The sequence below is a fragment of the Pseudonaja textilis genome, chromosome 1 (genome assembly GCF_049901715.1).
Source record: "Pseudonaja textilis isolate UNSWEBS1 chromosome 1, rPseTex1.2, whole genome shotgun sequence".
NCBI classification, from domain to species: domain Eukaryota; kingdom Metazoa; phylum Chordata; class Lepidosauria; order Squamata; family Elapidae; genus Pseudonaja; species Pseudonaja textilis.
In genome coordinates, this window is record NC_141990.1 from 142,624,718 (window position 1) to 142,685,665 (window position 60,948).

At 38.7% G+C, this 60,948-nt stretch overlaps 1 protein-coding gene and 1 long non-coding RNA gene across 2 annotated transcripts; one reads left to right on the plus strand and one right to left on the minus strand.

Moving 5' to 3' along the window:
• Positions 1-23,650: 23,650 nt before the first annotated feature.
• LOC148127848 (uncharacterized) lies at positions 23,651-25,839 on the plus strand. The gene is made up of 2 exons (XR_015740452.1): positions 23,651-23,741; positions 24,474-25,839. It is a non-coding gene; the product is annotated as an uncharacterized LOC148127848 (long non-coding RNA).
• On the minus strand, positions 24,714-60,194 carry COG6 (component of oligomeric golgi complex 6). Its single transcript, XM_087918315.1, has 19 exons — positions 59,941-60,194; positions 56,518-56,661; positions 55,699-55,770; positions 55,206-55,264; positions 52,652-52,763; positions 50,794-50,876; positions 50,534-50,604; positions 49,280-49,373; positions 44,931-45,059; positions 44,753-44,844; positions 44,437-44,501; positions 44,017-44,108; positions 42,238-42,355; positions 40,690-40,821; positions 38,895-39,062; positions 36,477-36,584; positions 32,799-32,852; positions 31,724-31,803; positions 24,714-30,113 (listed from the first exon to the last, which is right to left on the minus strand). The coding sequence occupies exons 1-19, from the start codon at positions 60,112-60,114 to the stop codon at positions 29,966-29,968; spliced, it is 1,995 nt and encodes a 664-aa protein (XP_087774441.1). The 5' UTR covers positions 60,115-60,194; the 3' UTR covers positions 24,714-29,965.
• Positions 60,195-60,948: the final 754 nt, after the last annotated feature.

Genomic DNA, 60,948 nt, shown 5'->3' on the forward strand with positions numbered 1-60,948 from the left:
CAACACTGTTCAACTATTTACAAAGTCTGCACTACTATTACTATTAACCTTCTCATCACTCCTTATCACCTATCCCCTCCCACTTGTGAGTGTATGACTGTAACTTTGTCCCTTGTATCCTTATGATTTATATTGACTGTTTACTAATATGATTTGATTGTCTATGACAATTATTAAGTATTGTACCTGATGATTCTTGACTCTTGACGAATGTATCTTTTCTTTCATGTATACTTCTTTTATGTTTTACTTGCACCAAACCAAATACCTTGTGTGTCCAAGCACACCTGGCCAATAAAGAATTCTGTTCTGTTCTATTCTATTCTATTCATAGCATTTCAATTAAGTTTTATTAAAAGACATAAGTGGTCTATAGCTCACTTTATCAGAGGCGTGGAGAGGCTAAACAGATCTAGTATTTAAAGTGGGATGAGGAAAAGAGAGAAAGGGAGGTGAAAAGGGGCTGGTTATGCTAATTCAGGTTACAAATAAATCTGGAAAAGTGCTACAAGACTCTTTCTGATTTTGGACTACCATGGCTCATCTCTCTTCCTATATCAGATAATTGGAGTGGGTGTCTCTCTCTCTCCCTCTTTCCCTCAATTGCCCTATAAATGAGATACTATAAATACCACAATAATTCTGAAGTTATAGTTGCACTAATTGGAGGTATATAATATCTTCTCATTATTTTAATACTAAACTGTACTGGAATGGTGCCATCTTTACATTTGGGGTTCAGAGCTGTTATTCCAATACCTCCTAAAAACCACTGGACTTTGCATTTTGGCTCAAATTGTCTTACAGAATATAAGGCAGGATGCTTCAAGCTGCTAATACCATGCAATATATCATCTACAAGGCAAAAGAAAACAGTGAATAAGGGAGGAAGTTCTGCCTAAGATTAAGCTTTCCAAAAGAATTTGTCAACCTGACCACCTAAATGTAATTGCCATGGAGCCATAGTGCAGAAATAGAAATTGAGTTTAGTAATATCAGCATTGGTTGTTTTGTTCTTGTTCTTAACTTTGCCATGGAGACATCCACAAATTTACACAGTGCCTCCTGGATTGGATGGCGGTGATGAGGAGAAAAAGTCACACAATGATAATAAGTAATCTGAGCTATTGTGTTACTTTCTGAAGGTCATTCAAAGACAGTTATTCAATGTACTGTTTGCTAATAGGGTAATGTTTATAGTGTGATGTAGATTCAACAATCTGGGGTTATTGTGTTTTGGGCAATGCCTTAACAAGAGAAAAAATGTGTTTATTATTCCCTCAAAGTCCAATATAACTATGTAAAGCATGTGTAAAAAAACATCCAATCATGTTTTCATCACTCTTATTTTTCTCACAACTAGCACTGTTGCTATATACAGTAACTTTAGGCTGATTCTCTGATAAATAATAAAGCTTATACATTTGGGAAACACTTCCAGGTTACTATAGACTAAAACAGAATTGGTCATGCCACACTTGTTGGGTAGCAAAACTTTAATAATCTGCTTTATTTAACAATGCAGAGTTATTTCTTTCAAAACACAGGAACTATCTGCTTTATTAATGCATTGTGCAGGATAGGACTCTGACTTTTAACACTGTTGGCCCAGACTGAAATTGAAACACATAAGTATGACAGGACAATCAAAGAAGCAGAGGTACAAAGTTTGATGAATGTTGAAAATCACATGAAGATTTATTTTCCAAATTTGTACCAGGATAGTGCAAAGCATTCAGGAGAGATAGTTTGCCAAGTACATTGCAGTAAGCAAAGCACTCCTGAAAACATTAAAGCAGCTGTATTCATAGGAAGACTCAATCCAGCTGTTTGAAGACTTCTCCCAGTTAGCCCTGCAGTCATATTCATGTACAAATAACACTTTTGATGGGGCTGGGACCTAAATGAAACCACTGGCTACCAAATGGTTGTCTACTTCTGATTATAGACATCAGAATATCGCATCAGATGACCTAAGCGCCAGAGCTCACTGTAACAACATTGCCAAAAAGGCATTAAGAGTTGTAAATCTAATCTTATGAAGCTTCTCCTCTGGAAATATTGAATTGCTAACTAGGGCATTCAAAACCTTTGCTAGACCAATACTCGAATACAGCTCATCTGTCTGGAATCCGCACTGTATGTCGGACATTACTACAATTGAGCGAGTCCAGAAGTATTTCACGAGAAGAGTAGTACACTCCTCTGCTTGCAACAGAATACCCTATACCACCAGGCTTGAAATTTTGGGCTTGGACATTCTTGAACTACAGTTGGACTAAAGCATAGTACACAAAATTATCTGCTACAAAATCCTACCAGTCAATGACTACTTCAGCTTCAACTGCAACAATACAAGAGCATATAAAAGATACAAACTCAATGTAAACTGTTTCAAACTTGATTGCAGAAAGTACGACTTCAGCAACAGCGTGGTCGATGCCTGGAATGCACAACCTGACTCTGTAGTTACATCATCAAACCCCCACTCCTTTAACCTCAAATATCCACTATTGACCTCACCCCATTCCTAAGAGGTCTGTGAGGTATTTGTACCTATTTCCTGTATTCTTGCACATGTTTATACTTATGCCTATTATCTTGTAAGCGATTGACAAATCAAATAAATAAATAAATAAACAAACAAATAAAATAGAATAAAAGGAAAACAATTTTATGACAAAAGCTGGGAACTTCTCAAATATAAGTCTGAATAAGGTCATCTCAATCAATATATCCTAGTATCCAAACTATCTTTATTAGCATCTGAATCCCAGGTATATAACAGATAACAGATAACAGATAATCGGAGTTGGAAGGGAACTTGTAGGTCATCTAGTCCAAACCCCTGCCCAAGCGGGAGACCCTACACCATTTCTAACAAATGGCAGTCCAATCTCTTCTTGAAAGTCTCAAATGATGGTGCTCCCACAACTTCCGAGGGCAAACTGTTCCATTGGTTGATTGTTCTCATTGTCAGAAAGTTTCTCCTTATTTCCAGGTTAAATCTCTCCTTCTTCAGTTTCCATCCATTATTCCTTGTCTGGCCTGCAGGCGCTTTAGAAAATAGCTTGACCCCTTCCTCCCTGTGGCAGCGCCTCAAATATTGGAAGACTGCTATCATGTCTCCCCTGGTCCTTCTCTTTACTAGACTAGCCATGCCCAGTTCCTGCAATCGTTCATTGTATGTTTTAGCTTCCAGTCCCCTAATCATCCTGGTTGCTCTTCTCTGTACTATTTCTAGAGTCTCAACATCTTTTTTATAATGTGGTGAACAAAACTGAATGCAGTATTCTAGGTGTGGTCTTACTAAGGCTTTATAGAGTGGTATTAGTACTTCCCTTGATCTTGATTGTATTCCTCTGTTAATACAGTTTAGGATTGCATTAGCTTTTTTGGCTGCTGCTGCACACTGCTGGCTCATATTTAGCTGGTTGTCCACGAAGACTCCAAGATCCCTCTCACAGTTACTACTATTGAGCCTGGTTTCACCCAGTCTATATGTGTACTTTTGGTTTTTCTTGTCTAGGTGTAGGACTTTACTTTTCTCTACACTGAATTTCATTTTATTAGATATGGCCCAGTGTTCTAGTCTGTCAAGATCCATCTGGATCTTGAGCCCATCTTCTTGGGTGTTAGCTATTCCTGCCAGCTTAGTATCATTTGCAAATTTGGTAAGTTCCCCTTCTATTCCCTCATCTAAGTCGTTAATGAAGATATTAAAGAGTACTGGGCCTAAGACAGAACCCTGTGGCACCCCACTGCTTACTTCCCTCCATGTAGACTTAGACCCATTAAGGACTACTCGTTGAGTACGGTTTGCCAGCCAGTTGAGAGTCCATCTAGTGGTGGTGCTATTTATTCTACTTTTTTCTAGCTTACTAAGAAGTAAGTTGTGATCTACTCTGTCAAATGCCTTGCTGAAATCTAAATATATTATGTCCATAGTATTTTGCTGATCTACTAATTTAGTCACTGTGTTGAAGAATGAAATAAGATTGGTTTGACATGATCTGTTTTTAACAAACCCGTGCTGACTGCTAGTTATTACTTTACTTGTTTCTAGATGTTGGCATATCTGCTTTTTTATTATCTTTTCCAGTATCTTCCCGGGTATTGATGTTAGGCTGGTTGGTCTATAGTTTCCTGGGTCTCTTTTTTTTCTTCCTTTTTTTAAAGATGGGAACCACGTCAGCTCTTTTCCAGTCCTCTGGTAGTTCTCCGGTGCTCCAGGATTTTTGAAAGATCTGGTGCAGCGGTTCTGAGATGACCTCTGCCAGCTCTTTAGAAACTCTGGGATGTAATCCATCAGGCCCCGGTGATTTGCTTTCATCAAGATCAGACAGGTGTTCTCTTACTATTTTTTTTTTTTGCTTATTTTAACTTTTATTTATGGTCTGTCTTTTACAGTTATGTTTTGGGTGGGTTGAGCTATAATTTTTTTTTTTTCGTGAAGACTGATGCAAAGAATGAGTTAAGCAATTCTGCTTTCTCTCTGTTGCCTGTTACTTCCTTGCCATCTTCTCTCTTTAGTGGACCGACTGTTTCCTTGATTTTTTTCTTGTTATTTATATGTTGGAAGAAACTTTATTTTATTATCTTTGACTTTTGTTGCAAGTCTTTGTTCGTTCTGAGCCTTTGCTATTCCGACTTCGTCTTTGCAGATTCTGGCTATCTGCTGATATTCTGCCTCAGCTGTATGTCCTTCTTTCCATTTTTTGTACTTGTCCTTTTTTTCTTTCAATTTGCCAGAGAGATCTTTGTGCAGCCATGCTGGCTTCTTCTTGGATTTCTTGTTTTTTTTCCCCTCAGTGGTATTGTGCTGGTCTGGGCTTCTATATCATAATTTTTAGAGTTTCCCAAGATTCTTGAGTTGTTTTCCCCTTTAGGATTTTCATCCATGGAATCTTTCCCAAGGTTCTTTCTGAGTTTATTGAAATCAGCTCTTTTAAAATCCAAGACTCTGGTGTCATTATGTTCTGTTGCTTGTGTTTGTGTTATGTTGAATTCTAGTATGGCATGGTCACTCTCACCCAAGGTTCCTGCAGTTTCAACTCCCTCTGTCACTTCTTCTCTGTTTGTAAGAATTAAGTCCAGTATGGCTGTCCCTCTAGTTTCACCCTCTACCTTTTGGACAATAAAGTTGTCAGCTAGGTTGGTTAGGAACTTATTTGATTTCTCACTTGTTGCAGAATTAGTTTTCCAATTGATATCAGGATAATTGAAGTCTCCCATTACTATTGTTGTGTTTCCTGCATATGTTTACTAGTTGGCTGGCAAAAAGGACATCTATATTTTCTGCTTGGTTGGGTGGCCTATATTATACATCTATGGCCATGTCATTCTTTTTTTCTTTTATATTGACTCATATGCATTCTAGGAGGTTTTCATCTTTGGTTTCATGAATTTCTGTAGCAATATAGTGGTCCTTTACATACAGTGCAACTCCACCTCCTCTTTTATGGGGTCTGGTTTTTTTGAATAGTTTGTATCCTTCTACCAGTATGTTCCAGTCATGGGTTTTATCCCAAGTTTCTGTTATTCCAACTTCATCATATTTACCTTCATGTATTCGTAGTTCGAGATCACTCTGTTTGTTCCCCAGACTTTGTGCATTTGTATATAGGCACTTGAGATCTTTATGTCTGACACTGTGTTTACTGTCTACATATGGTTTAATGGCTAGAATAATATAATAAAAAATGATCTTTCCATAATTTATTCCATGGGTTTTGCTCTTAAAGTCAGATTTCTATCCAGAATATGCTTTGAGAAAAATTAGCTGTTATTGCTAGGTAGGTCTTTTAAAATATTATCCTAAGATAATTCATCTTCTTCTTTTTACAATAAAAATATATTTACTTAGTTTAGAAACTTTAGTGGCTGCCCTTCTTACATAAGAACTCTGGGCAGCTGACAAAAAAACTACAACAATAATAACAATTCTAAAAATGAAGCAAAAACCACAATGTTGTGAAATTTTAGACTTCTTTAGTTTCAGATCAATATTGCATATACATATTATGCTTTTGTGACTGTAGACTGCAGAGAAGACAGGGGAGGGGAGGCCATTTTTAAAAAGCCATTTGGTGAACCAGTTTTTATTCCATTCATGAAACCTGGATAATATAATTGCTATTGTGGGTAAACCTAAAGGCTTCCCTCAAAGGGAGGAGGATTGTGACATCCAAATGGGATGCTGCTCTACTCCTGGTTTTCAGGAGGTCATTCTCGGATCTATGGCCAGCTCATCGCAGGACAACTCACCACGGCCAACTCTCTGTGGAACAATTCATTGTGGGACAAGAGTTACACTAATAACAAAGAAATGGTGGACTAGAATCATTAGAAAAGGATGCAAAGGGAGGGACAGAATGAAATGTGAACGACAAAAATTAAAATAATTTTTAATTTATTTTAAACAATTAAATTGAATTGTTAAATTGTCCTGCATTGAGTTGACCATGGCAAGTTGGCCACAGCAAGTTAAGGCCGTGGTGAGAAAAACTGCACAGGGAAAGAAGTCTCTTCCAAAAGGTGTTTCAGCCTATCCACTTTCCACTTCCTACAGGGGGAAGCTATAAGAGGCCCACTTAATGCTTCACAGCTTCTGACTGTGAAGCTGTACCTCTGATATTCATTTAATTCAGGTTTACCTCAGGTGCCAACTACATGAGATTTTGGCTTAATTAGATCAAGTTCCTCAAGCCAAACCTCTTCCAGATGCGTCAAGTCTCAGAGATCTCCAGCCAGTATTGCTGGGAATCAAGGCCCACTGATCTGGATAGAATTTACTTTGGAAAACTATATTTCATTAATCACCAGTTGGCTGTCTATTGTGTCTGCTACCAGAAACAGTATACTCACATCCTGTTTTGGGCAGCTGCTGATGAACTTTGGGTGACGATTTGTCTGCCGTTATGGAAAGACAGTGCTGGTCTAATCCCACAAGATATTTATATTCTGATACAGAATGTGTAAAAAAAAAATAAAAAGGGAGAAATAAGATTCATATTATATATCTATATTTTAAACCCTAATAACTAATGGATAGGTGTTGACCTCAGAGAAAGAGAGACGATTGTTTTTGACTAGAGGATTAAGAAGTGAGTAAAATATTGGCAACAGTTGAAAAATAGGCCCTGCCGACAGCCTAGATATTATACGGCGCTGAGGCTTTTCTATAGCTGCTTAGGCTCAGCATTTTGAATTAGTTCATTAGGTCAATGCCTTGCGGGAAGACAGAGTAGCAAATACCTTCCTCCAGCTTAGCCATCTATCTCTGAGTACTTGTGCATTGCAACAAGATTCCATTCAACAGGGAGATTCATCACTTCATGGCCACGGAGGTGCTTTTTCAGGAGGCAATTGGACTTTCTTATTTTTTCTTTCGAAGACATTTCGCTTCTCATCCAAGAAGCTTCTTCAGCTCTGACCCAGGATAGTGGGGAACAGAAGGATTTATATTCCTTGCAGACAGCTATCCCCTCAGAGCTGAAGAAGCTTCTTGGATGAGAAGTGAAACAGCTTCAAAAGAAAAACCAAGAAAATCCAGGTGCCTCCTGAAAAAGTACCTTTGAGGCAACCATGACCTAGATGTCTGAGAATCTCTACAGATCTTCATTGCCATGACAACTCGCCACCCCTTCCACTTTCAGTTATTGTATGAGGGAGGACTCTGGTGATTCCATCATTTTCCATCCATTACAAATACAAGTAGTCCTCAACATACAACCATTCATTTAGTGTCTGTTCAAAATTACAATGGCACCCCAAGAGTGACTTATGACCTTTTTCACATTTACAACCATTGCAGCATCTCCCGTTGATCACGTGATCAAAATCCAGACGCTTGGCCACTGGCATTTATTTATGGCAATTGCAGTGTCCCGGGGGGGGGGGGTGTCATATGATCACTTTTTGTGACCTTCTGACAAGCAAAACCGGTGGGGAAACTGGGTTCGCTTAACAACTGTGTTACTAACTTAACTATTACAATGACTCTTTCTAAAACTATGGCCAGAAAGGTCACAAAATGAGGGGGGAAATTGACTAAAATCTGTCTGGCTAAGCAACAAAAAAAACTTGTGGTCATTAAGTCTAGGACTACCCGTAAGGACACAATCTGTCATGTCGAACTTGACAGGTTTAGTTAAACTTGATGGGAAAAAAAGAAAAAAGAAAAGGGGGAGGAGGAGAGAAAGGAGAACCTCTTTTATGCTGACTTTTAAATCAGTTAAATTTACATTGACTGACATTGTTTATGGTCTTTTTACCTATCCAGGGGATTGTTGGTAAGGCATAAGTGGGCGACTTACAAGGTAAAATAAACAGATGACTCTGAAAATGCCTGACAAGAGTTTGTGCCGTAATACCCTCTCCAACAAAAGTTACTATCAAGAATTTTACCAACACAACCTACTGAAGTTATATTTAGCAGTTTATAAATCCAAATTTCATTCATTTTCAACTCTTTTCCTCTCTCTCCTTTTTATGCCATTATACTGTAGTTGTGCTTCTCTGAGATTGTATCAAAAGCAAATCAAAAACTTCCATATGTCTTGAAGCCAGTTTAAGTTAGGCATCATTTCGTTCCTGGGGCAGCCCATCAAAATACAAAGAGGCCTGAATGCGTTGCACATTAAAAAAAGACGGAAAGGTAGCGTCCCACTTCCCACAACATGGGCTCAGGAATGATTTTTTGTTAGAAGCAGATCATTGGGGTTTATGGCATTTCCATGATACGTGATTTATTTACATATACATAGAGACTGAGCATAAGGTGCAGGTTTACAGCATTAACACTTCACCACTTCCTGTATTGGAAACAAGCAATAGAGATGAGTCAATATTAGTGAAATGATTTTATGCTGGAATGGAAAATGGAGATTAAGCATTATTTTGGGTCTTTCCGGAATTCTCGTTACCCAACCTGTTCTCATCTGGTTTCTATCCATTATTACGGTTAGAAGTTGTTTTCTGGGAATTATCATCACCCTCACAATTTTTTTTTTCTTAGTGCACACATGCTAACAGAAATATTTCCATAAATTAAATATCACTTTAATTTTAAAAAGTCAGCATCCATCACTATCTGAGAAACCTGAGTTTGTACAAGAATCAGAGTAACGCACTTGTTTCTATCTATGTAATCTCCATGACTTGGCTTCTCTCTATAACATTTTCTGATTTATCTTCAACACGGTCTGATTTTCCGCTCTGTGCACAGTATCCCATCACCTACATCTCCATCTCTAGTCAAGTGGAAGGAAGAACTACATATTACCTCTTCCCATTATTTCTAACCTCGCCAGAATTCTACTGCCCATGAGTCTTCTGGATTGGACTGAAGGGGACTGAATGATAGAACTGAACAGAACGCCTGGTTTGGTTCCCTCCAGTGAATCTCCACTCCCAGAATCTACCAGCTCTTTCGCTACCATTTCTCTTTCGTCTCTATTGGGGAAAGTTGCATTAGTCTCAGTTTAGCCCTCAAACCCCATGACACCTGTTCAGACTAAATTAGTCTGGAAGGAATGCAGACAGATCTCTTTGGGTCTGGTTTATTTTGGGCAAATATGATCTGGAGAAGTTGTGGTTGTGTGTACTGTGCTGAAGGTGAAGCTCCAGGAAATCCAAGCGCTTGCAGGAACCTTCTTCTGTGTAGCTTCCTGAAGGATATCTGCCTCCACCTTGAATCATCAAGCAGAGGAGAAATCCCTGCCAGCACCAACAATATGTTACAATCAGGGTTTATGCGATCCCTTGAACTTTAGGTTGGTGTATTATCCTGAAATATCTTGGGTTGGTATATCTTGCTAGGCCGAAAGGAATATTTCCTTTTCTTCTTTAAGGTTCTCCATTTTTACGTAAGTTTTTTTTTTTTTCAAAAGCTCCATAATGAGTGTAGCCATCTCAGCTGTCTTTGTGGGCCTGCTGCCAAAATGAATAAGTCATGTAAACTGCTGGCAGATATATTATGTCAATAAATAACTGCTCCTGATATTGCTTGATTTAACTAGCTAGGCCTTGCGGCTCTTCTTGGGTATTCACTTTTTCAAATATATATGTCAACATTTCCTGCCAGCAGGTAATTTCTGCTACAGGGTCATAGAATTTTCAATGCACTGGTGTCAAAAGTAATTGTCTGAGATGTTTAGCTAAAGCTTCCCTCTACCCTGGGCTTCCTCTCAATCTGCTTGCCTGCTGATGCCAGCAAACCGGCACTGTTCGAAACTAATGTATTTGGGTGCATTGCAGAGAAAACAGGGCTCTTAAGGGCCTCCTCTGGTCACCAACTCGGGAATTGAGAAACCTGTTTTATAATAAGCCAGTTTGATCAGCTGGCCTTATGGACAGTAAGCAACTCTCTGTGGTTTCAGAGGATCTTGGCACTCAACTTATGATCTGCATGCAAAATACTACTATGATCTTCCTCGACAATCTCCTACCTGACAGCTTAAACAGTTTAGCTACTTTTCAATAAGTAATTTGAAATGTAAACCCCGCTCTTCTTTCTGTTTTTCACGCCCAATATATTCTAGAGATATCTCAGCAGTCCAGATGTGGAGGAATTATTTTGTCACTGGAGCCCATCCAAGTCAGCAACAGATATCATTTTAAGCTTAACCCCATGAGAATGTTGTGTTGGGATGGGCGCCAAAGGAAATGGCGGCAAAAGCTGTTAACTAGGAGCTATTCCCTTTGATCCCAAAATTGCATTCACTCCATTCCAAACATAACTGCGAAACAAAAGATGCACAGTATGATATACTGTATATCCCACCAATTCTAGACTATTTTGTCAGGCAGAAGGCGAGGTTGCATGGGGAAGAACATGAATCCGGAGTAGTTTTTCAGTCTCCAACTTTCAGGTTATAACCTAATTTGTCCTGGGAAGGAAGCAAAGTACTGCATATTATAAACCTAGGACTGGACAAGCCATGGCTGTTGTCAAACCCAAAACAATGAATGACATCTGGTGAGTCCTCCAAACTGAGTTCTTTATTGTTTTCACACCTACAGACAAAATCTTGCCAGACTAAAGACTATTATCTGCATTTACAGGGTACTATGTGAACTAAGTTTACCATCTTTCTCTTACACATGATGTCTGGACTGAGTTGCCTCTTATTCCTCTGGCTTGCACCCTCCCCCTCCTGGCAATCCACCTCCTTACTACATTGAAACACATCATATATGGTCTCCCAGTCCCCATGTATGGCTCCAGAGCCTCCCAGCCACTATGGCACACCACTTTTTAAAATTTATTTTGGCAGTTTTGAGTTAAGAGGTAAAATGGTGTTTTTCTTGCACAAGTGTGCAGCGCCTGTATCATCCCTATCCCCACACATACACACCAACCTCCAAAGTAGAGTAGGTTTTCTTGGTTTGGGGAAAAGGTTAAAGGGCAAAAGGGGTTACAAAATGCCAATGCCACAACTTGAAACTTTCAACACCCACTCCATTAAAACAGTCTAAAAATCTTGCGCCAGATCTGATTAGGATCTCCTCTAACAGCTAATCCTGTCTTGAGCATGCTACTGTTTGCCTATCTGGCACATCTGAAAGATCCACCAAATTATAATAATCCACCCACTTGTCTCTGTTCTGCATCAGCAATATCCACATTCACACTATGCCTGCTTCTTTGCCACGGCTGAGCATCATAATTAGAGGATCTAGTCCCTTCCCACCTTTATGGTCAATAATTTAATGATTGGGAAAGTTTGAGGACCATTTATTTAAAAGAAGCCCAATATGCCATCTGAACTGATGTGCTTACCAAGAGCTGCATGATGCAACACATCTGGTTTTGTTCTAAGATGCTTAGTGTAGCCCTGTACAGTACCTGGCCTTAAGGAGGAGATTTCTTTAGTTGACCAATTTCCTATTCAACAAAAGTTTAAAGACAAAGGCCCAAGGAAGGGAGAGCAAGCAGATCACTGACTTCTCCATCTCCAGAAGCCTGAGCTTCTGTCATTTGTGCCCGACTTTCCTGCTATGTTGACATATATTTTCTGTTTAACAGATAAATTTCTACATCTGTAGCTTGACCTTTGCAGTCTACATATAATGCAGGAAATGGAAGCTCCTAAATGACTTTGGCTGATCTCAGAAAAGCTTAGCCGCATTTGTACTTGGATAGAAAAAGCATCAAAAAAGCTCAGGTCTGTAGGCTAGACTCAGTCCAAAAAGCATCTTGGAATACTTGAGAGAGCCTATTACATTTTATACATATGTGCCAATGTTGTCCAAATCCGTGTTTCTATTACTGTTTTTTGTGGTGAGGAAGACCATGCACCTTTTCTAACGATATATAGATGACCACTCTATAATTCAACCCACTCATTCACTCGTTTTTATTCTCCTCTGTTCTGATCCTAGTCTCCCATTATCCTTCATTCACCAACTTTCTTCATCACTCTTGAAAACTACTCAATGTTCCTAATTTATTTAGAGCAGAGATGTCAAACTCACATCGTCATGGCAGCACCATGTGACGTATCGGTACTTTTTTCCCCTTCGCTAAACCGGGCGGGGACAGGGGCAGGGGCCAGCAGTTGACATCTCTGGCCCGCAGACCGTGAGTTCGACACCCCTGACTTAGAGCCAAAGAATCCCTAATTAAGCAACATCCGCACATACCTGGAGAAGAGGAAGGATCTTAGACGACCTGGTCCTGCTAATAAAACAGGTAGGTCCTTCCCAAATATGAGGCCTTCCAGTCATATTAGCTGGGAAAATCAAACAGATCCAGAGGACAATAGATTAGGGAGAGACATGTTGCATCTTGGTCCCTTCTTATTTGATAAAATTCTTTGCTAAGCTTCAGGCAGGGTTGAGAATAAGACCTAGATGTGGAGAAAGGCTACTATGGGGCATATTACAGTTGAAATGTGAAAGAACTGGTTGGCTAACCTCAAGTGGCCAAGCCAGACAAACTGGGATATGAGGCTGAACTATCACACCAACTTGATCCTGTGCAGTTAGCAATATTTACCGTGACCCTGGAATTTAAAATGTGTCAGAAACATTTCCATTGTCCATCAAGTATGCTTTCACCATTTCAGGCACAAGATCAAAGAAAACCTCACGCTGCCAAGGTCAGGAAGGTTATGAGTTCATTGGAAGGAATATTTGTTATGTGATGTGATGTAATTTGTACAGTTCATTTCTCAAAAGAGGTCAATTGTTCTGAGCTCAATGAAAGGATCATTAGTACTTCAGGTTACTTTTCAACAGAAGTCTGTTCAGAAAGCAACTGAGTAATAGGGTTGCTCTGCTCTTGGGCGAAGGTATGTCCTTCTGCTTATTTCAGACTCAAGCTGCAGGACTGAAAACAGACTTCAAGGTTCACAGCTCTGCCTTAGAGATGAAAGCTAAACGGAACCTGAAATGGAATACCTCTGAGACATCGGCTCATGCATTCCAATCTTTAATGACCCCCAGCAAAAAGCTAGAATGCTGCTATGCTGGGTTAACATAAACAGTATATCTTTATCCATTTGTATTCACCTATTCTTCCCTACGCTAACTGCACCAAAATTTAAAATAACAATAATTCAACCAAATCCCAGCTATACAGTAAATACATGCAAACTTTCTAACAATACAAAGATGCCAAAGCCAAAGGAAACATTGGGGTAATGCATTGGAGCCATCTAAACAGTTTGGCTTGAATAAAGGAGCTCAACATAAAACGCTTTGAACCCCTGGATACCCAGAGCAATCTCTTCCTGTTACTTAGTAGAAGGGCTGTACAAATTTGGCTATTCAGACGGGCATCTGGGGATGATTGAATAACAATGCATCAGATGTTTACCTGTTTTCTTTTAACCCAATCAATCAGTTGGATAGTTACTGGGAGATTGTATCTTGTAAGCTTATAAGCTACTCAGAATTTTGGGAAAAGGAGCAGAAGGAAGGAAGGAAGGAAGGAAGGAAGGAAGGAAGGAAGGAAGGAAGGAAGGAAGGAAGGAAGGAAGGAAGGAAGGAAGGAAGGAAGGAAGGAAACTACCACTTAAGTACCAAAGCTGAAAGGACTTTGAACTGAAGACAGTATGTTGTCCTTTCCTATAATACAATATGTTCAAAAATGATATTTTTTATGCAATTCATAGTAAACATAATTGTGTCCTGATATTCAGTTTCATATTCTGTGTTGGAACCAATTAGCTGCTCTGAAGTTCCTATGTGGGGATGTGAAGGGAACATCTAACCCAACTTGATATTTTTCTTGTGTGTGGGATCTTCTCTAGCACCAGCATTTAACTCCTTACTGACAAAACTATGTGTAAAGGACAGTGACAATTGAACAGAAAAAACTGATTAGAACAAACACCCACCCAAGTCCAGCATTCTGTTTCCAGGGCCCTACTGAATTGACCATGAAAGCCCACAAATCAGATAGGAGCACAATAGCATCTTCCACTTGTGCTTCTGAGTATTTGGACCTGAATGAATTGGATACCACAACTGCATTCCACAAAACATTTATCCTGGTTGGTTCTTGAGATAACACATTTTCTGAGTTTGCACAACTTGAAGTATGAACTAACCTCACACAACACACGAGGGTCACAAAGAAATCTTAACAAAGATTAGAGGTGTTGGATTAAGCTATGGGCCATCTTCCAGTACATGACCTGACCTGTCAAAGAGTTATGTACTAAGAAACCAACCCATCAGTTGACTTAAATGTACAATTGTTGTATTTCTCACGAGGTGCTTCCTGTCAACTCTTCATTCTTTCCAGCCAAAAGATAATTCCTTTTTTCTCTTCTTAAGATGTTTTTTTTTTCCTCAGAAAAACTAAAAATGGGCAGAAAGCGGTGGAAATTTGGACCTTGGAGAAGATTCCTGTTGGAACCTAAGTGAAATGGGCCAGAAAAAGGGGGAGTGTCGCAGAGCAACATTGCTCAACCTTACCAGATCAAAGGCTAGCATTGCTGCCCATGGAATTCTTGTTTAAATATGACATTTGTTTGTTCCCCAAACCTCCCTGAGAGTTTGCTTATGCTTAGGTTATGTATGTCACTTGCTTCTTGCTCCTCTATTAGATTATCTGAAAAACTAAACGTCATATTAGAACTGGGAATTTAAGAAGAGATTATATCGCAACATAATGTCTAGGATAGAAATTGATATAAAGATCAAATGTAAATATGTACATAACTATATATATGTATATAAATCTTTACATTGTTTGATGATATTTTGCTTATATAAGAATGTAAAGACTGAGATATATGTCAAGAAGACCACCACGTTCAATGTTTTTAAAGCTTAATTTCCATTTAAAAAAAAAAAGAACTGGGAAATCATTATACGACAATCCTGTTCCTCTAAACTAGTCCCCCTTTATTGGATGACACTTTTAACCTCTGCCAGATTATTTCAAAAATAAAATGTTAACAAAACATTACATAAGCGAATTTTAATTTTTTGAAAAGTAAGGCAACAACAGTTTAGCTGAGAACCGAAAGCAGCTCCCATGGTTTAACAAGTGATTTTCCTCATTCCAACAAAAATATTAGTTTTGCATGCTTTAACTGCATTTTGAAACATGGTTTGGTATACTGTATTTTGTACTTAAACATCAGAGTAGTAATTATTACATTAGATATTTCCTCCAACTCCAAATGCTCTTTATTACCGTAGTAAGACTGGCTAGCAGCAAATGATAGTGTCTGTGAGACACACTGGTAGCCCACACGCTCTAGATCAGTGTTTTTTCAAACTTAGCAATTTTGTTTGGACTTAAGTGTTATTTGTGTGTGTTTGGACTCTCCCTCCAAAAGGGAAAGAAGTGATTCTGTCACAAGAAATAATGGTTTTGTTCCATGCTAGGTTTCCCTAACCAGTTGACTTCCATTTGTATTAGATTACATTTCGATTTGGCCCTGCTGGTTGGAAATTCTGAATTTCCCATTATTTCTAGGGTCGGGCTCCCAACTGAGAAAATCTCAATTTCTCTTCCTGGGTTATGTGTCTGGAGAAAGGTGTGTATGTGGCCAACCTGGAAGCCCTATTCTATCTATGGTTTGCTTGCTATTAAATACACACAGATTTTTGTCACCATCTAGTGGCAAACTCTTAAACCGGCACTATACTTTAAGCCAAGGTTCTCTAAATTTGCACTAGGGCAGCGTGAAGAACTTTTTGGGCTAGGCACGTCAAAATACAGAAAATGCCTAACTTTGCCGATGTGTCCCCCTTCCCCTCAAACAAAAGAGAAACAATTCTCTATCTGGCCCTGGAATAGTGGCAGTTGGAAGCAGCACAATGGCGGGGCTTGGAGTTGAGGCCCAGGTTTCGGTTTCAGTCTTAGCACAACTGCCGCCACTCCAAAAGGCAACTTGCACCATTCCCCAATATGAGTAAGCCTCAGAGAGTGCGCTTTTGCCCCTGCAGCCCAGTGCTCCGCAGGATCTGCCCTGCGCCATTTAACTTCAGGTAGTGTTCTCTTTCTGTTGACGGGTTCCAGGAGCCTCTTTCAGGGGTGGGATTCTACAGGTTCACACCCATTCGCTAAAACTGGTTGTTAACATTCTAAGCAGTTCGGAGAACCGGTTGTTAGAAGAAATGACTGGTCTAATCCTGTAAGGAAGGCAGGAAGGAAACATTCTGGGGTTGCTTACAGAAACTGCCTCTCCGTTGACCCTTATTACATTCTTGGCAGGACTGGACTTCCTGTCTCAGGAACGTCTCTGGAGTTTTTTCCCCCTCCTTTGCTGGTATTTTGCTTGTGTGGAGTGACCATTCAAAGTTACAAGGGCACTGAAAAAAGTGACTTATGACCATTTTTCACACTTACGTCTGTTGCAGCATCCCCACAGTCATGAGAGGCCAGGCGAGGAGATGCGTGCCTCGATGTGAGTGATGTTGAGTTGGCCACACCCAGCCAATAACATGACCCCAAGTCACGCCCACCAATTAAGCCACGCCCACAGAACCGGTTGTTAAACAAATTGAATCCCACCCCTGGCCTCTTCAGTATCGTTCTTAAAGCAGCTTCAGAGAATGCTCTTCCATGGCCTCCGCAGCCTCCAAAAATCATGCAAAAGCACACTCAGTTCTCAGTTTTCAGAGGCTCCAGAAGCCGCAGAAGAGCACACCCCATACTCATGCATCCTATGCAGCACCCTTTCATATGGAGCGTGCTTTCAAGAATAATTGTTAGGGGTTGCTGGATCACCCTAAAGCAGTGGTAGGATTCAATTTTTTTTACTACCAGTTCTGTGGGCGTGGCTTGGTGGGCGTGGCAGGGGAAGGGTACTGTAAAATCTCCAGTCAGAGGTGATATTTGCCGGTTCTCCAAACTATTCAAAATTTCTGCTACTGGTTCTCCAGAACTGGTCAGAACCCGCTGAATACCACCAGAGGTAGTGGCATGTCCCCTTTGACACATGTGTAAAAAGTTCCTATCCCTGCACCATGGTGCCCTCCAGGACAATAAAAGAATCGTTGTGATAAATCCCTCACACCCCACCTATCATGGTCAACCATTCAGTCATGTCCAATCCTCAGCCACTCTATGGATCAACAGTCTCCATTCCCCTCTGTCTCACACCACTTCCTTCAGATCTTCCATGATCATCCTGGTATCATCCTTTATGGTGTTCAGCCAGTGGGTATTAGGGTGAGCCCTTCTCCATTTTCTGTTGATCATTCCTAACATAATTGATTTTTAGAATGAGTTAGCTGACATGATGTGGTCAAAATATGGCAGTCTTTGTTTGGTAATCTTGGATTCCCACCTCATAAATTAATTGGATTTCATTGGGATTAGGAATGGGCAAACAATATACTACTTCTTCAAAAGATACATAACTCCTATCATTTTCATGACAGGCTCACTGTTATCAACATTACTGGTGGAGTGGCCACTGAATACTGAACTCCGCTAATATGTACACGTCTGTAGATATGGGTTTAAAGATCAATCAAATCTTGCTCCAGGCTTTGTTCCTTGCTCTGCCTATACAAGGTCACTTCCGACTCTAGGCCAAGAGTCGATAACACTCTTGCTTTTGTCTCTGTATAAGCCTATCAGTTTTTTTAAAAGCTGGTCCCCATCTAAATTGCTCAACACTCCCTCAGGTTTAAATGGACAATCCTGCCTTAAGTATTAGAAAAGCATAATTTCAAATCTAAAGATACAGAGAGACACAAGCCTAACTTCCTTCAAAGGTTTCCATTGTAGCTTGAATTGCGTTGCTTTCGTTATCAAGATTCTTTGCCGTGCTGATCCACTGTATCAGCATACAGCCTTCCAAAGGGGAAATCACATTTGTGGATTTTCTTTGATTTTCTTCTATTCCTATTAGCATTTGCACCGATGAAGACAAATTACAAAACTTTCCTCACTTGTTGCTTGCCACTTGTACAGATATACACTGGCGATATTGTTTTTCTGCCAAATCCTGATGATTTTGTCTTCATCTGATTCCCAGACTTTCAGAGAGTCATTCTCAAATGTATCAGTGTTAAATGAGCATTGTCCTCTTTTCTTCCAAGTTTTTGGAAGGCCACCTCAAGGCTTTGTCATCAGTGACCTGCCTGCAGCGGCTTGGAAACAAAAGTGGGATGTGAATCAATAACGGGAACAGCAAAATACTATAACTTTCCACTAACTCAGGGATGGATTGGAGAGCACTGCAACTTCGCAGTGGAGAAAAATTAAGTTGAGAAGAGCCATTGATGTTCGCATTTGAAGATATAAGTTATCTTGAAGCACTGCCCTCTCTCTAGCGAAACAACTGCAAGTATTGGAATCCTCATGAGAAACTCTTAAATTTAATAATTTAAGGGTTTCTCATCATTTCAATTTCATTAGAAGCCTATTCTAGTTTTTTTTTAAATGATAGCATATAAATGTTGAAGAAAAGTATTAACATTTCTGTTAACTTGGAGGGGGGGTGTCTTTAGGCAGAAGAAATATGAATAATGTAATTTAATTATGCTTCACAAATTGGAGGAAGTCTGGATGGCTATGACAGAAAAGCTAATAGAAGTCTGGAAAAAAACAGGGGACCAAACATTTAGCTAAGAAATCTGTTACTTTTCTGCTGCAAATAGTAATATGTAACACTTAGGTTTCCTGCAGAGGGACCAAACATTAACACTGACTAGTAAGATTAGAGACAGAGAACCATCTTCTAAAGGGTAGCAGAAGAACCTTACTTTGTGTCCCCCACACTACCTTAAAATTATCTATCTTGCAAAGAAATATGGGTCATATTTTAGGATGCATGTCTTCCAGTGCAGTTTGTTTGAAATGAGGGATTTGGGATGGATAAACAATAGCGAACTGATGAGGTCTATGAATCTTACTAGAGAAAACAATTCAGCAGGTAAATTCACAAAACATACAAAATGGAAAAGAAAAGTTAAATAAAAGCATATTGCTCCCTTAATTCCTGCCACTTGCTACTATTTATTTTAGGGCTACTGCAATAGATCTAGGTTGCAAACATTTGGGTGACTGGTGGACAGCAGCAATACGAGGGGTTTCTATATCTCTTTGCTCTCTGACAGTCATCCAAAACGTTTGCAATAAAGTAAATCTGGCAACTTTACTTTCGCTAAGCTTTATAATTTATTAGATCATCTGATCCTGAAACAGCCATCGGTTTGAGCATTTGGAAACTATTTTAAGGTCCAATGACTACGGCAGGATAAGAGGGCATCCGTGCTTGTTCACTTTTTTTTTTTTAAGGTTAGTGTGTCACACAAAGAGAGCCACGGATTCAAAGTAATGCTTACTATTATTTCTGCTTTGCTGCTTGTGCTGTTTCAAGACCAAAGGACAGGACAGAGAGCATACACACACAGCTTTGCATTTCCTTGCAGTACATCAGTTACAGGAAATTGAAATTGAGGTACAAACATGAAATGAAGTAGCGAATGGATAAACTTCCTCCTCTTTGCTCCTGAATTAAGATGAGTTCAAACTCTGCCAGATGGGCAACAAGTAGCAGTATGAAAGTAAGATTGACTTAGTTTATTAGTCAACTGTCAGTGGGTGGATGAATCCATGAACTGTAAGGCTACGTTTATACAACAGGCTAACTCATAAAGCACAACTTGTTGCCTTTCATACAACAGGATAAATCAAACGAAGAAACCATCTTGTGGCTTAATAAGATGCGCTGGCTCACTCCCAACTCATATTGTGATATTTGAGTTGATCATATGATACAATCACGTTCATTTGGTTTAAATTTAGCTATTGTGGCTTAGTAATCACAGTTTATACCCTGTTTCTCCAACAATATGGCTTCCCCCAATAGGAAGTCCCAGCATGTTTTATAGGCATGAAATGAAATTAAGCCCCTCCCCCCAAATTAAGGCCTATATTAAAACATGCGAAATGGGGGGGAATGGTCGGGGGGGGGGGGCTTGCTGTTAGGAAGTACTTTTGTTGCACACCCGGATGTTGTGGCTCCGGGCTTGGATTCAGCTCCTGTGATTGATATGAGTTCAAGTGAGGAGGTCATTGCAGAAAGATATGAGCCGGCATGGCTCAGTGATTGAACTGGTAACCAGGATGAGGAGATGGACGTGACAAAGGACGACAGACCTGATGTATTAGAATTGTCAGGACCTTTGACCTCCTCTGGTTCCTTATCTGATCAACAGCCAGGAATGGCTGACAGGGAAGTTTTGAGAGAGTCTTCTAGTGGAGATGAGAACTTGGAAAATTTGTGGTTAAATGTAAGGAACAGAAGACGTTTGAGAAGGCAAAATCAGCTGGAACGGAGGAGGAGGGCGAGTCAGTAAATTAGCACGTTGCCTCAATGAGTATAAAAGGACACAGCTGGGCTGGTACAATTTGCCAGGAACAAAGTGACTTATTGAGTGAGGACGTTACAGCAAGAAGCTCTGAGACTTGAGATTTATTGCCAGGACTGGTTTGCCGGATGGAGTAAAGATTTATGCTGTGGATTGAGATTTCTGCCAGCCGTTATCTTGTAAGACTTCCTTCTGTTTGATTTAATTTGAAACGGCTGGTTTCTGTTTTGTTTGTTTGAATTTTGAAGGGGAGTCATAACACCCGGATATGGTGCTGCCTGTGTTGACCCCGATACGAAGTGCCCCACCAACGCTGAGGTCAACATCCAAGCTGTTGCCGCCCGCCTGAAGATGCAAGCGGGGGGAATTAAGTCACCCCTCAAAAGACGGCCTAGACATTTTTTCGGGGCTCAAAAAAAATAAGACCCAGCCTTATTATATGAGAAACACGGTAGCATCTTGTACAAATAGCGCCTCAAAGACATACAACAAATAGAGTTAGCATTTCTTGAATTTTGCCACTTTCTAAATTAATGCAACAGAAACCGCATGCTCGACCGGCTGGCTATTCAACATTAGAGGTTGGATAGAAGCAACCCAATGGCAGATATTTGCAGACCTGAAGTCATGAACATCAGTCACCAACATGTATGTGTATATACGTGTGAATGTGGCTGGGCTCCACTACATTGAGCTCCTAGTTTCCCATCGGTTCCTACACCAAGGGCAATGAGTAGAATGTCAGGTCTGTATGGCTCCAGAAGGGAATCTTCCTGTGGGGCATGATCAATTCCCACTGCTCTGCTTTTCTGAGCAAATGATTTCCTTCGGTCAACTCTGATCGTGCCACACATAATTTTCCAATCCAGCGTAGGAAAAAAAGACTTGCGTTTTTTAACCTTCTGCGGCAGCCCTAATTCCAAATGGAACCATTTCTCTTCTGGGACCAAAAAATAATGATTAAAAAGAAACCCCTTTCTATTGTAAAAGCACATTGCTTACAATTTGCCTTTTGCTAGACGTGCGTTTACAGTTCCTCCAACTTCGCTCACTGGTAATATAGGAAGCTTCCCTTAAGTAGTGCTTAAGGATTAAAAAAACGGTGCTTAGTATACAGTAGCAGTTTCTTCTAGAAGAGGACATGGGAGCACATTACCAGTATGCCAGCAGATGTTCCTGGTACATTGCTTAGAGCAGGGTTTCCCAACTTTCAGCAATGTTCAACTAGCCGGGGAATTCTGGAAGTTGGAAGTCCACACAACTTAACATTGCTAAGGTGAGAAACACTGATTCAGAAGAGTTTCCAGACATTCCAAATCTTCCATGCTGTTAAGAGATACTGCGGTTCAAGGAACCTGACTGCTCGGTCCTCACAAACAGGGAATCCTTCTGAAGACTTCCAATTCAAACCTGCATTAAAAGGCCTTTTTAATTTAGGGAACACCCTGCAAAACTGTTTCCAGTCTTGAGAGTCACCATAAAGCTTGTCTCTCTGAATTAGCTTGTAGAAATCAGGAATACAGAGCAAAGAACGGTGGATTGGAATGCAGTTGGATATTTGGACAATTTGTTTGTTTGTTTTGCTCACGTCTTTCTCCCATTCATTACCTACCCACTGCCTAAGTCTCTGAGCAATGGCAAACAAATGAACTACTGAAGACGCCATTTGAGCTCATAGGACGCCCCTTTTTGACGTAACTGCAGTGACTTCCTGAACATATTGATTCTGTTTGGGGAGTGAAGCCAAAAGCTGATGACAGCAAAGTTCATAGGTTTTTGCTCTTCCCTCTGTGGGTGGCAGTCAGATGTTTGTTCTCTGGAGCAGTTGGCTGACTGCATCTACTTTACTCTAATAGATTGAATAGATGACCATTAAAATAGAAAGGCAAGCGCAGCAGCTCTTAATTTCTAACTTACCCTAAAAGCATTCACTCTATAGTTATTAATTAAGGCTATCCTTTTAATAAAGCATCCAAAGAACTATTATTTTTTTTGTCCAGTGGCCATCTTTACAGGCATTTCACTTTAGCCCTTTTATTTAGTCTAATAGGAGTTTATGATGAACACAAATTACCTTCCAGCAGAAGGGGGAAAGGACTGGCATGCAATGTATCATATTGAGGTAACAAATAATTATTGTGCCATTTATTTTTTTCAAGGGCAGGCATGTTGTGATGCTAAAGTCTAAAGGAAAGTACATTGAGTTACAGGAAATTGTTCACTTTCATGGTAGTCATTTACAAATGTACTTTTAGAGGCCCCCTCAAATGTTGATAAGCTTTCTGCTGCTCCAGCCAAGTCGTCTCCAATAACGTCAGAGGCTCTTTAGGAGCAGGTGCACCTACTGCTGGCATTCAAAGTTCAGGAAAACACTGCCTTTACAATCTCCTCATATAGACAAAACCCAACTGCTTTATAGAAACCTATCTGGAATGGAGAAGCAGCTTTTCCCAATTTGGTGCTTCACACACACACACACACACACACACACACCCCGCCCCGCCCCGCAATGGCCATGTTTGGTAGATATAACAAAGTCTCTAGTCCAGTGATGGTGAACCTACAACATGGGTCAAAGGTGACGTGCCATGTTTTGGGTGACATACCAGCCTTCCCCAACACCCAACAACTATTCTTGAAAGCATGGCCTGTTCTCAGGTGGTTTTTGGAGGCCACAGAGGCCCCATGAGAACAAGGTGTTCTCTCGCGCAGCTTTTGGAGCCTCCAAAAATCACACAAGAGGACCAGGCTCTCATGTGGCCTCCAGACCACCATCACCCCCCGCTGAAAATTGTGAAAACCGATGCGTGCTTTCACGTGGTTTTTCAGAGGCTGCAGAAGCCCTGAAACTGCTTCAGCAATGAAGGCTTTGTTTGATCTGGACTGGAGCAGCCTCAGGTAGGCTCCTGGGTCTGTCAACAGAAAGGGAACATCACTTGAAGGTAAGTGGTGTGTGGCAGATTCTAGGAAGTGCCGGACTGCGGGGGCAAATGTGCTGTTCCCAAAAGTTTGAGTGCTTTAGAAAACACCATGAGGCAGCCATTTTGAGTGGCAGCAGTGTTGCTAGGATTGAAACCAAGGCCCGAGTCTCATCTTCAGGCCAGTTCTGCATTGCCGCCAAGTGTTGCTATCCAGAATGGCCTAGGGGTGTGTGTGTATGTGTGTGTGACGTATAACACATCAGCAGAGTCAAATTAGGCCTATTCCAAATTTTTCAGGTGCCAAGCCCCAAAGGTTTGCCATGACTGCTCTAATCCAAGGCATCTGGAGATAATCAAGTCGGAAAAGGTTGTCACAGAGAATAATTCCAAAGAGACAGGAGTATTACTAGATTTTAGGCAGTTTATTGTTAGTCTGATCATAATCATCATATTTAGTTGAAAATGCATTATCTTGAGAGAAATAAAGTTGATCATGACCAAAACAAACATCAATTATCACACCTGTCCACAGGTGGTGCTTAATAGATTCTACTATAGCCTACACTTAATATTACGTAGCTCTAGTAAGAAACTGTGGCCTTACAACTGATGCCCCTTAGTAACCCATAGAAATTAGTAAACATCACTGATCTCTTACATAATCTCATTGTTAGTATTGGATGTTTTGGTCATTTAGTGCAAATTGTAAATCTGCTTCTCATTGCTTTGTGATCTAATCCTGTTCACATGTAGGAATCCAGTAGAAACTGCCATAGCATCATATATGTGATACCATTAATTTCACCGGTTTCCCCATGGATGTCTACCCCACCTCACAATGGAATGGACTCCAGTAAGTTCATCTTGCCTTTCAAAATTGTGAGAAAATATATTTTCTTTGTAAATCCTTCCCTCTATTAAAGAAAAGGTTCAAGACTTCAACAAATAAAACCTATTTTCATTGATTTCTCAAATATAAAAGACAATCAGAAATAGTACTGTTTAGTTTATTAACATTCATAAACTAATGCAGTCGCTAATTAAGATGACTAACTTTTATTACAAAAAACTGAGACGCTTCAAAGATTTGGCTTAAATATTTTTTGATTTTGAAGTCACAGATGTTTGTTATTTCGATTAGGGGTGACTCAAATTAATGAGTAAAATAAATACAATTATTATTTTGCAGTAACAAATATGCTTTTGTTATGTATCATTATTTGTTTACCTTTTAAACAAAGGGTGAGTACGGAGGTAGAAACCGATTTGTGTTCACAATAAAAATTGCACTTTAAAATTCATCTTCCATTTCCCACCCACCCCAATATTTGAAAGTGTATTTATTTATTTTCCAATTTCCAGCATATTTCAGGTTTGAGTAATAGTAATTAAACAAGACGGCTGAACTTGTTTCTTGAGTTGAATCCTCTCAGAATGTAGGTCAATACACAACTGATGAAATACCTCCCCATAATTAATTTAAAAACCTGATCAAATATGAAACTACTGTATACGCACTTGGACAAGTTGTTGTTTTGGAAAAAGCCCACGAGTCCTGATGCTGGGAAGAGATTGGGTTTTTAAAAAACATAGTGCTTATCAAAATCACAAATGGGCATTATGAATTGAGAATAAACATGCAAGAATTCCAACAAAAATGTACAAATATATTTTGTAGAAATATCAAGAAGTTTCAGCAGGCCTATATCAAGTTTTGTGCTAGAGAACTTGAATCACTTAATACTCACAGCTGGTTGGATGTACTGTAGGTATACACTTTATTAAAGTTTGTATAGGACCTTCTTAGTTGGTTTTGGGGTTTGTGTGGGAGAACCAGTAGCTAATACACCCAAGCTGACTGTTAAGAATAAGGCTGCTGAATAATATTCACTGCATTGTATTGACTTATACCAAATTTGTAAAGTTTAAATGGGATCTAGTTGGTAGTATTGATTCCAAGACTTTTTGTTCAGGAAAATCAATGACTAAACAAGCTTTTAGATACTTTTTACAATTCTTCTTTTAAGAACTTTATTCAGGTGTGAATAAAATTCATTACGGTGGGATGGGGCAATTATTTTTACCAACACTTCCACCAATTTCCTCAGAAGTTAGCAGACCAGTGGGTGCCTGGGATAGGAAGAATCAATCACTTGCTTCCTATTAGTAGCTGTTTCTCCTAAGACAGAGGCCTTTATTTTCCCAGAAAGATATTTTGGGATGCCACATGGTGCAAATCAGTTCAAATGTCTTTTTTGAAAAAAAATCACCAGCTGGTACTGTCTTTGGATGATTAGACTTGGTGTCTGTTCAAACACTATAAACAGCAGCAGGTTCCTAATTTCTTCCTGCTAAATCTAATGTGTGGTAGGGTCAATTGAGCATTTTTTTTACTGTCCAGCGCCACCACAAACAGATTTACAAGGTAAGCTTCAGCTCTAGGTACACTAACAACTTTTCTAGATCCTACCTAACTCCTTATATAATTGTGGCAGCCTCTTCTTATACAGGTAGTCCTTGACTTACCACAGTTTGCTTACTGACCATTCACAGTTACAACGGCACTGGAAAAAAAAACACATGACCATCTTTCACATTTATGACCATTGCAGCATTCCCAGGGTCATGTGATCAAAATTCGGAGGCTTGGCAACTGACTCGTATTTATGACAGTTGCAGTGTCTCTGGGTCACGTGATCCCCTTTTGCGACCTACTGACAAGCCAAGTCAATGGGGAGGACAGATTCACTTAACAACCTTGTTACTAACTTAATAACTGCAGTGATTCACTTAACAACTGAGGCAGGAAAGATCGTAAAATGGGGCAAAATTCACTTAACCAGTGTCTCAGTAACATAAATTTAGGGCTCCATTGTTGTCATAAGTCTAGGATTACCTGTACATGGAATTGAAACTCCACTCCTAAAGTTCTTGAGGGGCATGTTGAGAAATACCAGGTTTGTATCAAAGGAAAATTAATTAATTAAAAATTAATTAAGGCTGGCAATATCATGCCCAAGTGTCTCTTGCCACAGTTGGAATCAAAATACACCCCTTTCTAGATTTTGCTTTTTTAAAAGGGGGATACCAAGTGTTTGCGAAATAGCAGCATAAACTATATTCATCTACGTAGAACAGTAGCTCGGAAATAAAATGGATAAGCTATTGTCATGATTTATCTAGCAAACTATGGGTGTATGTTATGGGATTTAGCATCTTTTAACTCTGAAAGCTTTTTAAGAAAACTGCTTCTACCACAGTCTCAAACTGGTTTGGGGCTTCCAAGGAATTGGAGTGGTAATGGTCCATATTTTTTTTAGAGCTTCACATAGGCAGAATCATTTTTTTTCTATAAGCCTTGCTCTTTATTTGACCTGTGCTCAACTGTAGTGCTGCAAAGTCAGAGAATACATACAATATATAGATTATCGTTCCATAATTAAAAGTAAGTGATAGTTATTTTTTTTGCCTAACCTTAACTCCAATAGTTCATTTTATTCAAGGGATTCCCATACACTTATCATTTTCAGGGATCATGAAACCACACAGGTTGCGAATCTTTGCCTCTTCCTATGTACAATCACCATGGCATTCTACATCAATAATATTCCCAGTTCAGGGAATATTTGATTTTCCTGGGTTTATTAGGTATATTATTTTGGTATGAAATATATATCGTTGTTTTGTCTCATTTTACGTACTGTGGAAGTTCAAATGTTAGAATAGCCTTGAAGATTTTAGTTTGTAAAAGTTTACGAACAGAGGGTTGCAAGTCTTTACAAATTATAACTTCTATTTCAAGTTCAAATTGGATTCCCCTACGTTACCGTGATACGATACTAACTCAATCTTGTATGGGTTCCATGGAAGTTATTGCTGCCTTATCTTACATTTGTTGACAGTATGTTCTCCCTATAACTAGGGCTTCTCACAAGTAACCTGCAAAAAATAGCAGTCTTATTTGTATTTTAACAAGAAACGTTTTATCTTGGCACTTATTTCAAGTACTACTGAATATTCAATCTATTCTCCAAAGGACTTGAAGGCAGGACAAGGGTAATGGATAGAAACTAATCAAGGACAGAAGCAACCTAGAATTAAGGAGAAATTTCCTGACCATTAGAACAATTAATCAGTGGAAGAACTTGTCTCCAGAAATTGTGAATGCGTCAACACTGAAGAAATTGGACAACCATTTTTCTGAAATAGTATTAGGTTTCCTGCCCGAGCAGAGGATTGGACTACCTTCCAACTCTGTTAGTCTGTTATACTTCCAAAGTTATGGATTGGGAAGTGCTACTTTGGGTGTAAGTTTTGCATCTTATACCCTTTCACCCTTACATTAACTTTTCTGCTTTTCTTTAGCATAATACTCTCTGCTGCAGGCAAGCACTATGAAATGAAGCAGAAAATCACTCTAATGTGGATCAGATGAATCAGAGGTCCTTACATAACTAAATGCATTTTCGCAGATGGCGCAGAATCCTTTAAAAAGATACTTCAGTTGTTAAATGAAATTTAGAGTGACATCTAAAATTGTTCTTTCAGCTCTGTAAAATTCTTCATCACATCCCAAATTATATTAAAGAACATTTACGTGATGGGAACTATTCTGGTGCTCTTTAACCAATTTTGCTAAGAAGCATAATAATCCAGAAAATAGTCCACATTTAATGTCAAAGAAGAAATAGGCCTCTGTGTGCAACCTTTTTTTTTTCCTGCAGTTCTATTTGTGCAGGAAGGGGAAGGGGAATTGCATGAACCAGACCAACCCTTCTTTATCACCCTCACTTTCCTCTGTTCAAAAAAAGTTACAGATCCGCATTGGAGAATCTGATGTGTCTGGAAATGTATCCCAGCATTTTCAAACTAAGCAGCACCGAATTACATAAAGGGCCTACAAGGAGAACAGGCTTCCCAGGAAGGCATTCCATTCTCCAATATGTTGGGGATGAATTGGCACATGGAGAGAGCAAGCCATGAGCAGAGAAATTAGTGTTATGTGGGCTTACCCATCAATATTTATTTTACTTTTGCAAGCTAGCAAAAATATTGCTTTCCATTCTTTCTGAAGCCCTAGGCATATATTATCAATGCTCAATTGAATCTACCTGTGCCATTTTTTTTTGACCGTGTAAGCATATTCCCAAACAGATCTTCCATGCCTCATTTTTATTTACTAAAAATGCTGATGGAAACTAAATTCTGTTTTAACTTGAAGCATATACCAGCTTCCTTACTAATTTTGACAATAAAATTACAGATTAAAAAAATGGAAGGGAGTGGAGGCTCTTGTTGGTACCAAGTGATGTTTTAACACAGAGAAAAATTGTTGCATTTGATTTGGAGTGAAAAAGAAATCATGTGTTTTCAGAAATATTCAGTCTGTCCATATTTTGAGGTACTCAAACAAATGTCAAAATCTGCTTTTTGAGCACAGCATTTGTGAAACCTGTTCAGTGTCACCCCTAAGCCTATGGAATACACCTTTTCAATCTTCTCTTCTGGGTTTCAGGAAAGAGTTTGAGGCCTTTCTCTTCCGCTGCATCTTGTTAGTCATTTTAACAGTATTAATGGTTTTAAATTTTAAGTATTTTTTAATCTTTATTTATAGCATATTGAATACTTGATTATAGAAAGGATACAACTTGTAGGATTTTTTAAAATAAAATTTCTGAAAAGCTCTCCTATTCCAGTGCCATTAAAAACACAAAACTCATGGAATCCAGTCCTTCTCGAAAAAATTACTCCTAACAGGAGTTTGCTAAGTTTTTGATTTTTTACTCACTAAATCAATAAGAAAAGATATTTTTCAAAATATCTGGGTAGTATTAGCACTGGGGTTTTAATCAAATAAACTAAAGTGTGGTTTGTGCATAGGCTCAATATAATTTGTTAAAAATTGCTGAAGGAAAAAAATAGCAGGCCAATACCAATACTGGCTAAATCACCCAAATAAGAAAATGCTTTGGTTCCACCATTTATTTTACCATCATAATAAAAAGTAATCTGAATTAGGACAAAGCTTTCCCAAATTGTAATAAATTACTTGAAATGCTGTCATGCAGCAAAGCTGTCATCCAGCAATACAATTTAACACCACCCCACAAAAGTCAATGGGATTTCAGCTAATTACATGCGTAACTGCAACCCAAGCAACAGTCTTTGTCCGTTTCAAAGCCTTGTAATGTCCGTTCTTTTGTAATGCAGTCCGTGTTTTAAAAGGCATGTTTTGGGCGATAAGATTAGGAGAGAAGAGACTGAACTTGATGAGGAGATCTATGTAATATAGTTTCCGGATCTTTATAAGCATTATCAGGATTCATCACAGCTGCATACAGTTCAGTGTAAGCTCGGCAGATCAGTTCTGTGGACTGTTTTATTATCTGTTGTCTAAAACACAACCAGAATTAGACATGTAGATATACAACCGATGATAACAGAATAAACATAGAAAGTGCCTTGATGAGTGAGATCCTGTCCCCTTTCTTTGTAGGAAGAAAAAATGAAGGTCATCCTAATAGCTCCCTGCCTCTATTCCCTGAAAATGAATACAACCTCTTCCAGGAGGCAGAAGGCAGATGCTCTTGGGCAGCAACGGCAGGATGGCCTGAGGGTCTACACCAGGGGTCGCCAACCTTTTGGACCTTAGGGACCACTAAACTCATAATTTTAAATCCCGTGGACCAGAGATCCTGGGAAAATCCCAAAACAAGTCTTCAGGAAAATTCCCCACCCCGTTTTCCCACCGATCAATCATTTTTTATTTGGGATCGCAGGATACGGTTTCCAGCTCCGTTCTCAAGGGGAGAGAGAGAGACTTTTGGCTTCATTTGGCTTCATGATTCTCAAGGGGAGAGAGAGAGAGAGACTTTTGGCTTCATTCAAGGAAAGCAGCAGAAGTAGCAGAAGTCTTTCTCCCCCACCCCCAAACTCTGCCAGAAATGAGTCTTTGCTGGCACAGCCTCTTGGAGCAGGATGCCTTGCAGGGTCCCAAAGACTCATTTCTGGCTGAGTTTGGGGGAGAGAAAGACAGACTTTTGCTGCTTTCCTTGTGTGCAGCCAAAAGCAGAAGAAAGAAGTGGAAAAAAGCAGCCTGGTGGCCAGGCGAGGCATGTGGGGCGAGTGGGGCAAGTCCCCGCCTCCGCCCTTTCCCCCCACTCTCCTCACTACCTCACGTTGTTCGCAATGCAAGCGACACAAGCCTTGTGTTCCCGGGGGCCACGTGGGCAGCACAGCCTTGTGTTCCCGCACAGCCTGGATTAATTGCTTTGGGGGTGACATTTCTCTGAGGACCACCAAAATTTTCTTGCGGACCACCAATGGTCCCCAGCCCACTAGTTGGCAACCACTAGTCTACACAATGCACAGTTATGTGATTTCTGGGACCAACTTCTTCCCCCAATTATTTGGCAGCAGTGCAAAAGTTGTGCCTTGACCTCTGAAACAGCCACAAGGTGTAAGTCTTTCTTTTATGAATTTTTATATATCCACACCTTTTAATGTGATGATGATGGAAATAAACTGCAGCGATCAGTTTAATCATTCTTCTGGGATTGCCTCCACACACACACGCACCCATGTCCCTTTTCTATACTGGTACAGTATACAATTTGCAGCTGAACATGTGGATGCAGCCCCTTTATCCCTCAAACAACTGGTTAGATTAAAATAGCTATGCAAGCAAACACAAAAGATGGCTATAACCAACTTCCTGGCAAAATTACTGCAGGACACCCATTGAAAAGAACAGTCTTTCAGCCAATGTCTTTCCAAAATGGTCCTGCTGCCTGCCTCACATAATAAATTCACCAACTGTGAATCAGTAAGCTGTCATCCTGCAGAGTATCGGCCAGTCAAGGGCACTTTAAACATGCTTAGTCCTCAAATTAGCCCCCTCAAGTTTGAGCCTGTGCCTGTGATTCTTATGTACATCACATGCAAAGGAAAACAATGAATTCTGATTCTGTGAAAGAAAGGAAAAAAAGAAACATTTTACTTACTTAACGGCTGTGCTCAGGAGAAAGTTTATCTGTGGCATTAACAGGCCATCAGGAGCAGACAAATAACGATCAAACTGGACCTGTCACATAGAGAAGGGCAGGTATTAGTCAATGTGTTGTCCTCAAAAGATAGGCCCACTGCTCAGAAGCCAAGAATTAGGCCCAAACACTCTCCAAACGTATTCTAATGCTCCAAGGAAGGGAGAATCTGGATGCAGAAAAAGTCCACGACTTCCTATATATCTTAGCCAAAACTAAGCTGTAGAATGGAGATGTTTCCCACTAGCCCAACACTTGCACTGGGCAGCAATCATTTGAATGAGGAAAGGGGGTCAGTCCAGCCTTATCTTAATCTTGTTCTTCTGCTTTCTGCTCTCTTCTCATTTGCCTCATTCTAGTTACCGCTCCTCGCTACATGGGTTAATTTCCTCTCACAGAAGAAAAAAAATCCCTGCTCCTTGATTTCATTCCTTAAAGTTTATAGATGTCAATTGGGTTTTTTTTCCAATTTGAATTAAATTAACAACAGCTGTCAAACTTAGTCCAACTTTTGCCTTAGAATGCAATTTCTGAAGTCTCTCATGTTATAAAACACTACCAAATGTACTATATCAAAATAACTTATCTGAAAAAAAAAACTGCTATGAAAATGAACATGAAATTTGAATCAATGTCATGTCCTCCTTAACATCACACGAAATTTTCTTGTTCTGTAGTGGGTTAACTAGAAACAAATAAAGAATTAAATTCTAAAATTCCTTTACATTACAGTGAAATATTACACACTCCTGGATTTCCATTATTTATTAAACTCACAGACCAAAAACAAAAACAAAAAATCCTGAACTGACCTTTAAGAACACCTGGCTTCCTTTTTGCTTTTTTCCTTTCCCTTATTTCTAAAATTTTAGATCGGAAACACCTTGGAATACAAATTTGTCCTCTTACATCTAGAGGAGCATTTTATAAACAGTGACAACACAATGACAAAGAAACTAAAACACCCACTCTCAAAATCCTATCCCAGTTTCCCCCACTTCTCTTGTATAACACAGCTGAAAATGATTTATCTCACCATTGCAGCTTTTAATGACATAGAATCCATACTGGGTACATTAGCCAAGGGACCCTAAAATTAAAGGAGTGGTAAATACAGGAATAATTACACAGAATTTGTGTTTTAATAAAATCAAACCGAAAACCATTTTTCAACAAACCCTAAAACTGTAGCATGCTATGGATATTTATGGAATCATGCAATGATTATAGCGAATGAATTTTGGAGAGCGCAAGTGCCACAAATCTCGAGATCAAATTTTGAAGTTAGTAACTTACTTATCTGGTGAAAGAAAACCAAATTAAGAGACAACTAAACAGACAACTATTGACTTTATGGAGGACAACTGATATAGAAGTCCACTGACTAATAATTTTTTTGTGGGTCTTATGGAACAAGAGTATGATTTTTTAAAGTTCCTAAAGCAAAATAAAATGTGAATAAGATACAGTTTAAAAGAGTGAGGGGAAAGATTATCATTCAGGCAATTTGTGAAAATTTAGAATGTAGGGCGTGTGATCAAAATTCTAGATGATCTAAACTGGGAGAACAGGCAGACCTCCTAATCACCCAGTTTTAAGGTCAGAGAAACACATTACTTACAGTAGCCTGAACCACTTTATATTACTATAGTTATATAATTCTGTAGTACGACTTATTAAACAAATCAGCAAAAGCAAAATTGAGTATATCCCAATCAAAAAACTCTATCTTATGAATTACAACGTTATACTGTTTTTTCACAAGGTGGCTTGGTGCTCTAAAACTAAAATAATGCTTTTCTTTTCATTATTCAAAAACTGCCAAGGACACCAGTAATCACTGCTTATCTTTTTGAATGGGAGGTTAAAAAAACCCCAATATGAATATTACAAAGTAAATTCCTGGTCATGTGTCGGTTAACTAAATGGAGAGAAGTCTACCTAATACAAGTTAAAACTTTAAATAAAACTCCACCCACCGAAATCCAATCTATTCTTTTTAAGATACCACTACAGTTGTGTCTTTTTCAGATAGGTCAGGCAGGGTCTCATGACTACGTTAAAAACATATTTGTTGACATTCTTTTGAGGTCTCCTAAAATCTTATGAATAATCTATCTTCCTCCCAGTGTGTTTAAGATTGGGTCCATTCGGTGTTACTTTTTATTAATTATATCAATAGATGATAGATAGATAGATAGATAGATAGATAGATAGATAGATAGATAGATAGATAGATAGATAGATAGATAGATTAGATAGATAGATAGATAGATTATTAATAGAATTATTAATAATTCTACCTGCAAGTCTGATTTCATTTTGGCTGAAGAAGAACTTTTAAGAGTATGAAAATGGAAACTATATTACCCAAACTAATTTTGATAACATGAAATTGGGTATTGTCTCTCACCAAAATTTCAAAAGTCTTAAAATATTTGTGTTCAAACAAGAATTTGCTTGGTTATTGATTCTGAACTTCTGAATTATATTTATCTCAATATGTTAAACTTTGCCTCAGTAAAACCGTAACCTTAGTATCTCCTGTTTCTCACCCATGCTTATGCTAACGTAGAGAGAAATGCTCTATCATTGTTCCTATAAAAGAGCATGAAGATAACTCATTGATGGAGGAATGTAAGAAATATTAAGAGAAAATGAATAACAACTCAGTTCTAGAACAGGAAAAGTGTAAAAAAAAAAAAAAGCAAGATAGCCCAGTCATAACTGTTTTGTTTAGTGTTAAGAAGAGGGTAAGGAAAATTCCTGGTGGCTTTCAAGATTTTGTCATCATGTTAATAAAGAAAAATAACATTCCTGAAATCTTCGTGAACTCTGTATGCTTTCCTCACTTGGCCTACTTTGAAGGGCTGATCCTTGCACTGTAATGTACTTGATTGCATTTGACTCATAATAAATAAAGTAGCCAGAAATAGATAGCCTCCCATTAGGCCATGCTTACAAGTATGATGAATGTACCAACAAGTCAGGATTCTAAGCTGAATTGAAAGAAATGATTGTACATTTGCAATGACATATGTAAACTTATTTGGATATATTAGCGAAGGATGAAAGAACAAAAGTAGTGAAAGAAACAGAGTGAAAGTAGAATACTGCAGGAAGAAAAAAGACAAGCTGTGTGGATTGGAAGCTACGTAGAAGATGGGCAGTTATATTGTTTTAAATAAATAAACCAACAAATAAGATAATCTCCCCAAAGAATGAAAATTGGTACAGGGGAAGTGGTTACAGAATGCTATTTATTTAGAACAGACACAAAACCGTTATGCTACAGAATGCCTCAGGTCCATAAGTGTGAATGTTAAAAAGAGTTTATTTTTATTTTATTTTATTATAGAAAAAGCAACGGGCTTGAATTATGGAAAGTTTTTTGTGAGTGTGGAGTTGAAGGTTGGTTGTTAAACTTCCATGATGGAAATTAAATATCTATGAACATAAATTGAATGTTTAGAGAATGGTTTAACATTGAGTAGGATATACACAAGAATAGAGGATGTCCCTTTAATTGTTTAAGATATTTATGGATAAACATATAAAGAATGCTTGTAGCAATGGAACAAATGTGTTTGTAGGGGCATGAATATACGTGCAATTTGTACGCAACTACAATGTTAGCTGAGGACTCAAAATTATTTCTAACAAATCTGGAGAAATGCTTATTATTACAATGGAAAAATCTATAGAAACATTGTACTATATGTGAATTTTAGCAGAAAGACAGTAGACCATATGTGGCCAGATGTAAGGAATGAATGTTTATCAAAAGAAGCAAAAATGACTGTGTATAAGAGCATGGGACTTCCATGAAGGAAAGGAAAAAGCCATGCAACTTATAGTTGGGTGGCACTGATGAGCTCCTCAAAAAGGAGAGAGGAGTAAGGGAAAGGTAATGTATTACTATACGTATGAATATGCTTCAAACAAGAATAGTTGGCAGCTCTGAAAACATATGGAGAGTTATAATGAATTGTTTTGGTATAAATCAAATTTAGCTCTATTTTTTCCTTCTTATCTCATGCCTTTAGTTTCTTTGGCTTACTATTTCTTACGCTCTTTCTGGGTTTTGCAAAATATCGCTTGCCATGAAAGGACATAGTATCATGGATTTTGCATGTTATATAATTATAGCCATGCACATAACAACTCCTTTTTGAAACTAAGGCTTTCAGAAACAATTATCCTTTCTGCTAAAGAAAAAGGAACCAGAAATTCTGAAGTATCTCTTTAGATCTCAACTAAATATAGTAGACTTACATTTGCAGTTCAGGGTATCTGATTGAATGGGAATATTGGCTGAACAGCTAAAGGAGTTTCCAAGTAACACAAATATGCAATCAAAAATAAGCAATCCAGTAAGACTTACTCAGTGCTTTGACAGTATTTGCAGGTCATAATTGTCTATTAGATAGCTAAGAAACAGAGTTATTTGGCTAGTGTGCTGTATATTCCATTGGCTCCTTCCAGGAATAGGAAGAATGGTGTATCTTCTATCCATGCTTATAAACCATTCCTAATGTGTGAACATGTTATTCAAATCTAGGATGATGGGGATGGTAGCAAGTTTCTTACCCATGATTATATTTTGCAGTCTAAAGAAGTTCACATGAAAAGCTTAAATGTTAGGCAAAACACATAAAAAGAGACTTGTCAGAAATGTGTATTGATATTGATAGTTTCCAAAATTATCACTTACCTGCTCTGCCTTGTGTTGCTGTACCATGTTATAAATATAACTTAGACCCACTCTAGTTAATACATAAGATGCTTGTTCATTTATAAGGGTATCCAAATGTGCTTCAATCTAAAATAAAGACAGTGAATTTTTCACTTATTGCAAAGTATTTAACAATTATCATATGTAATTTATTAACTTTAAAAAAACTGGTAATGAGTTTGTGTAAGTTACATGCCATGAGTCTATGGCTATGTAAATTCAATATCCCAGCTAGATGTTTATGACATTCTGAATTGTACTATTTTTTTCCCCCAATCATCCCACAAAGTGGCATTTTGCACAAACTGACTAGCCAGATAAGATAATTCCATAACAAAAAGTTTTTTGGCTCTTGTGTTTGGAGATGAAGCAAGCGTTAATGAAGAATGCACATTCTTTCATTATAAAATGCAACAAAATTGTTAAATTAATTGCCAAAGAAGAAATAAGAGGCATACATACAGTACATGATAAATTGTATTTTTCATCAATGGACATAATCTTTTATCAAAACCCATTCATGTTCAGCTTGTAACCTTACTTGTAAATGACTGCTATTCTCCCAAATGAATGAGAAGTATGTTTTAGATTCAGTATTGAGAGCAATTCATCACATCTATTTATTATTTTTAATATCACAACAGGCTCTATTTGGATACTATCTTCGTTTATTTAGCCGATTCTATTGTCTACATAGGTAGCTTCCTATCTTTGCATTTTGTCTTGGAAACAACAATTAAAATTAGGGAAGGGCAAACTTTGTGCATCAAGCAGCTGTTTTGAAATACCACATGCCCAGGTTGAAATATGCATGCGCGTATGTGTAGATATATATATCTATACACACACACAGACACAGACACACATATACATATACACACACACATGTATGTATATAAAACAAAATGTGGGTGTTTTGTTCTGGGTAAAAGCTGAAATAATTACTTTGGTGGAGCGGGGAGTTCAGTAAGAGCAGGATAAAGGCAAGGCCCAACGTTTCCTTGCTGACATCATCGGGGAGGGAGATCAAGATGGTATTGGGAAGATTGGGGTGTAAAGAGACTGGTGGGATTTTCTGTGCCCAGCTATCATTAGCAGCTGAGAGGAGACAGAGAACGTGTAAAAGAGTACAGAGATGGCCAGCAAAACATAAATATCAGCTTAGCTCTTTAAGAGACCGTGGGATTAAGGGAAAAAAAAACCTGTCAATTGTCCTCTAGATTCTCTTTAGTGTAAGAAGGGACAGAATCCTTGTCAGGCTTTTAAGAGAATGTTATTGGATCTTATTGTAAAGAATCAGGGAGATGACCTTAAGGAAAATAGGCAAGAACTGTTACCTAAGCAAAAACAGTAGGAATATTCTTTAAATCCCAGGAAACGAGATGGAAGAGTCTCAGGTAGACTTCTTCCTGATTCACTGGGCTATAAGAGAGTGAATAAAGCATACTCAGGATGAAGCATAATCGTGTTTTTAAGATTCTGTTACTATATTTTATCTCAGTGAAGTACAGCCTTACCCTCCCTTTGGAGTCTGATCTACCCCAAGGGCTGACACCTTAAAAGTAAAGCAAGGTGCCAATTGCTCGTGTGATGTCTGCTTTCTGACACCGTCTACTTCAGGGGTTGGCAGGAGGGAAGCCTGGATTGCAAGAGAGTGAAGATAAATCACTTGGAAGAAGTTGGGGTGGGGTGGGGTGGAAGATGTGCCCTAATCTTGTGCAATTATTAATTGCAAAATAACACTAGGATCCTTCTAGGTTTTATTTCACCGAAAACCAAACCTCCACTTTGTGTTTTTTTTTGACAATGAGACATTTAATCAGAACTTTTAGGACATAGTAGTTCATTTGGTTTAATCATGACTAAAACAAAGGAAGAAACCATGGCACTGCAAGCTAAAAACTTGTTTGCATCTTGGCTTAATGGAGTGCTAAAATGTGATTTTATAATGTTAATTTTAGGATAGACAGAACCAGATAAACCCTGTGATTCAACCATCTGTCAAACACAGCTCAATGATACCTGCTCCTCCCACCTATCTCATAGCTGGAGCTAGAAAAATCTAGGAATTTCATCTAATTACAATATAAATGTTTAAAAATCAAGAAATCATCTAGTAAATTATCCCCTGGATAGCAACTGTAATTTATGTGTGCTGTCATTAAAGAAAAAAAAAACCAGCTTGCAAATATGGCTCAGCTTTTTACGTTTCACTGCTTTGCTGCATCGGGGTTCTTAACCCCCATTAATGATTTTTTTGTGGCTGCATGCACCAGAGTGTTTACTTTAAATATAAAGCTGTGAGGATACACACATTTAAGAAGATTGTGTTGTATTTATTCCCTGTTAATGGTTAATGGCAAAGAAAACATCAGAAGATTGACTTTGGACATTTACCTGGTATTGTAACATTTCTAGCCTTTTATCTGTGAATTCAAACAGAGCCAGCATTGTCTTCATCATATGAAGTGAATTCACCATGAAGGTTGCCATGTCAGCAGACCCCAAGTTACTGGCAGACATAGTACACATCTGCAACAGAGGATCCAGCACACAAGACAGAACCTAGAAGAAAGCAGGAAGAGCAATAGACTGCCTCAGAGCAACCCTTGGGTATTTTCCCACTTCTATTACTCCCCAAAAGAAGGAAGCTAATGTTGAAAAAAAAAAATTGATGGCTTTTGAAAACCATTTCAGATCTTATAAATAAGCACGGCCAGCCATTTGCTCTTCTAATTTCACCTTTCAATCCAGTGTGTTTGCCAGCCGCTTATGCAACCTCTTCTACATTTAGTCATGCTTTATTTGTTAATGTCAGAAAAGGATATTGCATGGGAAAGTTGCGTAGGCATAGCCAGCCCAAAGCAGAAGTGGTAAAAACATAGATAGCTGATGATGCTTGTTGGTGATGGTGAGGCTTGCAGTGTCCAAGCTATTCTGGTTGGTGTGTGTGTGTGTGTGTGTGTGTGTGTGTGTGTGTGTAGCTTGAGGGAAGATTCGAGTTGCAACACTGCAGTTTTAATGGTAAATATTCAAAACAACCACCTACTCATTCAGCACAGGGACAACAGAGGCTGCTTGCCAAAAAAAGGGGGATCCTCTTCCCCCGTTGGAAAACTCAACAAACATCCACCAAGTTTGTCTTTTTAAGATAGGTGGGCTTTCCCCATTTTGAATGGAGTCAGCATGTTTCTTCTAAAACTTGAATAGTGGGTCATCATATGACTGACCTAATCTTAACCACTTTTTATTTTGAGGTGTTAAACAAACCATCATGGTCATTAAGTGAACCTGTGGTTGTTGAGCGAATCCTGAGACTGTTAAGCAGACCTATTGTTTGCTATAGGATGTTTTGGCCAAAAAACCAAAAACGCTAATATCTGGCAAAAACAAAAAAACTATTAAATCAGTGCGAATGACAGTGGGATGCTGCAAACACCTATAAGTTTAGGCCAGGTGTCAAGCACCCAAAATATGCTCACATGATTGGAGTGGCGGCGGTTGTAACTCTGGAACTGGGTTTTAAGTTACCTGGGGGAGGGGATCTGTTGTAACTTGGAACAGTCGCCAAGCAACTGGTCGTATGTCAAGGACTATCTATAAGCCAATTTACAGAACTTAAAATTCTTAGAAAATGACAGTATTAAACCAAATCGGCAAAATGTACTTCAAACAATTTTGAAGACAGACTATTTCTTGGGGGGGGGAGGTCAAATACGTTATTAATTCTAGAGACTCTATAATTTAGTTTTCCAAATGAGCTTAGAAAAGTTAGCATCCACCAACCAATGCCTGTGCTGTATTATTCTACCAAGAGATGGAAGGGAGCCAGATCTCCTAGGTTATAGCAGGGGAGAGGCTTATAGCTCCCCTCCTGAGGTTAGGGGACAGAGAGAGAATTGCAGAGTATTGGAGGAGCCTGTTCTCTGCTTTTGTAGCCAGAGAGGCAAGCTTGGCATTTAATTCAATTTAGTTCCTTGGTGAGACTAGCAAATACAGCCAAAGATTAAAGAAAGGATTAACTACTACCACTGATCAAATTTTAGGCAGCTTCCTTTTTTGAGAGAGAAGTAACATATAAAATTTGAAATATTGGAACAAACGCTGCCATTTTTTCCACATCCTTAGTGAAACCATTGGGAATTAGCAGGATTACGTTCATACACATAAGATGAAATGAACATTAATTTACTTGTCCAAAGTCTGTTTGACGAGTATCCAAAGGAATAACGCAAGAGTCATGGGATGATAGTACTTCACGCAGCAGAGCAAGTGTTTGATTCAGTGCATGACTTGGACCAAGGTCTGCAGGTGGCAGTTCAACCTAAAAAAGAAAGCAGACTATCTGAGTTCAGAAGATGTGTTTATATTGAAGCCTACGTACACAGAAGAACAGAATAGTAATCAAAAACTCCATAAATAAATCTATTATGGTTTATTAGAACAACGTTGTCCAATCTGGTGGCCTTTGTTCGGAATGTAAGTCACCTAATAGTTGGGTTGGAAAATATATAAACCAGGACAGACATTTTAATACTGTCTCTTTAAGGGAATGCTAAAAGTGTAATTGGGTGTGGTTCATCAAACGGCCATAAGACTGAGCCAGAAACCTGGGTTGTTTAGTTCCTGTTCTGGTGTTTCTGGAGTGTGTGTTTGAATCTCAGAAGAGAGTGTGAATGAGTCTCTGTTTTCCTTCTGTTGGAGAGTATTGCCATTCCTCCTAATTGACTGTTATTCTTGGATTTGATGTAAGTCTGTTACTGAACTGTTTTTGATACTGGACTTTGTTATTGGATCATCCCTGAACTGAAAATTGTCTGCTTTACCTGTGAATGACTTGGACTGCTTATCTTGGACTTTGCTTAAACATTTATGGGAAGTAAAAAACTACATTTACTGTACAGTGTATCTGTGTGCTGTGTGTGTGTTATTCTTCCCTACTCTCACTATGTCTCCCTATATGCGCTCATTCTCCTAATGGGGAATTACCTCAACATCCTTTAAAAGATTTGGGCTTCAACTGTAATCATTTCCAGTTCATGTCACCTTTCAGTTTGGGAAGACAATGAGATATATAACATGAAAACGGTTACACACACTTGTCTATTTACAATTTTTGTAATCTACTCCAATCCAAAGACTTTGGTCATCACCTAGACCAGGGGTCTCCAATCTTGGCTGGGGAATTCTGGGAGTTGAAGTCCTCCAGGCTTAAAGTTGCCAAGGTTGGAGATCCCTGACCTAGCAAGCAAATATGAATTTTTTTAAGCTAGCATGAAATCCAGAAGGTTCCAGATTGCTGAAAATAAATTACAACTTTCAATATGTCAGCAACAATCCTTCCACCCCCATCTATTTTGAAAGAAAAAAAAAAGCGGAAAAAGGAAGCCATGTTGCCAATGACAGCCAATCAGGTTCTGACACGCCTTCAAAAAGCCCATTCCAAACTGCTCTTTCTATGGGTGCCACCTCTGTAAAAGTGGTGGCTAGAGTGTAGAACAGAATGGGAGAACAGGATAGATAAGACGTGTGACTGACAAGCGTGCTGATCGACAGAAGAAGCAAAGGTATGTAATGCAAAATAAGTGAGTTTGGGGATCACTTCTCAGTAAAGCACAGATCAGGTTTCCCAAACTATTGAGCAAAGGATTTGTTGGTGATTAAGACTGAGAAATGCAACTCTGAAGTCAACCTTTTGTAACCCTATATATTTAGCAAAAGAGTATGTATGTAAACTCACCTTATCCAGCAGTTTACTCGCATGGAGACTCAAACTGTTGAAGAATATCTTTTTGCTCAAAAGGTGCATCTCTTCTATTGTAGTTAACAGCATAGCTGCACTGTTTCCTATAATATTACTGAAATTGAAGATAAAAAGTATGCGTGTGAGAAAGGAAATAAGAGATTTTATTTGACTCGGGGATTTAGCTGGTGCAACTATTCCATTTGGGAAGAGAATTTAAAACAAAAAGGCATTTATATTTTTAAAAACGTCATGCCTTGCAATAAAGAAAAGTTGTCCCTCCCCTCAGTTCTTCCTTTCTATGTTTCTCAAGAGCCAGAAGGAAGTCCACCCTGGGAAAACTACTATGTCACCATGAAGCAAGACCATGACTGAAGCCGGGAGAAAGTTGCCATGGCAAAAAAACATAGTAAGCAGCACCATCTCTATTTCAAGCTGAAGCAAAATCTGCTCGCCTTTGAACAGATTTGAAGGACACTGAGGCAAATGACCACCCCCTCAGAAATTCATGAGGTAAAAAACAAAGTCCCTTTTCTTCTCAGAAAAAAAGAAAAGCAGGACATAATCAGTGTAGAATTTCAGATCTGAACCAAAAGGGAGGCTTTTTTTTATTATTATTTTCCTCCAAGCGCATGGTCTGCTTTATCCTCCCACTGGATCAACCACGTGTGGATCAAGTGTATTTCCATTGGTCGTGACCAGAAATTGACCAACTGGCTTGTCACCCGAACCTTATATAATAGGATGAGAACAGAATGAGTGTCCCAAAGCCACCCAGCTAGCTTGAACTCACAGTCTCTGGGTTTCTAACCTGGTGCTTTAAACCACTAAATCAAACAGCTCTCTAAAACGCCATCCTAAAAGTCTGCCTTGTTCAGTGATACAGGAATATATTTTATACTATTTGCTATATTGATCAGTTGATACCTAAGCGCTCCCCACCATTCTCCTCTTAGAGGCCTCTCCTAGAAGGCCATAGAGAAGCTGTCTTTTCCCAAATCCCCTAGGCCTATCTCCAATTCAATGGGAGATAGAAATAGATGGCAACAGTGAAGTATCTAATGGGATTATCCAGTGAGGTTCCATAAAGTTCAATATTGTCACAGATCAGTGGTGGGATTCAAAAAATTTTACTACCCATTCTGTGGGCATGGCTTGGTGGGCTTGGTCAGGTAGGCATGGCCATGTGAGTGGGTGGGCATGGCTTTTTTCTTTCTTGCAGCCACCCCCCCATTTTTGGGGCCTTCTGGATCTCAGAGGTGCCTCGGGGTGTGTGTGTGGCATTTTTGCTCCCAGAAGGCTCCTCTAGGGCTCAGGAAGGCAAAAAATGGAGGTTTTTCCCTCCATTTTTTGTCTTCCTGGGCCTCAGGCAAGAGGAATCCCGGCACAGCTGATCGTATGAACAGCAGATTGTCGGGGGGGGGGAGAAATACCTTAAGGGGCGAGCGTCGGGCGGGCGGGGCAAGCGAGCCAGTGGCAACCAGGTTGGGGGCATGGCCAGCCAGAACGTATTACCAGCTTGGCAACTCACACCAAAGCCTTGCTATCGGTTGGCCCGATCCAGTGCAAACTGGCTGAATACCACCGTCACAGATGCTGTTTAAATCTGATCAGAAACTAAGCACTGATGGCATCAAGCTGTGTCACAAGAGAACATCTTTCCTCAATGCCAGATGTTACATTACAAAGCAGTATAGTGACACTGTGTTATACTGCAATGTAACCATGGAACACAACCAGTTCTTCCCAAAACTATTTTTTAAAAAGTTTGCTTACCTAATGGTGTGATGATAAAATTTGAGAAGATTAGAAATTTTATACAGAAGGACTGCGCCAGGTTCAGCTATAATCACCTGTTCAATTCGAACCTGAGGAAACATTTTAAGAACATACTGTTCAAATATAGACTTCATCTTCAAGAAAATAACGATGTACAATTTTAAGATTATAGTGTTCCTTTTAAGGCTAGCAAGCTCTTCAGGGATATATTCTAAATCCTGCAGATCCGTTATTCCATTTTGTTTCTTATAATAATGAAAGATGAAATCTCCTTGGGAAATAAGAAATCAAAAAGGTTCCTTTTCATGCAGGTAAATACGTTATTATTTGTAAACTGCTTTTTCGTTCCTTGTTTCTCAATACATGGAGCTGATGCAGTTTTAATACCAAGAGCTTTCATAAAACCAAATATTTCACCTTGAGTGGCCGGCAAACACCTTCTGTGATGTGCCCAACTATTTCTTGCATATTTTCTTCCACTCCTGAAAATAAAAACAGTGTATGTTAGAAGTAGGAATGTTAGTTCCTGTCATTTAGAAAGAAGAACTTCAGCCATTGTCTTTCCCCAAAAAACAGTGCTTCCCCTAAAATGGCAAAAATTCCACATTCCTGCAGCACCTAGCTTCACCCTATATGTAACCTTTAGGACAGAAAAATCCCAGATGAAATTCCCCTCCTTGGAATCCTGCCTCGGAAGATCCCAAACCCAGAAATTCTTGGCCTTCTAAAATACCTTCTGTGGTTATGTGCTTCAAGAGAGCCTCCAGGTGCTCTTTTTCAGAAGCAGTAGCCTGATGCAGCCAAGCCAACATGTCTCCCACATATCTAAAGGCAGAAAATGGATTCTATTAAAAATGAATCTTCCTTTTCATATTAATGCTGTACAATGTGCATTGCCACAAGTAATGTACCTCAAAGGATCGTGTGAATGCATTTCAATCGGTCGAGGTGTTCCTCCCGGACCTCCTCTAGTAAGAGCATCTATAAAGCCCCGGACCACAGCACTTCTTCTGGCTGTTCCAAACTCATCAAGAGTGTATCTACAATGAGGGAAAAAAATGCACTTACAAAGTTATGGACATTTTAGTTGCCCTCCTTAATGATCAAAGTGCCTTTATGCAAGATTACGCATAAAGTTCAACTGCCCAGATAATTTATCAACAGATGCCCAGCACAAATGTATTTTTAATGGCCACCAAATCATCATGTAAAAACTTTGTTGTCTTACTTCAGCAAGCAAACAGACTTGAAGAAAATTGATTTTTTTTCAGAAAATAAATATTTAGTCTGTTTCAACTATCATTTTCATTATGATCCAATTTAAGATGGCAAATTACAGAAATTACACAAACTAGAAAACATAGGCATTCAGGCAACTATCAAGCTGCCCGAAAACAAGTAAAATGATTTGTTTACTTGCTTTAAAGCAGTGGGTAATAAGCCCACTGGAACAGGTTGTAACTGTTATTTGTTCTAGCAATAGCCATTCGAAGAAGAAACATTTAAAAGAGCAAAGGATGATATAAAAAGAGAAAGACTTTTATACATTAATGTTTATATTAATAAACAACACAATTCCACTTTTACTTCCATATTAATTCCATAATTCCAACTGTAATTATATTTTAATTCAGCAGAAATCATCTATTGGAAAAAAACAAACCAGTCTATACTTTGATTCAATAGCAAAATACTAAGTCTTTAAAAATAGCACAAGTCCCTTAATCCTTTTCAATGACTGCATTGTATGCTGTATGTGAATATTGCCTGATGCTTTTTATTGTTCTTGCAAAATGGATGAGGAGAATCAAAGGAGAAGTGACTGCAGTTTTGGTGAGAAACTCATTATCACTTTCTACTCTTTGGAATCCCGAAAACCTTTACCTTTAATATTGGAATACATTCTAGTATTAAAAATGAAGTTTTTCATAAGAAGAAAATGTCAACCGGGAACAAAAGTTAAGGAATGTATCTGAGGGAAATTCACCTTCATTTCTAAGACGCCTAAGGAATATACACATCACTGTCAGTGAGGTATGTATTTTAGTGAGGTATATTGTATCAAGATAAGGCAGCTGTTGACATGGTCATGGTAGACATTCCAATATTGCCACCTTGTGGTAAATCTGAAATATATCTATATTCTTCTCACAAGATGTCAAAAAGAAAGACATCAATTGTGTCATTCGTAATATCTAAATAATAAGCAACACAGAGTACATCATTAAGACTTCTGGGCCGTTTCTATGAATGCCTTCGTTGTGACCTATAAGGATCCATAAAAAGTATCCCTAAAAGTAATGATACAAAGAGGAACCAAATAAAATAATTAGGAAGTAATCATATCAACCACATTTGGCTGTGAATTTGAATTGTAATGCAAATTACATTAATTATTCTTAACTTTTCCATTTCTGTTTTTGGGAATATCACTTTTGGTATGTCATCCACAGATAAAAAATCAGCTTCCAGAATATGTGTGTGTGTGGGGGGGGGGGGAAATGGCAGATTACCTGTATGAACAGGTAAGGCAGTGTTGTGTCAAATGCCAGTAGCCCAGCATTAAATCCAGAAGACTGCTCACTTGTGCTCCAAAAGGCTGCTCCTCACAAGGAAGCCCACAGGCTTCCTATGTCTGAGTCTGATTGCCAGGAGCCATGTGATAGACAGCCACAGGTCAGCGTACATGGGTTTGCACCCTCCACACTTTTTAAAAACACATTTGGAAGACAATTATCTTTTTAAGTTTGAAGTGTCTTTGGAGCAGCAGAGTAATCAAACTGCTCGGTGAATGTTCCTTGATCCTGGATTAAAGGTAAGAGCAAAGGAACAATCTAAAGGATTTAAAAGTAATTATAAATGAAAAGCTTGCCAAGAGTTTAAACCAGGGGTCTCCAACCTTGGCAACTTTAAGCCTGGAGGACTTCAACTCCAGGCTGGGGAATTCTGGGAGTTGAAGTCCGCCAGGCTTAAAGTTGCCAAGATTGGAGACCCCTGGTTTAAACTAAGAAAGTTTAAAACAAAGGGCAGTGTTGAATCTAGAATTATTGAACAAAGTATTTTTGAAACAATTAAACACTGAATATGTATTTCTCTTGAAAAGTGTTCTATTTGAATAGATCGGCTTTCCGAAACGAAAGATAAGGAAAAGTTGCTAGAGCCCATCTGACTAAAGAACTATGGAACATTGAATAGGACTAAAGGTTTAATGATCTGGTGCAGGGATGTCAAACTTGATTGCGTCGAGGGCCGGTTTATGACGCATTGTCATGTTTTTTGCCTTTATACAGAGCTAGGGTGGATGTGGTGGTCTGTATCTGGCCCGCGAGCCGCCAGTTTGACAGGCTTGATGTGGAGAAAGAGGGAGAAAAGAAAAAAGAAAAATGTCTTTACTTTTATCTCCCCTTTCTCAATTTAAATGCCTCCTACTAGAAAAGTAGTGAAACTTTCAGAGATGACAGAACAAGGTATTCCACTTGAGACATTCCAAAGGATCTTTGAGGAACTGGGAAACAACGTTACAGCTACAATAACACACAGCATCAGTAACTGCTTATATAACTGTATCATTTTAAAAGATATCCGAAAGAAGAGATGAAAAATAATTCTGAAGAATCTGTAGGACAGCTGAGTGGAGAAGTGAAACAAATTAAATTCAAGGTGAAATTTTTGGAAAATAAAGCAGAAATAAATGGCGAGAGAATACAAATATCAAGTCGAAAGTTGAAAAATAGGCAATGGACTATGACAGCATTTAGAAAATGCAGAATCTTGTCTGAGACCAGGGTTTCTTAGAGATCAACTTGAGGAAAACTGTAAAGAGAGCATTACTGAGGTCTAAAACGTTAGGATGAGAGGAAGAAGATGTAGAAGATCAGGTCCTATGACCTCTTAATATCAAGCTAAGGATTGAGAATGCCAGAATACCCACCTAAGGAAAAAAAAATCAAAAATCAAAACCAGCATAAGATAATAAGTGTTTTTATAAAATACTGGAAATCTTTTATGGATTTTCTGCTCAAAATGGATTAATGACTAAGTTAATGATTTGGATTTGCCATTAGAAAAGGGATGGATATGGAAAGAAGCGATCTATGCAATGTAATTTCAAAGGGGAGGAGTTAAGTTTGTTTGTAACTGCGCGAAAGAAGACTAGAAGTCACTTATTTAAATATCTTTCTATTTTTCTATTTCATGTACCGGTATTTTCTATTCAAGGAGCAAAAGTTTGAAGAAACTAGTCAAGTTATGCCTACTAATATCAAATATTTTACAAAATACATACAAACTCAAGTCTTTCCTCAATTTTAACAGGAAAGATAGTTTTCAACCTATGACCATTCATTCATTCAGCGATTGTTCGAAATTACAAGGGAATTGAACAAACAACGGTTACAACCAGTCCATGGATTTCTGGCTATCTCAGCATGTTCGCAGCCGTGCGATTGCAATTTGGCCACTTGTCAACAGATTCACAGTTGCAACTGGTTGCAGCACCTTGCAATCATGTGAGCTCCCTCTTGCAACCTTTCCAGATAGCTTCTCCCAAGAAAGTCAGTAGTGCAGGAAAGTTGCAAGTGTCTGGAATAAGTCCCCCCCAATTCTCACTGCACTTCCCTCATACCTCTTACATGCCCTCTTGCACACTCATACATTCTTCCCAACCTGTACCCCTCCAAAAAACCCATGCCTTTTATGTACCCCTTTTCACCCTTGTGCACCCAGCCCTGACCAAACCTCTTGCACAGCCCAACAGCCTCATGTACATTCCCAACATGGGCCTCTTGTGCAACCTCAAACATCATTTCTGATCTTCATCACTCACACTTGTCGTTTCCTTCCCTATCTGGCAGCAGCCACTACCATAGCTGCCAGTCTGGGGCTTGCAACTTGGGGCTGGCTTCCCCATTGGTGATTTGCCTTGAATCACTTTTCAAATCATTTGCCGGTGCTCTATGGCAAATTCATGCATATTCTCCATGGTAGCCCTTGTTTCTTATTCTGGAGTAATTCTGTCTACATCGGGGTATCAAACACACAGCCCATGGACCGCATGTGTCGCATGCTGGCCACGCCGACCCCCATTTTAGTGAAGAGGGGAAAAGCTGCGATACATCATGTGACAAGAGTTTGACACCCCTGGTCTAAATGGTCACTTAGAATTGACACCAACTTTATCACAAACAAATACATCCCACCATGCTCATATTAATTTTCTCCACATATTCATGCTGTGTGCTTAACCGAAGCAGAAACTTACTTATAGAGAACAGGCCTGTCTTGCAAAGCTTCCATTGCCTGAGCTAGAACTGGAGAAACATCACAGGTTTCTTGTGTTAAAGCCCTGCATTCACCTATAAACAAGCCAACAGTCTGATGTCAGTATTGGTAAGGATTCGACAACATTTCTCTCTTCATTTAATTGATAACACTGAATACTAAAGAAAAGATTACGTTTTTATAGTGCCCTTTCTTACAAACCACGGTCTAAATTCAGCTGCCCTGATGAAGTCTAGTTAGATACAGCGGTATTTGCCACTCTGGCAAAAGCCCTCTGTATATATAGGAGTAGTTGTTTACCCTTCCTGTAAGTACTTATTATGGGAAACACAACGACAGCCACAAAGTAGCTGTGGAAAACACCATGGCTATTTAAAACAAGCAAGGCGGGGATGCAGACATTTTCTGTCTAAAAACAGACAACAAAATCAGACTTTTTAGGGAAAGACAATGGCAGTGGTTGTTCATGTCTAGAAGACAGAGAGGAAGAGCACGTGCAAATTGCCTTCAAGCTGTAAAGCAACAGTAACAAACCATCAATATAAAAAAGACCAATTATAGGATGGGAGAACTACATGACTGAGAAAGCAGACATGTAAGAACTACATGGCTAATAAACCAGCTTTAAATTCTACTGTTGTTTAAAAACAAGGAAATTATCCGTGACTATCAAAATATTATCTTCTTTAAAGAAGCCCCAGTGATGCAGTGGTTAGAATGCAGTATTGCACACTAATGCTGTCCACAGTCTGGAATTCGATCCTGACTGGCTCAGCCTTCCATCCTTCTGTAAAATGAGGACCCAGATTTTGGGGGGCAATATGTTGACATTGTAGACTGTTCAGAGAGTGCTGTAAAGCGCTATGAACTGGTATATGTCTAAATGTGATTGCTATCTTCTTTAAATATAGGCTTCTAAACTTTGATTAACTCTGAAACATAGGTAGATTATTAGCTACAGAAAAGTAGCTTTTGAGAGTCCTAAAAAGTTTTCAGATTATAATAGTATTATGGTGGCACCAGCATATACTTGGAGCAAGTGGGAACCAATTTGCCAGAAACTGCCTTAACATGCAATCTTATACATTTTAAAAGAAAATATACTATTCAGATTGCTCTAATTGAGCATACAGTAGCTACATTTACTCATGCTATACAGACTTCTAAAAGCCACCTATTTCCATCTACAAGAAATAATATTTTAATGAAAAAAAAATCAAAATAACTGCAATACCTTGTGTCCAACGATAAAGCTGTTCATAAGAAGACTCCTGGAGGAGTGCCATCTGTTCCATAATCTCCAGGCTGCAGATTTAACATGTTTGAGTCTTAACCAAAAAGTGAATCATAGAAGCAAGAACATCTAAACCCATATGGCTTTATACTTGTCTTCGTGTTTTTATTTTCCAATATAAATCTCAATATGCTAATAACTCAATTTATGAGGTTTTACTTAGTTGATGGTTCCAGTTGCTTTATACAGTGTGAACTCACCCTGATCTTTGTTGACTGGTGCGCAGAAGAATCTTGACATCATTGTGAATTTGCTTTATTCGTCTCAAAACTTTAAAAAATTTCTTTAACAAAAAAAGTTCAAAATTAAGAGCCGTTACTCAAACTAACTTTGTTTACATAGCTATTGTACATTCAAATAATCATACTGCAGCACACTTGGTACTTGTATTGGAACTATAACCTTCAGAATTCATCCCCAGCTGGCTTGAAATTTGGCGACTGCTGTTTCATGTTTGCAGTATAGCGTTTAAAATTCAAAACAGAGTATTACAAATTCAGATGGGTTTAAACTTGAAAGTTTTTGTACATTTATAACAGAGAGAGGCAGCTTCATACACAAAGGGTCTGAACTAGGTTTAATGTTTTTACTTTTGATGGTGATAAAAATATTGGTTTTGTTCCCTTTTTTAAATAGTGGTGGCTATATATATATTTATATTGTCTAAGAGAAGAAATAAAGAACAATAAAAAGTGCTTTAACAAAAAAAGTAAAAGAAATACTACAAAGAGAAAATTATTACATCGGTATGTCAATATAACAGTTACAATTCTACATATGCTTGCTAATGCAAATATTCAACTATGTAAATGTTTCCAATACATTTATATGACTACTTTTTAAAAAAATTATATTTGGTATAAGAGAGTCCCATATTTCACTATAATTGTCTATACAAATTCTGTGTGTGTTCTTCAAAGGCGAGAGGCTATAAGGAAGACACCATCTCATTATATACTGAATGACTATGAACTCAGAACTGTCCTTCAAAAACATACAATTTAGAAACCAAAGCAAATTGACTTCACCCATTCCAGACGTGTTCAGTGTTGTATTCCAAACAGGCTACAGAGTTTTGTAGTTTGAAATAAGGATTGTTGTACAGCATACTTCCTTTGTGCTGTATTATTTGCTACTGTGGCTAAAAGTTAAGCATACCATAGCATTTTACTGCTGTTTGTTAGGGAGAACAGATTCCCTTTGTTTCGATAACAGCCTCTGTTCGAAGCTGGTTATTTTATTAGATACAACAGATTAGCAACAGGAAGGCACAATAAGGCACAATATCACCCAGGTGAGCACAGCAGGCAATTACAACCTAAACAATTATTTCCAAGGATACAGCTAAACAGTATTATGTAGTATTAAGCTATTTTCACCACTTCCACGGTGGACATTGCGAATTTCAGTCACAGACCTTCACGAATGATTATAATCAATTATGTTATGAACATTTCCTAACTACTCCCATCTTTGGACTAAAAGTAAAAGTTCCCCTTACACATAATGTGCTAGTTGTTTCCAGCTCTAGGGGGCGGTACTCATCTCCATTACAAAGCCGAAGAACCAGCGCTGTCCGAAGACGTCTCTGTGGTCATGTGGCTGGCATGACTAAACACCGAAGGCACACAGAATGCTGTTACCTTCCTACCACAGTGGTCCCTATTTTTCTACTTGTATTTTTTACATGCTTTCAAACTGCTATGTTGGGACAAGTAACGGGAGCTCACTCCATTACGCGGTGCTAGGGATTTGAACCGCTGAACTTTCTGATCGACAAGTCACTGAGCCACCATGTCCCTTATCTTTAATTAATTAATTAATTAATCCCTTATCTATAATCTTTGGATTACAGAAGATTATTTTATGTAGTCTCTTCCAGCCAGAATCTTTGCAAAGGATAGAATTCTTTTCTAAAAACTCCACCCTTATATGGAAAGTTTTACTGCAAGTAGCACAATTATTCATATTATCCAAAGAGAAAACGATGATCAGAAAAGGAAGTCTGTTTATTCAATATGTTAAAGAAGGTTATTGTATATATTTTAGGATGCTTACTTCAGTAACTAGCCCATCTCTGGTGCTTCGCAGGACGTCCATCTCCTCTGGAGAAAGTTGGAATTCTGCTATGAAAGCATCTGCTATTTGTGCTTTTAATTCTAACCTTTGGCTATAATAAAAAAAATTAATTCAGTTCATGACTATTATAATTTGTTTCGCATAAGCTTAAGATGTGGCAGCCATTCAAGCAGAAAAGTCTTAGAGGGTGCACTTTCACCTCCAGAACAGGAAGAAAAAAAGAGATGGACATAAGGGGAAATAGGAGGTTAAAGGTAGTGTTTGACTCGCAACCCAGACTGAGTCCAGAATTTTGGTTGCCGAGCGACGGTTGTTAAGTGAGATGCAAATCTAACAGTACTATTTGCAGTGGTTAAGTGATCCCAGGTTGTTGAGCAGAATCCCAGATAAAGAACATGCAGTGCCTGGGACAGGGCCGGGGTGGGGTGGGGTGGTGGGAGGCCCGGCTTCTCGTTTTTACCTTCGGAAGGAGAGACACTTTCACGTGGCCCGTGCCAGGCCTCACCCGGCTTCCCCCCAAGGCACACTGCCCTGCTTACTTATGCAGCCTCTATCTATCATGCTGCCTTTATGGAAAGGAACTTCTTCAAGGACTCCTTCAGAAAGAGAACTCATCAGAATCTGAGCTTGATTCCTCCCTCCTTTGGGCACAGAAGGGAATTTCTCCCAAGGGGTGCAGAAAGAGAAATTCAACGCATCAGGGTCCGAGCTCCATCTTTGCACCCCATGAAAGTGGGTCATCTCTCCTCTGGGCTTGGAAGAGAACTCTTCCAAGGGTTCAGAAATGGAGTTCAAATCATCAGGATCTGAGGTCAAGTGATGGCTGCTATTTTCGAAAGTGTTTTAGCATAAAGTGTTCAGAATTTTTTTGACTTTTTTTCATTCGTAATTAGCTCTATTGCTTTTGCTTCAGTCATGTTAGTCAAAGGAGTTTTATCTCTTCTTGTTTCCTCCCTTGCCAGACCCAGCCTGGAATGCTTATCTCTAAAAAGTGATGTTAACCTGCCAGCTATTGCAATTTGTTGCTTTGCTCGTGACCTTGTGGTCGGCCAGGCTCGTTCTTCATTATTCCTGTCTGTTATAACTTGAGGCAGCTCTGCCGAGTTCCTCTGTATTTGGACAGGCCTGGCTGTGCCTTCAGAGGATGAGTCCACATGCCCAGGTGTAGGGGGGGGGTGCCATCAACCCCTGCTTCCCGATGGGAAGTGGTCCCTGCTCCTCCTGCAGGGTCTTTCCTGGTGTCTCAATGCTTGGTAGGCCGGTGGTAGTTCGATATGCCTATTGATAGAATTGCTGTTGGAAAACCAGGCTTCTTTTCGTAGACGTCCTCCTTTAGTTATATCACGTGCAACAACCTCAGTTTCTTGAAAACTGAATGTGTGATTACGCTCCTGTATATGTGCCCAGATCTGAGACCGCTGTTCTTTGCACTGGACAGCCAGTTCATGTTTCTGTACTCTGGTCTGTAGCCGCTTCCGCTATGTAATTGCTTGCACAGTCACTACAGTTGATGCGGTAAACCACCGAAGATGTCTCCTCCTTTGACTAACATGACTGAAGCAAAAACAACAGAGTTAATTACGGGTGAGAGGCGGTTGGAAGAACCTATTACACATTATATATATACATACATACATATATACATATATATTGTGTAGCATTCTTATATAGCAGTGTGTGTGTGTGTGTCTGTTTGTCTATCTGTCTGTCTTAAAATAGCACATGTGATCAATGAGGACAGACTCCATGAACTAACAGGAGAAAGCAGCTGATTAATAAACTGAATGTCTGGAAAAACTTGCCAGTTTGTGATTTTCAACCAACCCTAAATTTATATTTAATTACTTGGTACAAAAAATCCACAAATTTTGAAACACCCATGACAAGGATTTACTACTTACATACTTGTACTGAAAAGTGCAAGAGCCATTTTATTGGAAGGGTCAGGCCCAATAAATGGGGGGACTTTGCATCAGAACATATATAACAGAATAGAATGGAATTCCCAGAAGGGCCTGTTTGAAATTTGGACTGTGACCTTTCAGTTGAATATTAGATTATTTTTATTCTTCCTACATACAATAACACTGCTGTAAATCACATTTTATATCATTGCATACCTGCTGGCTTGTATTTTGGTTTTATTCCAGAACTGCTTTTATGCCAGCTTTAGGTTTTAGAATTTAATGGCTTTATATTTTATTGATTTTTCTCTATTCTGTGAAATATCTACAAAGATTCATCTTCTGTGAAATTTAGAAATGCATTTTATTTCCTTCTCATGACATCCATTTTTAAACCTATCGGTATTGCCTAAATTTAGAGATAAAAGCAGAGCTAGTAGATGTTCAGGATGCAATAACCTCTTATATCATATCACATAGTGGAAATTATTTCTCTAGAAACTAACTGAGAGAAGGCTGCACCCAATATAGCAACATAAAGTAGTCCTAAGGAGATTATTATTCAGAATAAAAATGAATGATGGAATCCACAAAACCATTCTTATTTATCTTAAGGGGAAAACATTTACCTCTCTGCTTGAAGCTTTGTTGTTTTGACAATTAAATCCTGAGTTTGCTCCTTAGTTGCCTGGAAGACATATATGAATGATTAAAATGAATTGCTGTTAAGGACATAGTTTTACTTTTAAATATATATTACTTAAATATGGTAAGAATGAATAGAAGAGCAATTTAAAAAGTCTAAAAAATTCTTGTTTCCTCTCACTGACTGGGACACAGGGTGACCCTTTTAAAAAAGATTGCACATACATTGGTTTCTTAACATTTGAACTGGGAATGAGTTCAATATTGCCAGGCTAAAGAGAGGACTAATCTGGGACAGACTCAGGTACGTTATAGATCTGTTTCAAAAAAAATCTTCAATATTTTGTTTCATGCAACTATTTTAGCACCTGAACAGTCTTTACAGTCACATTACAAACATTCTGTATAATGTGTTGCTTGAAAGTAACATTTCCAGAGGGGGGAAAAAGTGCAAATTCCCTATCATATGCACAATACCTTCAAGTGATTAGTCATATCCTGGCAGCAATTGCTCATTAACTGCACATCTTCACTGATGTTTTCAAGCTCCTGAAATTGCATGGAAATACACATAACATTACAAATATACATTATAACAGATGGCCTAAAGTATTTATTTATTAAATGTATGTGCTGCCCTTTTCGCAATTTGAGGCAACTCTAGGTGGCTTACAACATAATAAAACAAAGAGATATAAAAAATATATAAATATAAAAACAAAACATTAAATACAGATTAAAAGATCACACGTTTGGGACAGAATAGCAGGGATGCCTTCTTTGTCTCTGCCTACAGCTTCTTCAACAGAACCTCATGCCAAAAAAAACTAGGTTTTAGAAAAAATACAATTAATACATTTGTTTAAATCAATAAATGAAAAGATCAGTTATTATTTTGGATTCAACTCAGTATTAATTTAAGTGAATCAACTATTTCTCTCAATAAATCCAAGATTACTTCTGTTAGCAGAATTGAAAAGTTTCCCTTGCCATCTAAAGTCCTTGAAACTTGCTGCAGAAAATTGGGAACCTGCCAAACAAGTGGGAGAAATTATGAGAGAAAAAATGATGTGTGTCCTATTCAAGAAAAGAGTTCCTGCTCAAACATAATTTCAAGTTATGCCTTTTTTATTTGATCATATGAATAAATTTGTCAAATAATATATACACTGAAAATATTAAATTATGTATAAGAAAAACAGTAGATTTATATAACAACCTGCAGCACAGCACCTACCAGAGGAGCTTATCTTAAGAATGATTCTTTTTAGTAAGTTTCATGATACTTTTCTATACCTCTTTCACTTGTTTGAAAATGTGGACAAATTCTTCATTGATAGCTAAACTACGATGCTCAATATCTCCACGCAGATTTCTTCTGGTACGCAAGCTGTTTTCCACAAAAAACTCTGAAAGAGTCTTGAGAGCTTCTAACATTTCCTACAAAAATATGCAATAAAGATAATATTGACAATTCAGACATTAAAAGTACCCTTAAGAGATATGCAGTTCTAGGTTTTCAGTCACCATATTTGTTCATGTTAAATGTGCAAAATATTTAATATAAATATAAAATACACACTTTATGCCATGTTCAATTGCTTCTAAGCATAGACTAAAGTATACGGTATAGTATAGTGTAGTATATGCTGCATAATATATAGGGTACAGTATTAATATAGTTTGGCTTTTTAACGCATCTTAAGAGCATCTTGTGGGAATTATATTTGCCATGGTAGCAATTTTTTACCACTTCAAACATGGCTCTTAACCAGCCACAAACAAAAAAAGCAGGTATGGCAGAAATCTATAGTAGGCACTGAGGCAACATCTGCAGGCCTTCTGGGGAACCTCTGATGTAGAGAACAGCTTTAGTGCAATTCAAGGGTCAGACAATAGCATCCATTCCTTTCTCCTTCAAAAGAAGCACTTAGAAGCACACAAAGAGTACACAGAGAATTGTCCTGAGGGCAGGAGAAGCAGCAATGGATGGAAACTAATTAAGGAGAGAAGCAATCTAAGAACTAAGGAGAAATTTCCTGAGAGTCAGAACAACTAATCAGTGGAACAACTTGCCTCCAGAAGTTGTGAATGCTCCAACACAGGAAATTTTAAAGAAGAGATTGGACAACCATTTGTCTGAAATGGTAAAGAGTTTCCTGCCTAAGCAAGGGATTGTACTGGAAGATGTCCAAGATCCCTTCCAACTCTGTTATTCTCTTATTATGATACAAATATCAAAGGACAATTTCATAACCTAAAACCTGCTCTCCCATACAGGTCTCTCTTGCTAAGAAATCATATGCATCACAAGTTCTGTGATTTCACAATGCAGTTTGTACTTACACATGTGAGCTATGATTAAATAATAGATCAGTAATCTGTTGCTATAAATACTGTGTGTATGCTTCACATCTAACTCTGGTAGCATAGCAGCATCACTAAGTCTGTGAGCATGAAATAGACCAGCAATTGGAAATATTTTTGTGACTGTGCATACTAATTGAGAAGATCCATGCCTCACAAAATACAGCTTTTTGTACATCTTTTATGAAGCAGATTCAAGGCTGATAATGCCGCCTGTTTTTAGAGAGGTGAGTTTCTTTCATAAAGTATCTGTATACATTTAAGAATACATAAAGATCTTCCTTCTTCATATTTTTGCATTAATTGACAGATGTTAAACTTGAGGGTGGATTTTTTTGGTCAGTATTAAGGGGAAAAATCAATTATTCTATAACGCATGTAATAAGATGACTATACATATTATGAGGATATTCGTGTCTTAAATGCATGCTTTTGGCCCTACAGTAATCCCAAGGAACTTTTCTCACTGTAATCTGTTGCCACAGTTATCAACTGTGATTATAAACTATGAGTGTCTATGTTAACCCTCCCAATCCATACAGCATGCCTTAAATCCATAATTTTGTCACTCAAAAAACACTGTGCTATTTTATAACAATCATTAACATAAACTTTAATGTAATACAGCACCACAGAATTTACATATAAAAACTTTAGGATCTGTTAAGAATTTGTGCCTTGGATTTATCAAAACAACCCCATAAAACAGGCAGTCCATTTTTGTTATACTGTATACATATCACAGAGGAGTGGAAGATAGATTTAATTCGTATCTATCTGTCTGAATTATTCAACTATTTTTGGAGACCAATATGTAGCAGGGATTCTGTGATGTTCAATGTGATGCAAGTTACAAGTTATGACAATTGAGGGCAAGATTTCTGTTGCTAAGTGGGACATTTGCTAAGTGAGTTTTGCCCCATTTTCCAACCGTTCTTGTCACAGTTAAGTGAATCACTGCAGCTGTTAAGTTAGTAACATGGTTGTTAAGTGAATCTGGCTTCCACATTAACTTTGCTTGTCAGAAGGTCACAAACCGGGATCACATGATCCTGAGACACTGCAATCATCATAAATATGAGTCAGTTGCTATGTAGCTGAATTTGGATCATGTGACCATGGGGGTTTCTGCAATGATTTAGTATGAAAATGGTCATACATTTTTTTTAGTGGTTGTAATTTCAAACAATCACTAATTGAACTGTTGTAAGTCAATACCTATATAATACTCCTTCTTCCTCCTATTTTCCCACAATAACAACTCTGCGGCTTGGGCTGAGAGAGAGTGACTGGTTCAAGGAACCCAGCTGGCTTTCATGGCTAAGGCAGAACTAGAATGCATAGTCTCCAAATTTCTAGCTGTTTACCTCAACCACTAAACCGAATAACCACATTTGTTGAAATTTTTTGGGATCGTTCTTTAGGCTACAGCTGATATGGCTGTTAGGTGAGGAAGTAAGATAGATATTTGTAGGATGTTCTAAAACTTTTTAAAAGTATGCCAAACTTTCTAGAGATATAACATACAGATTTAGCTTCTTTAATTCTTTCTCGCCCAACTCAAAAAGCACATATCCATATTTCAGCATTGTAATACTGAATTTTGTAGTGTAAACTCAGAAGAGATGCTCTAAGGAAGGCAAACATCGATCTGGGGACTGTATAGTCCATAGGCCACAGACTGCCCATGGTTCAGCAAGCAAGAATCTCAGTTTTACTTTAATATAATAATCAGACCATCTCATACATTATATTATGGCTAATAATCCTGCGTATTGCATTTAACTCCATAATACATTTCACACTGGTCCTGAGAAAAGCACTTGACAAACCATCTTCAGAACATGCTTTTAAGAATGGATTGCTTACCTGTACAGTTCACTCTCCCACCACACAATGCCGTATAATTAAACTGCAGCTATGCCATGAACAAATTCACAAGTTTTAGATAATCCCTCTGGGATTCAATTCTCAGATCTAATCCTTTCAGAAAATGGGAACAGGGCATTTCAGTAACAATTTCAGGGTGTCAAATAACACAGGAGTGGGAGAGGTAACTCATAGCTCCATCGTGGGTTTTTGAGATGAAAAATCTTACCTTCCTATCTTCATCCAGGTTAAATCACAGGGAATCCTTGGCCAACTAGTTAGTCCCTTTCCAGGGTATTCAGTTACAGCACCCATCCTGCCCTGCAGCAGAACAGTCGCTGGGGAGGATGGAAGCTCAATATAGCCGGCTAGGGGCTGTTTTCTGTCCTCTCGTCTTCTACCCGGGACAGAACCGGCCTTATTTTTCAGAAAGTTGGAAGGAAAGGGAGAAAAAACGGAGGCGACCAAATCAACCCGACTTACTTTGTCCGCCTCCAATCGTGTCTCCAGCACTTTGCGGAGCTTCCGTGACAGCGGGTTGGCCCCGGCCCCGCCGAGCGGCCCCTGAGACGAACCCCCCGTCGTCGGGGTAGCCGAAGCAGCAGTCACAGCCGTAAATGGACGCGGCGGCAGGTGTTCTTCGGATACCGCTGCCATTTTCGTGCCGAAACTGCCTTGGTGGCGAAGGCAGCGCAGGGACCCGGACAAAGTGCGTCGGCTCACAGATTCCCTTCTCTCCTCTGCCCGAGAAGTGTAGTTCCGCCTATTTTCGTTCTCCCCGCCCCTCTCTCTCTCTCTCTCTCGGCTCTGAAAGCCTTTGTCTCTGCGAGTCCGGCAGATGCCGACTCGGCGCCTTGTAGGAGTCAGAGGGTGGCTTTGCTTTTTCGCGATTACGACAAATAATAGGCAGTTCCTGCTCCTAGCTTTCATCGTAATAACGAATTGTTACAGTAATAGGGATCTTGCATCCAGGAGATACAAGTAGTCCTCAAATTTCAACGGTTCATTTAGTTTGAAGTTACAAGGGAAAAAAATGACTGATGACCATTTTTCACACTTATGACCATTGCAACATTCCCCATGGTCACATATATTTTACGCTCAGATGCTTGACAATTGACACGTATTTATTATGGTTGCAGTGTCCTGAGGTCATGTTGTGATTTACTGACCAGCAGTCAATGGAGAAGCCAGATTCACTTAACAACCAGGTTACTGATTTAAAAACTGCAGTGGTTCATTTAAGAAATGCAACAAGAAAACGTAAATCACAGAACCGGTCAGATCCCACCCCTGGGCAATGCCCACCATAACTACCTGTGGGCTGTTTTGCTCTCAAAATTGTAAATATATGAAATAGTGGAGTAAAAAATTGCCTACCTTAATTAATCTTTCAGTCATTTTCACAATTCTGGGAGTGCTTACATATATACTCAGGAATTTTTGTGAACTCTGATGCTCATTAAACTCATTCTTACTAGTTTAGTCACC

Bases quoted from the DNA above. Each gene is read 5' to 3' on its own strand.
- COG6 (XM_087918315.1), bottom strand. From the start codon at position 60,114: ATGGCAGCGGTATCCGAAGAACACCTGCCGCCGCGTCCATTTACGGCT. The intron at 52,764-55,205 runs GTAAATGTTTTC...TTTTTATTATAG, and splicing joins ACAAAGCTTCAAGCAGAGAG to CCAAAGGTTAGAATTAAAAG. The intron at 31,804-32,798 runs GTGAGATAAATC...TCTATGTGACAG, and splicing joins TGTCATTAAAAGCTGCAATG to GTCCAGTTTGATCGTTATTT.